Source organism: Schistosoma mansoni, chromosome 1, assembly GCF_000237925.1.
Source record: "Schistosoma mansoni strain Puerto Rico chromosome 1, complete genome".
In the NCBI taxonomy this organism is placed as follows: Eukaryota; Metazoa; Platyhelminthes; class Trematoda; order Strigeidida; family Schistosomatidae; genus Schistosoma; species Schistosoma mansoni.
The window spans coordinates 32,015,997-32,088,085 of NC_031495.1; the positions used below are offsets into that span (position 1 = coordinate 32,015,997).

A 72,089-nucleotide genomic window follows, 5' to 3' on the forward strand; every position below is an offset into this window, starting at 1 on the left:
TTCTAGCTCATTACAACTAAGTAATTTGTACACCTAAATATTATGATAACTTTATACAAAGTATAAGATTAGATTTATAAGGAAAAATACAGATAATTATAACCACCAAAAAGTCATTCTATTGGATTTCCCTATCAGGAATACCACACATTCAACTTATAGCAATAAACTAGGTGAAAATAGTACTTCCTGTGCTCAACACTAGCTTAACATTAATTTTTCCAGTCTTCATATGACTAGAGTTCGTTGTACTACAGTTCTTTGATTACTAACATGAATACATCAGCGTGTCTTCGTATGCTGACTCACGTTCCCAAATGAGTCTACACTAATGAGAAATAGATTCCATGCAATTGCTTAAATGGAACCTAAATAATCTATAATGAGAATTGGAATCCTTCAGTTCCTCGTTTTGTAATGCAACACAAATTTACACTTGTAAAAATAGTAATCATCATGATTAGATATTAATAAATATGAAAACTGGATTGTCTAGAGTATTCAGTAATTCAAATCGTTTTGTTGAAATAAATTTTTAAAAAGCAACGGCTTCAATAATTGGTATGCCTTGTTCCCGTAAAAGATGGAACATTGTGATCTTTGGAATCAGTCGTGGGTGTGTAAGTCTGTCAATACTTAAAGAAATTGCGTCCGTGTATTTGTGCTTAATTGCAAGTTCAGTGGTTTATTTATACCTGTGAGACTAATTTCTCAAAGATCTTTTAGTGATACTTGAGTGACCTTAAGAATGTCGGCCAACTTACTAGGGTTAAATGAGAGTCATAAATTAGTGTAAGGAATTAGAATTAGGATTTACAGCTGGACCTTAGAGTTAGAAATTAAGGTTACAAACCTTGTCACGGACTAGGATCAGCTGACTAGCCATTAAAATCTAGGACCTACTATCTTAAATCTGATTGGTTCGTCCATAAACTATAATCTAGCTTTCAAGTCTTATATGTGATACATATTAACTAACAGAATTTACCTAGCAATGATTCGATACCGAGAATTCCCATTTATCTAACTGTAGTCTACAAGCATGAGCATGCGAAGAGATATTACAACGATCAAATTCAGACAGATACATTAGATAGCGAATAAAGAAATTATAGCTCTAAAGTATCGACAAATGACGTGACTGTTTTTAATTTAGACACAATGATATAATCAAGTGTAGGGTTTCAAACTAGTCTTCGACCCTAATTTACTGTGCAAAAACGACGTATATATTAACTGACCGAACAAACTGAAGTAAACTTGACGACGTACGAACCTGTGAAATAACGATTGAAATACAAACTCCAAAATGGTTGAACAAACTTTCCACAAATGTCATAGGCAGAAAATACTTTTTTCATTGGTCAAAATCTCAATACTTGGACTGCTAAAACTTTTTTTGTTAGGTTAACTTATGTAGTAGGTTTGAATTATATTGGTTATGAACACTGTCAAAATAGATTTTTACTATTTGGCCTTTGATTGAATCATCAAACTTGATATTTATACTTAATTCTTTAAACGATTAACAAGGTTAACCCACTAAGTTACAATTAATAACAGAAGATAGGAAATATGAGACTGGATCTAAATTGTGCTTAGATTTTCGGTATCAGATTCAACTTACATTACTCTCTTCTCTCTTTATATATATATATATATATATATATAGAGAGAGAGAGAGAGAGAGAATTTTCTAAACCAAATCATTATCTTGTAGTCATAGTATTTTAAAAGGAAACTACGAATCATGTCATTGGAATCCCTTAGAAACTACAAAATATTTTCGTCAAAAGTACTTCAAACAGTTCTGAAAGTGCTATAAAATATACGCAACTTATGTGGAATTTTTATTACCATCAGTATCAATATTTCCCAACAAAATAATATAAAATTTCACACTTAGTTTCATTGTTTAGTATATAAAATATGAACAGCAAAACTTAACAACTTCACTAGTAGCATGGCAGCCTAGCAATAAATTTTGTGTTGTACCATTTTTTGATTCAGTGCACATAAAATTCATCTAAATTCAGCAGAAACTATTGTAAGAGAAGAGTTTTTTCGATGTTGCCATAGTTCATTGAAACTACTCAGCCTATTGAATTCGATTCAGATTGAGTAAATTTACAACTGAAAACATCAGTTTCAGACTAGATATTGATGATTTTTAATAGCGTTCCAACTAAATGATACAACGGAATGAAATAAAAATCCCTCTTGTTAGCGCCACACGAAAAGACTCAATGTAAACGCTTTGAACTATATGAAACGCCCTCAAATAAAATGTAATTCCACTTTATTCATTACAGTGTCTTTTCCACTTCATACTGAATTAATTACGTAAATCACTTGAATTTATTTTATTTATATAATCAACTCATATATTTTTATCTCAAAAGCAGACCGTAGGGTTTAATTTTTGGTCATCAGCATAAAACGTTTAGATGCATGAACCTCTGTCAGTGTAAGAACAACACACATTATCTAGATTTTATTTTCACTCTACCATGTGAGTTTGTACAAGAAATTCGCACTTATAAAAACACAGCTCCTCTACGGAGACTTGAGCGTGTTATGTGAGATCCACGAAAATCCTCTGCATTATGATTGATTTCCTTATAGAATCATTCAGACTATATTGTCTCTGATAGACGTTCTTCCTTTTGCACTGTGTTTATCTAGTCTTTAGTGAAAAATACGAGTATTAACCAGTAGCTGCTCTCGTTTTCTGTTAATTTGTCGATAAAATACGTGTTCGTCAAGATAACTAATGGATTTTAACCAATTTTATTATCAAAAACTGGTGTTCATCTAAACCAAACAATTATGTAGCAGCTGAAGAGTATGGTCAAATAAATATCATCCCTAATGTGAGCCCAATATACATGCTAGCAAACATAACTCATATTACTGTGTGTAGTCTCTTTCAGAAGTATAGTATTTGAAAACACCTGAACTTGAGTGTTCCCAAACTGTAAGTGACTGTTTCAAACTGATTAGACAAGTATTTATCACATACATCATGATATCTGTTAGGAATGTTAAACCTCCAACTTTTATTAGAATTTAAGCGATTGAAAATCTGTAGTTACTTGTTACTACATTATATTTTAGTAAAATGCGTTCGTAAAACTAAGTGGTGTCTGTTAGTAAACTATTTCCCCTGGTTGGGTAAGGAAAAAGCCTTACTGAAAATCTCATTCGTTGAACATAAACTCAAGAATTCAAATAAAGCAACCAAAGTTTCCGTAAGTTTTCCAACAATGTTTATGAATAATTGTTCTTGTGGCTGATTGTCTCGGCATGTAAGGTAATAAAAATATTTACACATACATTTTAACTAAAAGGGTTAACTTTTCTTTGTTAGTGGTAACTATAAGCTAAGGAGCACTACGAAAGTCTGTGGTAGATTATAAAAAATTGCAACGTCGATGAATAAAATTCTTAAATACTTACTCCGTCTGATCGTTTTGAAATTCTATATATCCGACCATATCTTCGAAATCCTTTCCTCCTCCCTTAGCAGTACCCTCGACGGTCTGGTATGGTAATCGAACGACACCTCGGCAACCTATAGGTATGAATAAAAGCAGTAAATGAGTTGTTCTTGATGTTGAAATATTCGGAATTCATTACTGATTGTTGAAAACTATTGGCATTTTTTAAATTTCCGCTGCGATTTTATCTCATAAGTCTGAAATCTATCTCGAACAACTGTATAGAAATCCACATGTAAATATTCTTGTGGCTTGACAAAATCAATATTATTTGTCGCTTAAAATAAACGCAAAATAATAAATTTCGTTATGCTCAAGGCAAATCGCCTTAAGAACTACTGGTTGACTTTATTTTTGATAAAGGCGAATGAACGTATTCATACAGCAGTCTACATGATTTGTAGCTTAAAAGAAATACCAAGTTTCTTTGATCATGAAACCACAACAATCAGGTTGCAGTTTGTCTGCAGCATAAAATGTTTATAGAATTCTACAAACACCAGCATCCCAGAAACACCTAGATAACCTAAACGTTCCCCTAAAACGTTAGTGTAATTCTTGAAATCGTTAGCTATTTTTTAACGAAAAATTGTACTCCTACATACTGAGTAAATAAGTCTCTAGTACAGTGAAAACTCATATCTTATAAACCTATGTGAATCTAAAGGAACATGAAATCTTGAACTCAGATAATCTCAACAAAATTCATTATTTAGTCTGAAGATATAAAATAACATTTGCAAGCCAATTTTCATAATCCTTATCATTAGAGCTCCCTTCTGTAAAACTTAATGTTTCAAATTTGTCAAATATTCCGGATCATAACACGCCATAAAAAAATTGTACTGTTATTTAAAATTTTTCTTACAAATAATCGCCATCAGTAAACTGCAACCAGGGTTTAATAATAACTCCCTGGGCATTGTAAGAAATATTTTGATTTATACTGTTATCATAAGACGTTATCTAACTGAACTCAACATTTTGTGTCATAACGCAAATTATTTCCCCAAGCGTAGCTCACTTTGTATGAACTTAATGTGTTATAAATAATCATTTTAGAATTCTAAACCCGTCAAACGAAAAAATTTAAATCTAAGATATCACGAAAAATACTTCCAATACCGCTTTTCATTAACTAGGAAGCCTTAAGATGTATGACATAAATAAGTGTTCAGTATACTCTGAAATAAAAATTAAACGTACCAGAAACACGCTGTACTTTGATTTCAGCGTATTCACAAGACTCACTGACGGTAAGATCAACCACATCAAACTGGAAAACTCCAGAATGGTCATCATCCAGAACCATAATAGTAGCAACCATTGGGTCAACCAGAACCGGCTCGATTTTGGTAGAAGAATGTTTTACTTCGAGATTTCTCAGATGGACAGTAAAATGTTCGTCTTCTTCAAAAATATCGTCATCAATAATCGAAATCATAATTTGTTTGTGTGTTTCGCCAGCTGAAAACAACAGTAGACCTTTAACTGGTTCATAATCTTCTCCAGCGACTGCAGTTCCATCTAGAGTGAAGTACTCAACAGAAACAACGGCGTGCATATCGCCACCGACACGAGTAACTGTCACAGGAAACGTCCCAACATTTTCCATAACCGTGTAGTGACCAGGATTAAAAAAGAACCTCTGAACGTGTGGAGGATATGTTTCTGTTGTAAGTCGGTTATCATCAAAAGACATTCGACGTTCAACCTTAGCTTTTTTGATAACATTTCCACTTCCTGTAAGTTGACGTGTTGCCTGCATTCTGTAGTAAGCCCTAGACTTGGGACCCTTATTTAGAACTTCCATTTGCGCTAGTTCTTCCAGTTCTTTCATTCCGATATTTGGATTTCGTTTCCTAATTTCTTTAATAGCTTCCACATAATCCATACGATGGCGATCGAATTCCGATTCTTCAGCTAGCGATTCCCCATCAGTAGGAGCATAGGTCACCTCTTCAGTGTGGTTAGTCAATTCTAAATCACCGTTTGCAGCTTTCATTAGGGCGGTTGCACGATATTTCTTTTTAAGAAACTTTTTAAAGAAAATTTTCGTATCTGCTAAGTATGCACAAATCACAATTATGGGAAAAAAGATAAACGTAAGCAGTGCCTCCCAAACTTCTACTACTCCAGGGGTAAAGACCGCTATAATGAGATACATCCAGAGATAAGCGAACAGGCTCCATGACGACGTGATGAAAAAGACACTTAAATGTTTAATTCGGCGAACCTGTCCATCAGGAACAACAACTATGCATACACCGATTATAACAAACAAATTAAAAGCTGCAGAACCGACAATAGTACCAGGACCCAAATCTCCGGCTTCGAAGTTCTTCCCAATTATTTCGATGACAGATAATAAAATTTCGGGAGCAGAAGACCCCAAAGCCATCAAAGTTAAATTTGAAACAGTTTCATTCCATATGCGGACAGATATCGTTTGAGTTTCCCCATTCTTCTTCCTCAAAGTCACTTCTTTCTCTTGCGAAGTAATCACTTCGATTGCTGCCATGAAACGATCGGCGATTATAGATACACCCAAAAACAAATACATAAGTGCTGAAAAGTAAACGATAGCCCTGGCAGCTTTGTCACCTGTAGTTATGCCTGTGGATGGTCTCCACATAGGTACAATAATGCCATCATAGCAAAATGTTCTTTGACTAGATGGACAAGTTCCGTTAACTAATTTTTCCGCAGCCAAGGGCTTGGAAATTATTGAACATACTGTGAAGAAAAAGATGTACTTAATCATGATGTTTTAAGCAGGTAATAGTTCCGCAAAGATAAATTATTAGCAACGGTGATGAGGCATAAATCTTTTAAGAGGATTCAACGCCAAATTTGTCCTTGTTTTTAAAAAGTAGCACAAATAAGTACAACTATACTGAGTTGTTATAACAAAACATCTCGAACTATTAACTCGTGTAAAAAGCAACTTGAGAATAATATATAAATAAGACATAAACTGATTAAACGATGTAATTTGCTTCGTATTTGCTTGATTTATAGTTTAATAGTGAAGTGGCTCCGTAGTTCTTTAGGGTGGAATCTTTCACAACGTACTCGAAAACTCAACATCTACATTATTCCATCCATTAAGAAACTGTTTTCGCTTTTAAAACTGACTAGTCAATATATACCCAATGATAAGAGGATGCATTTCGGCGCCTTGGTATCTTTATGAGTCACCTACAATCAACGTCCATTTGGATTAGCAAGACATTAGAAGTTTGGATAAAGAGACAACACTTAAGATCTGTTAGTAATTAACACCTACGACATTTCAACAGCTATATAACCATGTATATTCTAAATATCAAGTACATAATCCTCACTTTATTTACCAAGGTAACAAACACTATTCTTGGATGGACTCCAAGGGATAAGAGAATATAGAGATGGATGGCATGACATACATTGTCGTCAAATCCCAAAAAATATTATTTAAGCTAAACTTGACAACCCATATTGATCTCACGTTGAATGGTCGTGCTGCTAAGCATTTATGTACTGTCTGATGAATTTACGGTTGTAGGGTCACTGAATATCGAACAGATCATTGATCCCTGTCAGGGTCAAGAATAGTCTACGCGCATCAATAAAATCGCACGCCATGGACTGGCCCACGCGGCAGTGGTTGTTCTTTCACTTCTGTAATTTCGTGGTTGTACCTTAACTAATATATTCTTGTAATAACGTCTTTTGTGTTGTACAGTCTCCATAGCGTCCATGATCCTTTGATGCGTCGATGGTTCAATCCACGTAAGGGCCGGTCGCGAGGTGTGACTTCAGCATTAGTTGGTTCGTCACCATTCTCGTCTAACTATAGTAAGCCCCCAATCATTTTTTCATAGACCATCAACGCTGATGTTCTACACTGGTGAGCAAGACTTCGAATAACGCAACCTATCATTATGATCTTTTTTCTATTGCATTCTATACTTTTTGTTTTCATCTTTAACTTCGGCTATCTTTATCAGTTTCTGTGAACATTCGTTGCTTCATATCATTGTTGATTAGTATTTCAACTGAAATAATTGGTTCAATCGATAGAACTAGCCAATCAACTACGACTATAATCGACTATCATGGTTCTTCAACAAGCATTAGCAGCATGTAAATGCTCCTGTGTAATATGTCTGTTAAAATATCAACCACTCGTAAGTATAGTCTCAAGGCAACACGAACGCATATCTGTTTGCAACTTATCCACTTGTATAACCAATACAGGATTAACTGTCGATTATAAATTCATCTTTCTGCTTAATCACTATTAACTAACTACTATCAAGAACTATCTACTAGAATATTTTACTTTCTTGCTTAATTTCCAATTGCTGAGTTCCATGGCGAATCAGAGGATACAAATGCTAGAAATTTACGGTGAGTTTGAACTATAAATTTCCTGCAATGTTAGATCTTGTTTAGACTGTTTCGCCAGGCAATGCTACGTGTTTGGCTCAAATTAAATTTGGACGTATACCAATTCAGTCTACAACGCTTCGCTAATCTACGAATTTAATCAACAAATTTCAATTACTTTGGAGCAAGAGTAACCCAGGCGAGTTTCATAATTGCGTTAGTTAATTTCGTATAATATTGATGATGTTTAATAACGTTTCGCGGCTACTTTCACTTCGAGTAGTCATATATTCTGTCACTGTCGTCAAATTTGAGTCGAAACTATGTGCATTTATGACTCGTAAGTCAACATACTCCGAAAAAACGTATTTCATGTACACGAGCAATCTTAGTCCGTGTCTTAATGAGACACTTCGTCGTACTTGATGTCACTTAGCGCTAGATAATATGCTTTTTTACGAAACGATCACGTTATCTAAACCCAAACTTTGGTTACATTGGTGGTTACCATTTAAATTAATGTTTACTATGTGCTTTGTATTTGCTGTTATCTCACACACTATATCATGGCTCGATTTCCTTATCGCACGAAAATCACTTCAATTTCGTCTTCCGCTTATTCACATGCAATACGGGTTTGGAAAATATCTAAACGACCTCTGAAATTCTCCACGAACCCCGCGCAAATCTTCGTATATGTTTGCTATTGCACATCCAATTACTATAATAACGATGCCCACCCGAACGTTCAGTACAATTGTCAGTATACGAAATGATGTTACTTCGATGTGACATTACAACACATCAGAACTATTGTAGTTATTCACATTCGACGTCGTATTTTTTCATCTTATGAAGTATTGTTTCCGCGTGGCTGTTATCTAATAGATGATTTCGGTACATCAATCGGCTGTTCAACTACTCGACGATCTAAAGCCTGTCCAGTTCAATTGGTGGTTTGACGACACTCATTCACGCGAATCATCGGTTTACGCAGTCGAGCGCATCTCCTGCAAACTGACAACGATATTGTCGTCTCGACCCCAACACTGACAGCATTTTTCACCGATGTCATTGACATGAGTCCAGAGTGACACTCTTGGTTTCTTATGTTCTTTTCGACATTTTTCGGTTCACCCATCAAACACATGTGCAGCACCCACCGTTTATCATCTTTTAGAGACTTCATCGTGCCACCTTCGCTCTCACTCTGTATTCTTCGACCCTTATTGATTTTCACAGCAGTTATCAGTTTTTCCAAACTGACTGCAAGTTGATCAGAAGCTTCGCACAAGGAAACCACGATTTATCTTCACGGTTATACTTTTGTACTTACAGTTAGTCTGTTAAATATAGATATAACTAGAAATCGACGCTTACGAACAGTTTTTCAACGACACTTACTGACTTTCTACTCTGAACCGATAGCAGTACAAGCATTGGCATCGATTGATAATACACTTATCGTACTATCACTGTGACATCACTACTCTTGCGGCAAACTTAACGTTTCTCATCTGAGGAACTCAACCACTTGTCAGAGCTATCTTTTTCAACGCGACTTGATAAAACTCTAAAATGTCATGTTTCTTTTTCTATTATTTCTATGGTTGATCGCTTAACATTCAACCAACGTCCTTGTTACGTGTTATTACTCGTTGTTTTCCGATCAGTTTCTGCAGCCTCCTTTCCATTTCTCTTACAGCTCGGCAATACCCAGAGGATTCATATTAATCGTCTGGCAACTTCCGGCGCGCGACTACTCCCAACATGTTTGGTATCGATTCAAACGGCCGTTGAATCTGGTGGGGGAGTATTGTAGGGTCACTGAATATCGAACAGATCATTGATCCCTGTCAGGGTCAAGAATAGTCTACGCGCATCAATAAAATCGCACGCCATGGACTGGCTCACGCGGCAGTGGTTGTTCTTTCACTTCTGTAATTTCGTGGTTGTACCTTAACTAATATATTCTTGTAATAACGTCTTTTGTGTTGTACAGTCTCCATAGCGTCCATGATCCTTTGATGCGTCGATGGTTCAATCCACGTAAGGGCCGGTCGCGAGGTGTGACTTCAGCATTAGTTGGTTCGTCACCATTCTCGTCTAACTATAGTAAGCCCCCAATCATTTTTTCATAGACCATCAACGCAGATGGTCTACACGGTCGTTATAATGTAACGACTGAAAAAGGCTCGGTATATGTTATGATCCAGGCAAATGAATACGTTAAATAGGTGTCCCTGGCATACGAAGAAGCTCCATGGGTACGCACAGAAAACGTGAAGTCGGAAAAGGACACGAAAAAGCAGCAAGGCACTTGAGTACAAACAACAATGCTTGACCATCAATAGTGAAACAGACAAAGGTATGATAAACCACAGGATGAAACTCATACTACCCGTTATCCACAGTGTATCTATAGCTAAAGAGTCTTCAGATGAAAGAATAAAGCAAAAAAGAACAATGATTTGTGACATGTCACAAGTGGAATGAGTTCAAATAAAAGAGATAAAGTTGAAACTGGATTCAAGAAAGACGTCCATTATAATCGAAATCGGATTAAGATAGTTAAGTATATAGAAACGCCAACAACTTTATCCGTTTTTTCCATTGCTTTGGATTGTTATTCACTTTTCATAAAATGCTGACCAAAAGGTCATAACCCAAAAGCTGTGACCTAAATGCTATCTTAGTAGGATAGCGATGACTGAAACCATGGATGTGAGTGACAAGAATAGGCGAATAACCTCAGTATCACAGGCTGATTGCCCCATCCTCGATCCAAAAGAGCCTGAAACAAACAAAGCATCCTGCCTCACAAATGTAGGTTGACCGAGATCATCTCCCTCACCATCAAAGCTTACTAGTAAGTAATTCTACCCTATCTCTTTTCGTGATGTTAGGGTATATCAAGCTGACTGGTAAGTGAAATATTATTTCGTATCCTGTAAAAAACTATTTCCACAAGTACCACGTTATAAGCTGATCAGAGAGTTACAAATTATGGATAGTGGGTCAGATATCGTTGCAATACAATCATGAAGAATAAATTACAAAAGTATGTCTAGGTGAACGTTCACACACAATGGCACAAAACTTTCAGAAATGATATCACACAATATACTCCTAAATGTTGTCAGTTACATTATCTGGAGGACAATGGAAATCGGACAATCACCAGAATTGAATATCATATACTGCTCACAGTTCCGCCTACGTATAAGAAGAACGTCAGTCAGAATAGTGAACATTGCCACAACCACCTAAATGGGGAAGTCTGCACCGTGGAAGAGGAATACGGCCTACTCAAACAATAACACCAATACTGTGTCTACTTGACAACCGTTTCTCCATTATTCATAGGAAACTATGCAATAACTTGTCTCTAGGCTCTCCACATTGTAAGTTATTTCACCAATTTTATTGTCGTGTTCCTACTTATCATAAGTCTAGAGAGCTAATTAAAATACTGGCTATTCAGGACTCCTTTATCTTAGCGCTATTGCTATGAGACAGCAACATTATCATCAATAAACACTTTACTCCTATAACCGACATGATTTAAATTTTCCGAAACATTTATTTCAGGTCACTTTACTTTGCCAGTAGGCGAATCTCAAACGTTTCGATTCATGTTGATTTCTTACGGCTACTCAGTACTGATCAAAGAACATGTACTGGAGTTCAATCTGTCTGGTGTATTAGTCAAAGGATTACTAGTTTATGAATAGTCAATGCTCTCAGTCAACCGTCGTTACACTGCGTAATGGTGCCTCCTTCTTTGAGTATCTGGGTATCTGACTCCATATTCAACAAAAATCTAAACGAACTGTTTCGCTCTTTTAAGTGACCTTCCCGGTAAAATTCTTGGATTACAGATAAATTTGTACTAAGCGTGATCTCTGTCAACGTTTTACGTACAAATGGTGATATGTAAGTTGAAAAGTTTTTATTCACAATAAAATATCATATCTTCCCTCCCATGTGTGATAGCGCATATTTTGTCACATTTGAATTCAATGTCCAACACTTATGTATATCGATTGTGACTGATTTTTTACATTTTATCAAACTAGTAATTTCACTGTTCTGTGGAGTGAAAATATATATTTACTTTCATATCAGCTTAGTGTCAGCGGGCCAGGTAAAAACATTTACTGATTACGGTCGAGTGGAAACGGGTTTAACCGAACGTAACACATTTGTAAGCCAGCCCGAAAAAAACGAAGAATCTACAGATTCTCTTGAAAGTTCAAATGTGCTGTATAAAATTTCCACTGCCATGCATCCAATGTTAACTTTAAATGCATTAAGAATTTTGAGTAACACAATGGAGAGGCCGTAAACCCACCGTGATTCGTTTGCAGTAGAAAGTATGGCCCTCAACTGTCGTATGAAACTGTTCTGCTAAATAATTAGCTTATGAGTGAAGTGCAGTTGTTTACAACCTTATGATGCTTAGAACTGTAGTAAAACAAAGAAAAAATTTCAGTCTCAGCTAGCTTTCACAGTTGAAATGCAGCCGACATTTGCCATCCATCACCCAACTAAGGCACTGGCCACTGCTTCAGCTCCCACGTCACTTATAGATACTGAATCTGACCATTGTATGAAACAATCCACGCACCTTAAGTGAAAGCGTATACATATGAGTATGAAACTTATAACCAAATTGAGGATAAACATCGTCAAAACGGGCATTAGCAGCTGCAAATTAGCTGAAGGAAGATTTGTAATGTATAATCACCTCGGATTTATGACAGTTGACACAAGAGTGTCCCAACAACGTCATGTCACTATTTATGTCAGGTCAGCGAAAACATCATACTTTGAACTTCATGATCTTTCTATCACCTGAATGAGATTTATGAAATGTGCAGAACAATATAAGCCTAGGAGTTCCTTACTGATAGTTCAAAACCTCTATGCAGTAGTTCGTAGTCATCTTGAAAAGAATTCCAAACGTTGCGAGGTTTTGTCTACACACTGTTGTAAGATTCTTGAGTCGGATATGTCTACTGCTGTAATAATGGGTGCATTGATGTCAAAGTATGCAAGTATAGTTAGATTGGCTTCACAATACCTCAATATGGAAAGTGCTTACATTTCACTGTCGTCCAAGCAGATGATTTTTGCATCTTAACAAATCAGGACTCTTAATGGTCCACAAGCAAAGATGCAACACCGAATGAATCGTCGGTAGAACATAACAGCCCGCTACATGTACTCAGTAGGTTATCTGTGATGGGCTCAGAAAAATCCAGAACATACGTTGCGTTATTCCACGAAATGTAATTAACTTGAGTGCCATAATAGTCCTTCACGATATGATATCTCATTTAATTACAGGACATAGTCATGCATGCAAATCATTAGTATAAGCAGTCCAGTAAATTTCTTTCAAACTGTAAACAATACTGTTGAATTTACCACAACATTGACAGAGGTGCCTGTCATAATCATGAATTGAGCCGGGATTTGTTCTCTCCGTGGTTGCAACTTATGCTCTACCTGATAATCACAAGAGTAGTATTCGCTGTTCAGCATATTGTAAAGATTGACTTGGCAGAAATCATCGTACATCACCATATCACCTACATTTGTGGAACACAAACTTTGAGAATTTCAACAATTAATAACACTATTTTTCAAACAAGTCGATTTCCATCCTATTTTAAACACAATACTTCAAGCTAACTTGTATACACCATCAGCGAGTAAGTGTTAATATAAATATTTGGTTTATTACACATCGAAGCATTAAGTATAGAGCATGTCTCTCACGAACTACTGTTGACTGTCTGTCCAAGATGCACATAATTATCACTATTTTGTCAGCCATTTATATGTATTGTTAGTTTTATTCAATCCTGTCACTGTTAAATAGTAATGAGGTCGAGAATACATCTCCATCACTAAATAGACCGTATTTAACATAAAAAGCTGAAATACTAGTTGAAATTCCCCTTCGCCGAGGCTATACTTCTATCCCTTTAGTTAGCCTATTCGTGAAAATGTAACTGAAAATCAACACATACGGTTACCATACTGACAAAAACAGTAACTGACTTCTTAATTGAACCAAAGGTATTACCAATATCAACATTGGTACAATATTGATCGTTTCTCTATTTCAAGTGCAACATGCTTATGCTTCTCACAAGTAAAGCTACTAAGCTATTACTATGCATCTTAATGTGACTTGTTAAAACACCTCTAAACGAACTCATTGTTTATTATTATAATCACACTATGATCCGAAGATATAAGTTGCCCTGTAGTCATAACATGATATATGATACATCCAGTTACATACGGCAATCACGATCGTATCTGCACAGCTAACAACACATGTCGGGTTTTGGTTGGAAGTATGGGTCAACTATATGTTTAATTTTGACCAGACATAACCGTTAACCAGAAAATTAAACTCCACAGACAGATAATTTTATATTTTCATTGCTTGTGTCGATGAGCGGGTCGATGTGTTATAGCAAATATACCTATATAATCAGTATTGACACATCCGTAACGACGAGAGCTAAGTGAATGGGTCTGCGGGAAGTCAAGTTAAGGTAAACATACGTGTTGTCGTAAGGGCCGATCAGTTTTTTAAGTTTGTCACGTGTAAATTGCAAACCGAGTCTTCTAGATTATCAGTTATCTTCGCGAGAAGGAAATCAACTTCTCCGACAGTTTCGATGAGATAGCAGACGTTCGTATAATATCAGTGATGTAGAACAGATGTCTAAGTCCGCCGGCTACTTATGCCACCGTGCTGAAACGAATTCACGTCAGACCATTTGAGAAAGCTCAGATAGGAAGAGTTTTCTGAAAAATCCCCCTATGAATATCCTGTTTCATGACTTTTCTCAAACGTAGCGACATTTCAGTTGCAAAGCCGTATCACAGTTTGTCATTAGGAATGACTAGTCAAATCTTTTTCGATCACATAGGTAGTGTCTTCACTGGTGTGAGGAACTGCGCATGTGAGTCTGTCATGTCGAGATCGAGAAATCGGCTACTGTTTAGTGAAACTAGTCTTCTATGTCATCAAACCTGAATAGCGTGAGTTGCAAGATTGAAAGTTTGAAAGTGTCGATTATGAACTGTCGAGGTATATATTTAGACAGTGCAATCGCATGTCATAAACTCATAATCGGAGATCCTAACGGAGGTCATACCAGAAGTTCGTACATATGTTTCGAAGGTAGTCGGTAAATCGAGAGTTGTCCTATCTTAGCTGACCCGTTACTGCAAGGGGACCCGTAGCCACGGTATATCCAGTGATGGCCTGGTGAGAATGTTTGAATGAGGGCTATCAGCCAGGTTAGATTCAGTAAAATCAATATTCAAGACGTATTTATTTATTTCGAGGACTTATTTATAGCCAGAAGTACCCCTGAATTTACCTGAAGTGCACATATGTCGGTATTTCCCATTATTCCTCACCAAACTGCGACGTTGTCAGTGTACAGTAGCATTGGAGACCTAATGATAAGTGGGAGTCCTTACGCAGAATGCATAAACAATAAAGAACGTTAGGTGGAATCTTTCAGCACTTTACTTCTTGCTGGTCTTTAGGATGACAGTTTGTAATGAATTCTCTCCTTTTTCATAGCATATGAGGACAAATTGTCTACTTGACCAGCTAATACCTCGAAATACCTCTGAGATAACCTTGTTAAAAGTTTATGGAGTAGGTGGCCAAAATCGGGACGCCCGAAATATCTGTGATTCGACCCTACCTAAGCTGAGAGAAATATACAAAGAAATATTTGGTAAGGAGTTTGTCGTATACTCAAAGCGCTCATATTCGTGTATTAACTAATCGACTAAGAGGATCGTCTCATCCCAGGATTTTGTGAAGACAGTAGCACTACGTCATTTATAGATGACGATTGCGAAACAGGTCAAGTATTCCCAAGTTGCTTTAGTAACATATATAGATGCCACAAGTGTTTGGAGTTTGACAACACCTTAACCATCAACGCCTTCTACAATTGGAACATGCCCAACCAGTGAAATCAGAAGTCAGAAGCGAAGAGGTTCGAAGATATGTTTGATAGTTTATCAGTATCTATAGAAGTAACTGATCTAAACTGGCTAGCAGTCGTAGATGTTGTGCACAGTGTTCCCACTCGTGATCTAGTGAGGATGGTTGAACGAGCACATTTATTTAGATGAGTTCATTAAAATTATTGTGGTCAGCACCAAATGTCGAAGACTTACAGAGCTATTGATTTTAAGGGTTAATTCATCTCTACACATATATACCGCTGAGAAACCTTTTCTTTCGATTCATATAAATACCTCCACATACACTCTGGAAACTATGTGATCATTAAAGAACTGGATTTCCTTGGTATGTTAAATGGGCTTGTTATGGACGAATCCCTGAGGCCCCATGAAATCCACCCTAGGTTACTAAAGGAACTAGCATATTTTATGCCAGCTCTCTTTCGCATATGTTTTATTCTATCTGTAACCAATGGCTGATTACCAAAAGACCGTAAGAACTTCATAGTAAGTTCTGTCTTCAAAACAGTAACGATACACAAACCTGTGAACTCTCGGTCCGTAAGCCTATCTAGCATGGTTACTAAGATTTTGGAAAGGATCATTCTGATGTTGCTTAAGTATTTAGAAAAAACTTGGTTCTTTCTGAAAAGCAGTATGGCTTTAAAATAATTTATTCATAACTCATAAACTTATTGGTAGCCCGTGAAATTTCGTGTGCTCTAAAAGATTAACTGCTACCTATAGATTTAGCATTCACTGACTTCAGTAAGACTGATTGAAAAGTTACACACAACAGGTTGTTATCTAAGTCAACTGATATCGGGATTGAAGGTAACTTATTTACTTGGATGAAGGATTTCCTATTTAAGCGTCGGTAAAAAGAGTGCGAGTTGTCGGACTGGGAAACTGTGCTTAGTGGAACAGACTAGGGCACAGTTTAGGAGCGTGCTATTCCGCCTGTAAGTGACATTCCTAGACTGTCATAATCGGATTTGTTGTATGCTGATGAGATCAGGATATGGAGAGTGATAAAAGATAAAAGTGATGGTTCATAGCTTCAAAATAACTTTCAGAAGTTAGTTGAATGGTTTAGTGCTTGGTAGTCGCCGATAAATGTTTCTGAGTATATTATTATACGTAATGGTTAGTAAAGTACGAATACATACACAGTTAATAACATTGAGCTACGTGTTGTTCAGACATACAGCGACTCAAGTCGTCGTCATTCGAGACTCGAAAACTTTGCACTAATAATCTCGGAGGTCATAGCAAGAAGGTTCAGAAACCGCGATCTAATAAACTAGAGGTGGGGTCCTGTTTTTCTCATCGAGTGGTCAATGACTGGAACGCTTTACCAGAACAAGTGGTATCAGCACCATCAGTGAACATTTTCAAGAAGAAGCTGGACCTTCACTGGAAGGAAATCTGTCAGGATTAACACAGGTTCATCAACCTACTATCCTTATTACTGAAGACTGACTGAAGACTGTCATGCAACAGGCTCCGAAGGTTTTCGAATCCTCTGATCATCAAGTATGGCCCTCTGCCATGTGGATGTTAAGACCAGTCTGATTATGTATGTAGCGTTCTTTTGTCCTAAACTTGAGCATTGCCTAAAAGTCAGTGGACCATTGGAAAAGGTTTAGGGAACCTCAACCAGGTTGATTTCTGGAATTTCGAAACTAAAAATGAGACAGAAACTGAAGTGGGATGGTATGATATGCTGAAAGCTGTATAAGCATTTGAAACTGAATGTACAGCTTCCAATCCCACTGAATTTTCCGTATCCGAATATCTTCATGTCTTCACTCAATCGTCATCGTTGGAGTTCACACTGAGTAGCCGTTGCTTATGCAGCTAGTCCTACGTTTAGAAGTTCGTTAGACGCGGGGGATTCGGTTTTACCTTTACATGTTTCTGCCCATTCTTGGGCGCCGTGTAGTTTTCTTGGTTTGTATTAGTATGTCTCGGGCTAACAAAGGTGAGAGACAGTTTATATATTTTCTTATTCTTCACAGGTCATAGACCACCGGGTTTGAGAGGAAAAGAGATAGGTCTTTGGCATGCTGCTCAATCGAAAAACAGATGTACAGGTCATTTGGATTACCAGACTAAGGTATATTCAGTCGAATGAAATACACCTCTTTAAAAGTCTTCAAATCGCTTTTGTTATCTCTGAATTGTTTAGGAGTAGCTTCTAGTAAAGTCAGTTTTAACTTTCGAATTCGATCGAATTCCAATTAATTAATTTCACTCACCGTAAAGCGGCCTTCGGACTCACTAAAATGTCTTATTTCAGGCCTCTGTTACCATTACTGTCCTAAAGTTAAAAAGGCGTTTAGTATATGGTATGTCTCAGCGATCGCCTAGGTTTCATTCAACAGTAAAATATGATAGTTTCTCAATTTGTGACACCTAGGGATAACTGCTTTACAAATACTTCTGACACTGTACTTCTCGAAGTTAAATGTTCCGTAACAAATGTGGGTTTGCTTTTCTATTTATGAAGGACTGCGCAATGGCATGTGACGAGTTGATTATGAAAGAGTTTTTCACTTAAAATGACCTTAAATTTCCTCCACACTCCTTTTATCGATCGGGTTTTAATTCTGTCTTGTATTGAATATCACAGTTATTTTTGGTTGGAGTCCTTGTAGTTATCACAATACCGCAGAAATAACAGCTCGAAAACATTTGTAAAGGAGCAGGTGCATTTGTTGTCTATCTCCCTTTCAATTACTAACTTAGTATTATTCCCTACCCTTCATTCATTCCCTTTGCTAAGCTTCCCATCTTCGTTGGAAATATTTTGAATTGTTGATTTTTCACTTACCTGATTTCCTCTTATGTCGATACACTTATGCCACGTCGTGCCTAGTTTTATTCTTTCCAAATTGTAGGGTTTTCTCGAAAAATTTAGGCATTATTGCTTGTTTCCTAAGTTCACCTTTTTTATTTAATGGCTGTCTAGTTTTACTAATGAACAAAACGATATGGAACCATTCAAATATCCGTAAGTCAAAGATGCTACACTCAGCTTATTAGGATTGTGATTTTTTTGACTACAGGAAGTATGAGTAAGCAACAAGTAGATCTCTTTGTGAATATGATACTAAAGCTAGCTGGCTTTTTGTTTTCAGCCGTTCAAGCTATTTGACTTTTATGAGTGTCATCAGGGACATGAGCTAATCTATACATCAAAATGTAAACGAAGGTTGACCCAAACCGTCACTGAAATATCAAGTTAGTTAGATCTTTCTTTGGTATATTGTTGAGGTTTCCTTCTTTCGTATGTTTTCACTTTTTTTCTTGACTGGTCGCTCTGGTTTACTATATTTCTTTGTTACTTTCTTCGTTATATTATTTAGTTGTCTCACATCTCGCAGTTTTTCCGTCTGTCATCCGTGGGTATTACTCATATTTCCGCTTATCAGCTTTAATGCTCCTTTTCATTTGCTTTTTTGGCTGTGTATTTGGCCTATGCATCGTCTTTTGCTGCTCTTGTTCAGCTGTTGATTCCTGTCTTCTTATTTTCTTTCGTGAATCTCATCCAGGGCATCAGCAGAGATAAACTCTATGCAGGTGTTTCTTGCAGCCCATCATCCCATGGCATGTTATTGTTTTTTCAACCCCTTTCCAATTGTTCCTCATAGTAGTTTCATTTTCTTTGAGTAGATCTCGTAATGTTTGGGACTTGTACTAAGTGCTATCTTGAGTTCGTTGAGTGATGTTGATCTAGTTGTCGAGTGCTTCCTTATCTTCATTTTCATCTTGACTACCACCAGGTGATCTGAAGCTGTGTCAGCTCCTTTTGTTTCTCACATCTTCCATTGGCCTTCTGATTGTTTTAATGATCCAGACATGGTCCCTCTGGTTCTCTGTAGCGTTATCCGGTAAAACCTATGTAGCTTTGTGTTCGTGGGGGGGGAATGGTTCCACCTGTAAACGTTTTGTTGAAAGCGCGCAAATTTGCAAACTTCTCATCATTCACATTCTTTTCTCCTAATCTGCGTCGCCTCATGATATCTTTATACTCGGTGTCGTCCATCTCAATCTTGGCGCTTAGATCTTCCATCGGGATGGTCAGATCCTTTCCTGGCTATTTCTCTACCGTGGCCCGCAGCCTCTCGTAAAACTGATCTTTATTGTCTTTCTGGCTATCATTAGTGGGTACATACCACTAGATAACATTGATTGTGATCTCTTCTTTGTTTTGAAGATTGCTTTGATTATTCTAAATCAACGAGACTCCCATCCTATAAATGTTTTTTGTAATTCTTTGGGTGGCATCGGTACAACTCTTTGTGTGTGCAAAGCAATTTTTCTTCATAACCAGAGTACATCATTTCTTCCGAAGTTAACATTTTTGTTCATGTTATGTCCCGATAAGAATAATGAATGGTAACTTTGGGATCTATTTATGAACTAATACTATGCATATATTTTTTATCGTATAATTGCTAAATGACTAAACTATTCGTATTCATGTTCCCCTTATCATGAGCTTTATTTTGACCTATAAACTATTGTTATACGATTTACCATTCTTGAGTTATCTCTAATCTATTAATTGCTGCTTCCCACATTCACAGCCACATTTGGCTAGATCTTGTACAAATGTTATTTTCTATTTTATTGGTACGATGTGGTCAGTCTGTTCGGTATATAAACTCTGTATGTTTGAAATACAAGGATTCATACCACAGAGGCTGTTATTGGTGTTTTTGGACTTAACTGGCTGGGCTAGGCAAAAGCAGGACCGATAAGCACTCTAGACTGCTCGTACGGTTTTCGTGTGTCACTGTTCCAATCGATAATTCGCTGCTCTCTGATTGGCGGCCTTAGCACGTCATACATTAACTGGGCATCCACTCGGCCACAAGTTATAACAGTTCAGCTTGCATCCAATGAGTTTCATCTATTCTAAGAGCCGCCAGATTGTCTTGTCACCGCAGATACCTGTACGGTCCTCCCGGTTTTCCACAGTTTGAACATTCGATTTACCTATATTAGTTGTTGCTCTGTTTACCGGAAGGAGCATCGGCCTCGTGATTTCCAAAGGATCTCGGCTTTCATTATGAGGCATTATAGCTCTTCAAATTGAAAAATGTTTCACGTCCAAGGTAGAGTTTAAATAATTCTACAGGATGTGGTCGCTAGCTTTATGCCCAACCGCCCCCTTTATCCAGGCTTGGGACCGGCGCTAACCCTAGAAGGGCTGCTACCGAAGTTTCAATCCAAATAGCGAAGGCTAAACATGGTTCTTCATAACTATGCGACAGTAAGCGTTATTTGTTCATATTCAAAAGTGACATAGCGAAATGTGATCATTTTGGACACCGATTCCAAAGATTTCCTGGTACGTAATTATATGTGAAACTTAGTATGTTTATTGATAACCTTGATATTAACATATCTATGCAGTATGTAAGGTAATTTGAATTATCTGGTAAATGTATAATGCAGTCAGGTAAGTTACTAAGAATATGTTGATGCGAATCACATGTTTCTTAAATCAATCAGAGATATGTGAATAATTTTAACTGCAATCATCAGTTATCTTGTGTGAGATCTAAAAGAAAAAGAAAAATACCCTATCACTAAGTCTCGGTAATGAATTTTGATAACTCACTTTTGCTAACCCTCTCAAGTATGTAGAAATGTGTTCATTATTGAAATCAGCTTTGTACTACCAAAAGATTCGTCAGTCAATCACTAATAACTTAGAACATGACACACGTACATCGGTCCAATCTCTCGTACCACATCAGCTGGGAGAAATGGAATTAATAAGATGAATAGCTAATGAACGGAAATAATATTAGTATCAACGGTAGTGAGAAAGATTAAACATTGTGGAATATAGCTTGAAAAGAAAAGATGGATTCAGAGAATAGAAAATTCTGAAATAATTCTGAATCTCAAGACTTACGACAAGATATAGGTACAACGCATCTGCTTCACCCATCATCAAGCAGGTTAGAGTTGTCTCACAGACGCCAACCAGATAATCTGGGTCTACTAGTACAAAGCAGCCCAATATTCACTGTTTTTATGAACTGATACATTGTCTAGATTTCACTGACCATAGCTTTCTGTCTACATACCCCTATCTCAGTCTGGATCGCAAGTCGTGATAGGGAGTGGCTAAGGATGAGTAATACATATCCTTACCACCCTGATCGTTGAAGATCCATAGTCTCATCAAATAATTTGTCATCTTTGCTTGATACCTAACGTCCAACTTCAGCATCGCTTATTTGGGGGTTCCGACCTACGTGAAAAAATGCTTCAAAGACAACTATGATCAAGTAACATTAAATTATGTATATCCCTTACTTTGAAAGCCCACGTTCCATTGTTATGGAGCAAAACAAGAGTGAAATACTGCAACGTCGTTCCTCTTTATTATCCTCTAAACCCTCCGAGATGCGTTTCCAAGCAATAAGGTAAAAATAATTTATTACTGAGTACACGAAAATCATATCTGTACTAAATTCTCAAGTGTGTGCTCTGTTTCTACTTACGAAATAACTTATTTTGTTCAATGCCTATAAGATTATTCAGAATAGAACGTTAATAGCAATATGGAAAGAGACTGGACATTTTCTTACCACTGGTTAAGAAGCAGTTAGTGCTACTACTGTTTCAATGATTGTCTTATTTTGAATAAGTACTGTACTGTTGATGTTTGGATTCCACAATCCGAAATTTAATTCACCGTTCTTGTTGGAGAAAGTTAATGTGGATCATTTCTCACTTAAAGACTTAATGATAAAGATCAAATATTGGATTAACTCAGTCATACCTCTTTCTCTATACTCTTTAACCGATCACGTTTCTGAGAAATTTCTAATTAGCTTAGAGTTGTATGTTGTTTTCTCACAATGCTCAGTTTAGTCGGGTTGAGTCATTTTTATTAAATGTAAATTTCTAGCCTGTTTAAACTTGATTTGCCTTGATTTTCTCTCTGTTTATAAATTCTTAATTTAACTAGTTTGCTTCTATGCCTCTTGTCGGCCTGAATCTTCCGAAAATTCAGTCAGTTATACAAGAATTTGTGGAGCCAGTTCCTGAACTCCCCAAAACTAGTAATGAACTTATTTCATTCATGTGTAAACTCCCAACTCTCAGTACTTCAAAGCAAACTCCTGAAGACGAAGCAGAAGAATTATTTGGCGAGATTCGAGATTGCTTTGATGTCTCAGTGGGTCCATGCTCTGACCCTGATCAAATGTTATTAACAAAAGAAAGCTTGGCTCGAAATCCAGACATCGATCATGAGCTCTGTCTTTCAATGCGGAACTGCATGAGTTCTGCTGCCTACATGAAAATGTCAGAATCCAGGTGTAAACTTCCAGCGTACCAGTTCAAAGAAGTGGGTGTTTAGTTTATTTAATCATGTTTGTGCAGTCTGATGAATGGGATTCTAGTAACTTGCATTAGCAATATATTTTTCCGACCTCTCATGATGTAGGATTATGAACAGAAATAACGGCAGTACAGTTCTAATATAATGTGTAATTTATTTAGGAATAGTACAATTATTACCTAATTTGAAAAACATTATAGATACCAATTACATACCAATCAATCAATGACTTTAATAAATGAAAATTTTTCTAACATAAGACAGGAAATATCCCCTAAAGATGCAAAACAAATAGTGTTTAGAAGTTTGATTTGTATGATACTGAAGTTGGAAATTAGAATTTACAGTTGCCGCTTCACACTTAATGTAAGCCCGTTCTCCGTACCCATATCTACTAACCATAGTTCCTTGAAAGAAATTTATTTTTATGGATTGTTCACGTCAATGACTTAATAATCGACCTCGAACTATTTGTTTGATCATATTCATTATAAAGCTCAACAAAACGTCACACCAATTACAATATCTTTTTTTTCAACATATTAAATATTAATAAAGAACCATCATATATCATAACATTCATTTCAGTATCCTTTTGTTCTAGGATATTGTCTCAACTATTCGAGATAACCAGGTTGTTATAATAAGCGGTGAAACAGGTTGTGGGAAGACTACACAAGTTCCACAGTTTATTTTGGAAGATCAGGTCTTAGGTGGAAATGGATCTGTTACGCGTATCATTGTAACACAACCTCGGCGTATAAGTGCTGTTTCGATTGCTGAACGTGTAGCAACTGAAAGAGGACAATCTGTAGGATCTTCTGTTGGCTATCAGGTCCGATTAGAACGCCGATATCCTCAACGTCCTCATGGATCTATCATGTTTTGTACGACAGGCATTATTCTTCAATGGTTTCGTTCTGATCCACTTTTGAAGGTAAATAAAAGTTAATCATTTTTTCCAATTATTTACAATTTTCCCGTACCATTGCTTAAGTATACATCTGTGAAATACACTTTGAGTTAAATTTATTGTATATAAACTAGGTGAGTGAACTTTCACGCTTATGGTCAAGAGATTGAAAATGTTTTAGCTAATGAATCAAGTAATACGGTGAGCGGACCCCAAAAAAAATTTATCGTACAATTACAATTTCAATATACTACAAGCTCTGATTTAGTCTTAATTGGTCAAATATTCACATTAGAATCAACGTTGATGTTTATGTTATCTACTGTCGGAAGTTAAAACCTTGTAAGTGATATTTAAGGTCGACCAGTACTCATTAATAATTCACCATGGTCTCAACCGCTGAACTAATAACATATTTTGTTTTTCCTGTGTCTTCTCAATCAGAAGTTTACTTTAGTGGTAGTACTGACACTATACGAGTTTATAAGACATAGAAAGATTTTTAATTTGTCACTTCACTTTCCATTTTCATCATGCATTCACTGAGTTAACAAAATGCTAGTTTAAATCTTGGCAGCATTCAACCTCGATAATAAACTTCGCACTACTCTATACTTTGACACTTTTCGTTATAGAACATCAGTCACATCATTGTTGATGAAGTACATGAACGGGAATTTTTATGTGATTTTCTATTGTGTATGCTAAAACGAATTGCTCCTCTTCGTCCAGATCTTCGAATAGTTCTCATGTCGGCAACAATCAATGCAGACAAATTTGTTGAATATTTTGGTAAGTATCTATTAAAATACTTTCATGGTAGGGAGTCGTAGTTTACAATTTTAGTTGGATTGATTATATAAACTAACATTTCATTGTTTTATCTCCAATATCCCTATCACTTTCGAAATGGTTTTACAAGATTTACACACCATTGTTACTTATTATAGCTGTCTTCTGTATGCACTTGAAGTTCAATAAATAAGGTGGAGGTAATTACGTAAATTTGTTTATCGTTAATAGATGAAATACTCATCATTATATTTCAAAATGTTGTTATGTATTTTCTTAAGTTCAACGTCGTGAAAAATGATAAATATGGAAATTATTTAAATAAACTACTTGCTCTTATATTCGTTAAGATTCGTAGTTATAAGTTAATTTGGTTCGTAACATTTTCTGTTTGTTAGCAGGTTACCGTGTTAGCTTGCTCATAGCTTGTGATGGATTCTCTGCAGCAAGTGATATTAATTAGGAATCGTTTTTGGTAAAATCTTCCCCTCTGTGTCAAAAACATTTGAACACTGTTCATACTAACGGCCAGTATTCTCACCATGTTTCATGTGTTTTAGTCAGATTTCCTCATCAACTTCATTTATTTTTGTTGATTGTACCATGTTTTTGTCGTAATTATACATTTAAATTTGATTTTATTGTTTAGTCTACTATCGTTAATGGTATAGACTCCTTATGAAATCTTCAAATAGTTTGACTTGATGGGTGTCTATCACTTTTTGTGATCATAAATAACTTTTATGGAAATTGTTTACGCATGTTTAGAAAGTTTGAAAATCCACGTCTGTTCATACGTTATTTTTGCATCTTCAGACATGTTTATTCAAAAAAACGGATCACTCAACAAACCATCTCGAATCATCTGTTTTTATGTCTAACTCAGATTATCTAAGACTAAGATTATTAAACTTGAATTAAAAAGGGAATATCATCACTTCTGTACTATATTTTGTGGGTTTGACTGTTAGCTATGAATCCGGCCATTGACCAGTTTTGTAAACAATTGATGTTAAGTGGTCATTGTGATAGAGAATCCTATGATCACTATTTACAGCCAAATGGTAGTCTCGGTAATAATGTAATTGGTATCGATAAGTTGTCAGGAATTGAATGGTATTTCAATTTCTCTCGAAAATTTATTTAGTTTCCTTACACCACCAGACACTGACCATCTATCTATTTTGTATTTTTAAATCATCTACTTAATTATAGAAAGTAGGTAATTAGATTTCAGCTATTTTTTAATGCTTGTTTTGTTTGGCTATTCAGTCAGAAAGAACTCTTCATATGTCTCACATTCATTTTTATGTTATCATGTGTTTTAAGCGACTTAAAATCTCATTAAATTTTCGTTTTAAACAGGTTATTGATAAGTTTGATTCTTCATGTGGTTACATTGATGATACTTTCATTATCGTTGGTCGAAACACTGCAAAAGTACTCTTAGAGCGACTTAACAGTGTACACTCAGCAATACGATTTACGTGTGTGGGGGAGTTTGATAACAAATTCCATTTCTTTGATGTTTTGTTAAGCGGACGAAACGGTTCTACTAGTAGAAGTGTGTCTGGAAAAAGTTCTTCAGCAGACAGGTACACACATTTCTTGAGCTTTGTACCCATTCATTGCAAGAGAAACCTGGCTAGATTTCCTGCAAGTAGAGCTGGGAAGATATGCTCAGACAACACCATAAACAAGGAACTATAGCTCATTCGTAATATACTGATTGAAATTGGTTATGTACAAAGTTATTTCTCGGAACATTTAAAACCTTAACTTTGAAATCCGTTCTGAATCCGACCAATACCTTTGCTTTAATTTTTTATTATTTTTAGATAACTGTCCTAAATTCGAAATTCCTGGTAGAACTTTCCCAGTGAAGACATATTATTTAGAAGATGTTTTGAGAGAAACTAAGTAAGCTGACTTCGTGTAATAATATTATAATCAATAATTACCCAGTAAATCGCACTCTTCAGTTACAATAAACGGTTATTTGTAATGTTTCTTTAGTAATAATGTGACTTTGACGGATGATTCCTAGGCTTATTATGAGAATTGCGATTGTAGTGTTATTCTTACGTGTATTATTCTGCTTATTGTCTCATATTAGATAATTTCATTAATCCAACGATTACTCACTTGATGAATACAGATTGTCACACAATAATCTCATTTTACGCTCTTTTTCCTACTGAGTATTTCATAAAGATTATATTTTTATTGGTTCCAGCGGTATTCAGTCTCATTTCCGAGATTTGATAACTAGCCCACCCCGCACACTGAAAATGATATTTTAGTTTCACCCTTTTTATTTTTACAATTAATTAACTTGTTATTACTTATATTTCAAGTGTAGAAAACCTAACTGATATCTTTTCGATGATGAGGAATTTAACCAGTTAGACTTCAAAATGAAAATTTGCCTAGTATTTAACTTTTAATGAATTCTTGAGTGATCATTATAACTGATAGTATAGGTTATAGCTCATTTTCCTTATGTAACTAAAACATCTTGATATTACGTTTATTATAAGTTAGTTGCTTTCTATATCCTATAGTGATATGTTTGACGTATTTATTTTTGGTTTACATCTGAAAGTTTTTCTCCTGATTATTAACTTTGTTTCTACATTTTTTGTCATTTAGTATCAATTGAGTTTCAATTGTACCAAGCAAAAAAAATTAAATTAAATTTTTTCATAAATTTATTATTTCTCTTAGATTTTGGTTGCCGAATAGTGCTATAACTGCTTTATGCCGTGATCAGTCACGTACATTAAAACAACGTCTTTTAAAATCTAATCTTTCAAAAAAAGAAGCTCGTATATTATCTTATGGAAAAAGCCCTGAATTCAATAAGTGGTTGCATTCGTTAACAGGGTATGTTCAAGTTTTTAAAAAGAAAAATATATTTCATTGGCTTTTTTTCCTTCGATACTTTTTCGTGATATGAAAATATTGGTTTTTTTGAAAAGATGTATCAGTTGCCCACAAATACTCTGCTGCATCTGGTGATGGGGAGAGTTATATCCCCCTCTCGAAATGCTCTCATATTCCTACACATTCACAGTCTTTATCAGGGAAGTTTTTCTCACTACGTCCATGTGGTGGGAGTGCTGTTAACAAAAGTGAAAGAAAAGCAAACTTCAGGAGCTCAAACTGGGATGGTGGATACTCAGGTTGTGCCAAGAGGATTTAAAGAACCCTAGTTCCAAATCACTGGCGTACAAGGCCTCTAGGATCCTGACGATACGAACGGCATATTGACCTATTTATGGTCACAGGGTACCATGGAACATCGTTTTCTAATGTTTCTCCTTTGCATCATGGAATAGACCTTTAGGCCCAAGACTCAAGAAATGACCGCCTAAGGAAACAGTCTGCTTTCGTTTGAGCACTTGAATGATATTCCAGCCCACACCCAAGTATTTGTCGTGGTTTATACTATTTTTGGTGCCCAATTGTACCAGATTTTCTGTGAGTTAAATAAAAATATGGTCAATTAGTCGAGTTTTATTAAACCTAGATATTGTTTACGGCTGTAAATTTCATTCTTCAAATGATCACAATATCAAATTCCAGTTCTGCATCAAAAGCTGTCTAACAGGATACAAAGGTTTGGTTTGGGTTGTTTTATATACCTAACGGAAAATTTTATTTAATATGGTGTAAAATATGTTCCATGATATCCATACGAAGGGAAATGACACAAAAAACTCAGAACGCCGTTCGCAGTAAGTTTTTATTTATTCAGAATTAGATATAAAATTAAAGTTGTAGTGTACAAACGAAGGATTTATATTAGATAGTAGGCAGAAAGCTTATATTTAATATGTGGTTTGTCAAGAATAAAGAGAAAACCAGGACGATCAAAACGCACAAAGAATTAGGATAATACAATGATTTCCAAACTAGACATTAAGGTAGAAAAGTGGAGTGCAAAAGTTTACGTTTATATTGCTTTTATTTTGGAATAAAAAAGAGTGTGAATCATACATCAAACGAAAGCTTATAATTAAAAGAACAAACCAGGGACAACATTAAATGTTAGTATTTTACAGACATCGAATTATGTGAAATATTGTTCCCAGGAAATTCTGTCGTTTGTCATCGCTTCTTGATTTCTCTTTTCACATCAACATCTGACCTATCAAATACTAATATATCCAGGAAAAAGTTTGATCTAAGTTACCTGAAACAATGGTAGTTAGGTAAGATTAGAAAATTTCGATCTACAGATATTTAGCTCCACCTATTTATTTTTTTCTTTTTTCCTCTTCACTTGATATATATATATATATATATATATATATATATCTTTCACCCTTTTGTTATCACAACTAATATATCTATACTTGTACTTTTTACCTATTCTACATATTTTTTCTTTGTTCCTTTTTACTATCTAATCTTGTGTTAATGTAATTGGTTTATTTATTTATTTACTCTGAAGGTTTACACTTCGGTGTGATGTGCGGGAAGTTTAATTTTCTACTAACTTGAATATTATAGATACATCATTTATTTTTTAAATAACATTCTGTATAATTCTCAGCTTCTTTAAAAGTATCAAACCAATCTTTGTTAATGATGCCTACATGTTTTGTGTTCGTCAAACCATTCAATATAATCGACCATTATGAGTATAATGATTTTCGCTACTTTGTTGGGTGGTTTCACTAATCAATCAATGATGGAATTTGTTTGCAAACCGTTTATTAAAATTTGTATTTAGTTGTTATTAAATGGAGGGAGGTTAGATGTAGCATCACTTTTAGTAGTGATCATCGTATCATTTGTTTATAAGCACTTGGTTTATTCTTATTTATCGTCAAATATACTATGAATTATACATTGATAACTGAGGCACTAGCAAAACTAAATATTCGGATGCCTTAATTTTGTTAAGCATTTTTATTTCTCTTCTTTTCAACATACTCGCCTTATTTTTAATTCTTAATTATACTTTTATGAGTTTATTGATCTCATATGACCTTTTTATATTGTTTCCTGTAATTACTCCTTTTACATTTACGTATTTTAAGTTTATGGTAACGTTTTTTGTAACCAAGCATTAGACCAAACATTTTGTTATAGTGTAACTGTACAGTTTTATTATACAGTCAATTCAAGGAAATTTTTCACTCTTGAAACTAATTAGTTGTTTCAACTCACTAACGTCGCACATGTTCTTAGATTGGACGTTTGATCTCACATGTTTTATGGTAGCTAGAAACGTGATCCATTTGTCTAGTGGTTGAAAGAGTTCGGTAGAATATTCTGTATAATTGTTTGTACTTGTCAATAGGGAGTATCTACATACTTGAAGGAACCTAGTTCAAACAGTTTGATAGCAAAAGATCACACCCTGATATATATCTTAGCACCTCAAACCTGGTTGGTAAAATTAGTCAGCAGTAAGAGCAAAAAATTCCCAGTGCATTCTACCTGGTGACTTATTAGGTATATTTTCGGAGTTACCCTGAAATATTTCCAATTTGTGATAAACGTAAGTGGATTCTATATAGCACTTAATAAATAGTATTTAATCTATCTATTAGATTCTAAATCACATCAATCTATCTACATCCGCCATGATTAGCGTTATTATTATTGTTATTAGATTTTATAATATGCATGTACTTATTTCTAAAGCAATAGGATCACCAGTTGATTTCATCGTTTAAATCTTGCAGTAACACGACTAAAACTATGATAAAATCATGTTCATTTTTTGTAGGAAAGGTCCCAACATTTTATGTCTTTGTTTCTGTAACGAACTAATTATAAGGTTACTTAGTACTAGGAGCCTTCCTCCCCTTAATCAATGAAAACGTACTCCTTGACCAAAAGTATAATCTAAATTCTCTTAAACAAATGTACAGAAAATTTTCTTCAGGTTTTTCAGAGATCAATCAGTTATGCTACCTTCATTTACCTTCATTTTAATCTTTACAACACATTTTATAAGTTTTCGTTAAGTTAGTACCCTCCATTTTCTAAATTACGCTAATTAAATACCTAGATGAGAACCAGTTAAATGTTGGTGTGCTAGAAAAAATCACTGTTCTCCTGATGTCATATTTTTTAGAGCAGCTGTAAGTACAGAAAAATTTCGATGATGATTTAACTTCAACCTCCCAATACATATTTCTATGTATTTTGTTATAAGAATAAAGAAGCAACCACTTGCTGTAAATTAACATTCTGCGATTATTGTGTACATTATTATTAATATTTATTAGATATAGTCTAACTTTTGCATATAATAGTTACCAGCTTAACCGTACATCTTGGTATTATTTATTAAAAGTCTCCAATAAAATTTCTTAACTTTGAACATTCAGATTATCTTCAAATGCAATAGAAATTTTACGTAGTGTTGGAGAAGATACCTACCCTAAAACCGATCTTATTGCACATTCAGTTGAGCATATTTTACAGAGTACACAATCGGGTGCAATACTTGTATTTGTTCCAGGTCTTGTCGTAAGTTATCATCTTTTTAGTGGTGATTGATGTGTATGTACCATTCAGTGTTTCGTTACAACTAGTCTTTTCATGTTTTAGATGCAATACTATGTTATCTGACATCGTTTATTCATGATTCTTGATAACTTGTCTTGGTAGGCTAACTCTGATGAGATAACTTAATTGTAGATTAAGCGGTCTTTCTGTTGATGTCGTTGTGTAACGAGTGATTGTAAGTTTTTTGATTGAAGAAGGGGATTGATTATGAGTACAGTGATCTCGAGTGGTTTTAGAGGTATGAGGGCAGTTATCACTTCCCGGTTGCCCACACCGTGGAAGGGTTCTTCTAGAGGCGCCTGAAAAGGAAATTGGGTTAGAAGTGGTCTTAATGACCTGAGAGCGTGAAGGAAACACCTTACTGCTGCCAAACTTCTGTACAGTCAGCAGTACGACTTCGCCTTCGGACCTTGGGTTTGCTGCTTTTAGTCTTACCGCTCTTCAACCGACCTATCTGGCATGGTAGGACTTGAGGAACGATTGTTCCAGCCAGTATAGCTCGATTGGTTCATCACGATAGGCAAGCCCGACCACCACGTCAAGGTAGCAGCAACGGAGAATTGGTCCAGATCGATTGGCTCCAGAGGTCTTTAAGTGTGGTGGTCCAATTTAAGCCATTAGGTTTTCCGATATTTGAGCTAACATCTGGGAGTTGGACGTAATCCCATCTGACTGATCACAATCATTTATTGTCCCAATATATAAGAAGGGACCAAAATCATTCTGTGATAACCATAAAGGAGTTAGTTTACCTAATATGGCATCTAAAATACTACCTTCAGTAATTATCGGGCGCCTAAGACTAGTGAACTGCAAACACGAGGAAATCAGGCTGACTTCAGACATGCTCGTGGCTGCATCGACCACTAGTCGTCAGGTTTTAGAGCATAGACATGTTTATCGGCGTCCGACAATGATAGTTTTTCTTGACTTAAAGGCAGCATTTGATTCTGTAGACCGAGAGGTTCTGTGGTAGTGTCTGTCATTGAAAGGTGTACCTCAGAAGTACATAAACCTTATGAAGGTTCTTTACTCGAACACTACCAGTCGAGTGAGAGCCTATGGCGAACTGTCATCTGATTTTACAACCTCAAGTGGTGTCCGACAAGGCTGTCCACTATCCCCATTTTTGTTTAACTTCATTATAGACTTATTGCTGGAAATTACACTCTCGTTGACTGAATTTTCTTGAATTAGTCTCCTACCCGGGGAGTCCACTAAGCGACTTAGAATACGCAGATGATATAGTCCTGTTTGGGAATGATGGTAAATTAGTTGATGAGGTCATGAATCTTCATCGACTGAGATGGTTGGGCCATGTGTTACGTATGCCTGAACACTGATTACCACGACGCCCAATGCTAACTAGTATTGGGGTTGGTTGGAAGAAAGCTGGGAGGGGGCCAAACCAAAACGTGGCATGAGTGCTTGAAGTCACCAACTTCTAGTCTGAGTCATGTTGGTAGATGCAGACTAGTTGGTTGTAGTCTGTGTGACTATCGTAACCAATGGTTGGAGACTCTAGGTGACATGGCTTAGAAAACTACAGTGGCGCAGGTGTATACACTCTTTATGTCCCCTTAAACCTTGAGATCAAAATTGCCTCTTATCTGTTTTCTTTCCTATACTATATACTTATATACACCCTTTCTCTTATATATTACCACCAATAAATTAACTACTTCTATGAATTCGGTGTTCATCTTGTTGTGCTAATGAGGTATGGCAACTTGGACCGATGCATGTATGTCCCTGGTCCTACGTTGTAGATGGCTGACTGATTGAAGTTTTTTGATAATTTTAGTCTATACAGAGTCTAACCCTGATCAGTTATCAACTTGGAGCTGAGTTTACGTGAAATATGTTTTATATAATAAAATTGAAAAGTTGGAAATTTCTAAAGTTAGTACGAAAAGAACATGAATCTTAAGTTTTAAACGTGTCCCTCAAAATCTGTTTATTTGTGTCCATAAATCCAACCAGTTAATGAACTTCTTCATACTCGAACAGATATTCGAAAACATCTTGAACTGTAGTAGTGTGATGTGTGCTACTTGTGTCGATAGATGTAAGTAGTATGTAGCACCGATCAGATGTGGAATGCTTGTGAGCAGATGTGCAAATAATGTGCCTGATGCATGATTTTCACATTTTACCAAACCACCGTGTGATTACGCATTGAACAATAAATTGGTTTTTCCCACCTGAGTGTTCATTCATTACTGTAGTAGTACTGTATTTTAAAATATTTATTTTTTTTCTGGGTTTTCGATACTGTAAAGAAGTGATTCAATAAATTCACTAAAAACAAGCAAATTTAACTTTGAATTAAGTGGCTGTTATGTCCCGGTAAGAATAATGAATGGTAACTTTGGGATCTATTTATGGACCAATACTATGTGTACATGTTTATCATATAATTGTTAAATAATTAAACTATTCATATTCATGTCCCTCTTATTATGAGCATTATTTTGATATATGAACTATTATTATACACTTTACCATTCTTGGGTTATGCTCTGTCTATCGATTACTATCTCCCTTATTCACAACCACATTTGGCTAAATCTTGTGCAAATGTTGTTTCCTATTTTATGGTACGATGTGGCCTGTCTGGTTGGTATATACACCCAGTATGTTTGAAATAAATGATTCATATTGCAGAGACTGTTATTGGTGTTCTGGACTTAACTGAATGGGCTAGGCAAAAAGCAGGCCGGTAAATACTCTAGACTGCTCGCACTGGTTTTATGCGTCATTGGTCCGATCGATAATTCGCTGCTCTCTAATTGTCAGTATCATCACGTTATACATTGACAGGTTACCCAGGCTACAAGTTATAACAGGCATTATACTATATGGTGTCAGTTCGACAGGATTATATTGAAATTACAATTAATAAATATCAAACCATTTTATTTCTATTAATTTCTTGTTTGCACCCTTTATTCAACTTAAAGCTCCACTGTTTACTTCTTTGATTGTGTGTCACTTATCAGGACATAAAAGATGTAATCAGATGTTTACGTGAATTAAATCCAAGACGATATGATAATCGCTATGGAAGTGTTAGAATTTATCCATTGCATTCAAGAATCCCCACGTCCAGGGACCGCTCACTGTTCGAACCCTCACCAAAAAATCAAAGAAAAGTGGTTATAGCAACCAATATTGCTGAAACGAGGTCAGTGAAGATTCCTCACTACACTTAATTTCAATGTACAGCTGTTTACCCATCTACCTGTTTATATGTTTTTTTCAAAAGACCGTCGAAAATATTTGCTATTGATAAAATTGCACAGTAATAAGTAAATTACGATACATGTATGAAAATAAATGAAGTTAAATTTTATAACACATATCCCAGAAAATGACTACAACTAACGGCGATATTTTACATCAATACCAATGACATTCTGTGAAATAGGTGTATGACAAAAATCTGACAAAAATCCCGACGTGAAATAAAATATGAAGAAAGTAGTCGCATTGAGATTTGAATGATTCAATGAGAAATTAGGATTAAATACATTTGTCCAATACTAACCATTGATTTTTATTATCTGTCTAATACCATCTACTAAGCTTGTAATTTCACAGAGATAGAACTAACGTTTATTTTGGTATATCTAGCGATGCGGCTTCAACTGTCATTCTGTTTTTCTTCGTTGGAGTACTTACTTGATATGAGCAAAACATTTTGTGACCTTTTCTCACTGAATCATGTGGATGCAGGATGAAAAACATTTAATTCGTCTATAATTACAACTCATTTTAGTTCCTGATTCTGCATTATAAGTTCATCAACTGCTTTCCTGTATCATGCTACACTCACGTCTAGATGTGGTTTTGAATGTCTCACCATTACTCCACGTATCAGTTGATCATCGATTTCACAATATGAAATTTAGAATATTAGGTATCGTTTCTTTAATAGTGTAGTAATTAAACAGTTGATCTAGAAAATCTGATGTATTTGAGTCATACATCTAGATCAACCTGGTCACACCTACTTTTACATATTGGGGCATTTTTATATGAGGACCGATAAAGGTTAATTAAATAAGAGTTCAATAAATATAAAGTGATGACTAAAAATAAAGAATAGAGAAAAACAATATGAAAGGTTAAGAAGTTATTATACCACGGTAGGTCTTAAAATGAATGAAAGACTACGAGGATAGATCCAATGTTAGGACAAACTACAATGTCAGTTGAGAATTGTTAATAATATTTTATAAAAAGACAACAAAGTCTCTTAGCCCACTGATTTATTATTTACCTTTTAGAATTACAAATAAGAGTTGTTTGACTGTCATTTTCTCTGTGGATTGTTAATGGGTTCACAAGTTCAGTGTAAGGCTACATGTAAACCTGGATCAACTGATAACAATGAAAATATACTGAAAATATAATACACATCTGCTACCTAGTAACTGTCTATTTATAAAGTGATTTTAGCTGACTTGTTACGTAAAAATGTAACACTTTTTGCTTTTGTATGGAGAATTTGAATGGTCTGCTTTATGAAAGTAAATACCTTTCTTTCTCTATAGCATAACCATTCAAGATGTAGTTTATGTGATTGATTGTGGTCGTATCAAAGTGACAGATTATGATCCGAGACAGAACACATCAACCTTAACTGCGATTCTTGTTAGCAAAGCCAATGCAGCTCAGCGTTCTGGAAGAGCTGGTCGGTAAGATTTCTTAAGATAAAATTTCAAATGACTTCGTATTCCGTCTTTCCGACATATTTTCTCCCAAATAAAGAAATTTAAATGTTGATCATATTCTTTTTATTATTCTACGCTAAATTAATTTGCAATATCAAAGTAATAAGTACTTAGGTGGTAGAATACGTCAATTACAAATCAAGTTTCAATAGTGATAAGGTGTAGTATAATTATTTTAAATAAACTGGTATTTATTTGGCTTCTCAATAATCAATTATAATTTCAATGGCTAAGTCAGAGAGTTGTAGTTGATTTTGCTAAATATTCTAACAAAATTCTAGGTCATGAAGGAAATATACAGTAAGAAAGCTGCTCTTCACTCATACTCTATGGCTGATAATTTTCTCATAAGTTTAATCAAATCTTCGGAAACATTTAATGGTTGTTAGCTCCTTTGAATACCATACTTACTATATGAAAAATGAAATCTGAAAGGAACTTAACGTTTGTTTCCCAGGATATACCTACATTTACGTGTATTAAACATATAAAATTTTTCTGTCGATTGCTAAGTTCAACCGTCTGGTTGTAGTAAATGTTACGTTTCCAAGTCATGCATCTTGACTATATCCTTTCTATCAGTCTCAGAACTTGACAGCAGTGTTACCTGAAGATATTGCTTCATGGATTTTTTGGATAATTAAAGACTTGCTTCATTCATTTAAGAATGTTACTGATTCACGTTCCATCATACCTAACTGACCATTTTGAGTATCAGTCTAGTGTTGTTTTCTTGTAATGATTTCAAATCCTTGGTGTACAATGGTATTTTAGGCTTTAAATTAACGCGAAGGTGTATTATGGGCATTCACAAGAGAAACTATCTACTCGACTTTCAGTTAATGATTATGGTCAACTCACGGTACAAGAAGTCACAATTAACTCATAACGATAGCATTAGGGACAGAATATAAATACAGTTAGCATAAAATTTAATCGGTTTTTACTCAAAACTATGAACCATACTGAAATACAAACAATCAAAAACGGTTTATGTAAGTCAGCAACAGTAATATACAAAATATTAACTAAACCGCTTACTACAAATTTACCCAAATTCTTTAATATTCACTTTAGTTTTTGTATATAAGGCCTCTCATTTCTTGATTTTGAATTCCATTTAAAATAAACTTCAGCTGATTCCATCTGAGTTCTGAGATTTCTACACTTTACTTCAGCCTACCATCGATACCACAAACATTTAGCAATATTCGTACTATTTCGATACTTGTAATTACCCTCCTGTATTAAAATATAACATACATTATCTCTGCTACTGCATGGTTGTAATTATTTATCACTTAAAAGTATTCGTGCAGTTCTAAGATGGTTTCTAAGTACCATAATTTGTTAGTTGTACAAACTCATGGCTTACAGATAAAACAATTTACTTATTAGCGTGATAAGTTATCATCACATTTCGTATTATACTGCATGGAGTAAAAATGATTTGACCTAAAAATATTTTAATTATGATTTATCAATGAATTTAATATACTGATTCAATTGTTTATTTCTACGAATTAAATCATTTCAGGTTATTTTGCACCAATATTTAATTTGTTCATTTTAACATCATCTCGGTTGTCTAATAATTCAATTGTCACTTGCCAACTATTATTTTATTTATTTATTTAAACACATAAATATTGGTACAAGGAAGCACCAGATACATATGCGCCGCACAAATCTCATTCGATTTGTGTGAGGGCTGTGATACTGCCCAGGTGCCCAGACTGAAGCAGGTGGTTTTCTTAGGGGGCCACACCCCGAGCCTTTGACCTGAAGGTCTAGTCCACAAGGCAGTGGAGCGTCGTGAGGAGATGCAGTCCCATGGTAGCCGGTGATCAATGATTGATTCGTACGCCATTTGTTCCCTCAGGATACTGGAGCCCATGTGCACCATTGGTTTGGAATCAGGGTTTGCCAACTCCCCTAGGTGTACTCGCCTTGTCCACCAACCCGGTTAAAGCGCCGGACATTCGCTTTTCGTCCTCTCAATTTCGTGAACAACAGTAATGCCACGAGAAGGCAGTGAGTAGGACTTCCCTGGCAGATGCTTTATACGCATGGCCATCTGAGAGCATTTCGATAGGGAGAGCGTACTCTCCCCACTCTCGGCCGTACCAGGGCATTTGGAGGCCAACTATAATATCTCTGTTGTTAGCAAAATAATTATGTGTGTGATGTTTATCGGTTTCATGTTCTCAGTAGGTAGTTGAAAAGTTACTTGTTATCATAACTACAACTGTTAGATTTAAAGTTAAATGGATAGAGATCAAATATATATGTGCCACTCTGTTCGATTTCAAACTATTCCGCTTAAGGTATCCAACCAGTGATTCTGTTTATATCATGAAATTAAACCAAGAAGTCTATACCTAACATGTACCTCTCCGACAACCAATGAACTCGTTTTCTGATTCAATATCTTTGAATAGCCGCCCATTGCTCCTTTCTAACTTACATAATATTGTGTCTTTTTTAAACATTATTATTATACCGATTCACGCGTACACGTTTTTCGGTCGATTTTTTAATTACTTTACTGATTTTATTCATAGTATTGATTCGAATCTATCAATGACTGGTTGATTAAGCTCTCTTTATTTTGAGTTCCAGTGCTTTGAAACAATGTAGATTAAACCAAATAACGAAAGCCACACGAGAAAAATAAAAACGAGATAATCGATTATTTGGTCTGTCTGTTTGAACTCAGTGATTTCTAAGTATGTCACTTAACGTACTTAAAACTAACCCAAACAATGACAGCTACATTTTTCCCACAGAGTTCGGATAAATAACTAGTCATGTCTAACAAAAAAAATAATGAAATTCCAATCAGTAGAAAATTAAATTTCTGTCGTTTCTTTGCTATTGTAAGCCATTTCTTTAAAGAGTAAAATGGATAAACTAATTAAATTAACACAAATTTAAGTAGTACCATTTTCTATTCATTAAGACGTTAAAAACATATTATTTCTATTGTTAACGACCTACCAATGCTCAATCTATTCGAAATTATCAAGTCAAATCTTGATAATAATACTTAAATATCGATATTTTCATGAATGTCTAGAATATTTTGTTTTTATAATCACAAATCTTTTTTTACTCTCAACCTTCAGCTTAGCCAAGATCATTAACGTGCAAGTATCATTCCTTGTCTCAGTTGACCTAACTGCGAGACTATAGTTTATGGACGACCTTTAAACGAATCTTAAGTGACCTTGAGAATTACTAACCAATCAGGGGACAGTTGGTATAGAGTAAGAATATATTATACAAAACCAAAGAATTAAAGTGGATACACTTCTTTTACATGGTCCAAAAACTTGTCAAGGTTAGAAAGGCGTTCAAAGGTTCTAAAATCGTAATTGATACGGTAGAGGAACTCATCTATATAGCTCCATAATAGTCGGTCTCTGGAACCATGATAAGGTCGCAAAAACTCTTTCAGCTCCGACAACGTGGCTTCAATATTGTTTCTGTGTACTCCGGTTGTGTAAGCTTGTCATTTTACTACGCATATATCTCTACAATACCCATACCACTGAACAGCCGAAGCTTCAGTAACATCTTCGAATATTGCAGCTAATGTTACTAGCGCTTTTATCATACAGTCCGCGGCAATTATTATACTTTGCCTTAGTCTCAATCTTAATTGAGCGAAAAAAAGTTTTTTATGTAGCAGACGTCTTCCTCCAACATATATATGTAATTTATATTACACCAAAGGACAACATCACGATAGTCTGCACAAGGTCTACAAGTCATTTGATTCCCGCAATTACGAATATAGGAAATTCTTAGTAGTCCCATTTGTTGTAGCTGCTCAGTTGTCATGTCTTCTCTAAAATCCTCTGTGAACCTATCGTACGTGAGCATCAGGTACTGAAATTGACGCTGTGACCTTGAAATCCCTCAAATGCTTCTGATTGGCTCATCCATAAGTTATAGTCTCACCGATCTAACTTTTCTACTTTAGCTAATGTTCTCTGGATTTTTTTCCCAAAATTGACTATTATTCCATCTTGAAGAAAAATATCTTGAGTGGTGCTAGAAGCGATCACTCAGTTTTCACTTCCCAATTCCCCACATCATGGAAGAATGCTGTTCCTTGTTTCACCTCATATCAGTTTGTTTTAAGTTTACTAGTTGCTATCTACCCTTTCTATTGTTATCTTTAACTAACAGCTCGTAAAAACTAAAATACAATGTAGTCGTGAGTATTGATTACTTTATTTTCCATCATTTCGGAATCACATATACTTTAGTTATTTTTAGCACACATAGAATCGGTTATTTACAACATTCGTTAGTGAATGCATCCAGTTGTATGATCATGTTTACGAATGGTGGTAGGGTTACTCATGTATTCACTCAAAATGTTCGATATATTATTAATTGTCTAAATATTTTTTCTTCTTTCTGCATGTTTCTTTAATTATTCCTAGTGTACAGCCTGGCATCTGTTATCATTTATTCCCAAGTTATGTGTATAATAATGTTATGTCAGATTTCCTACAACCAGAAATGTTACGTGTCCGTTTAGAAGATGTGATTTTAAGAATTAAAGTAATTAGAGCTATTTTGTATTTTCTTAATATTTATTCTTCGAATCAATTTCTTTTACATACTATATACCAATCAATCACTTCCGTAATCCACATCAGTAAAATCCGAAATTTCCTTTTTGTCCTATTTGGGACCCTTCAGCTGGATGTACGTGGATCTTAACATTGATGTTTCTACTGTGATTTGAACCCACTACCTTTCGCTCTCAACCCCAACGCGTCGTACAATGAGCTGTTAATTCAAGATAGCTACTAACGTATTTTACGGACATAAATGTATTAGTATTGATTTTTATATACCCGTTTTTGACCAAAAGGGAATAATGAGGCAATTCGCTGAGGGTAAAAGTATGCCAATATAATGATTAAATTCAGTCCTTGATATCAAAAACGGGAAAGCTCAAGCCCCTACATGTATGTAGTAATTTGTTGGTAAACGCCTTTAATTTCTCATATATGTGTTTCTTTAGCAATCATTCACGTACTGTGAAATCTTAGATTTCTTTTAAAAAATCAAATTAAACGTACAAGAATAAAGTTGACCGTCATATGCAACAAATATCCCATGTTGACTCTTAACTGCTAAAGTTCATCTGTGTTCATTGTCTTCTTTTCAAATTACGAAAACTATTTCATTTCCGAAAAAAACGTTGATTTCTCGATGTCAACTGAAATTGCTTAATTTTCACAAATAAAATTACTTGGTTAACACTATGCTTAGTCTCCATGACTATTGAACCTGTATACCTGCATAAAACAGTTGGCTAGTATAGTGAGGCAACTCGTTCAACTATCTCTGTTTGTATCTGTGTTTTAAATAGATATAATCAATATTTGAATCAATCTAATAGTATAAACTAACTCCACCAGTTCGCCTGATGACACTGATCATCTAGATTTATAATTGAATGTACTTCTCATTAAATTCTTTAATGCATAAAATTTAACTTAAATCTCACTATCTAATAATCAATCATAATCGCAACAGGTATTAATCCTTTCCTTAAAAGTAATAATTTCTAAGAATTGTTCACTACCACTATTTTCTCTTCTGTTCGGATTTCTTTACAAAGTCTAATCAACAAATAAATAAAATAACAGAGCTTTACCGTCTTCACCTTTTCTATCTAACGGATCACATTTCTCAGTATTAATTTAAATCCTTTGAATAATAAATGAATGAATTTAATTGACCTAAATAAAAGAATATCGAACAGAAGTATGTGTCAACTTTGTATAAGTAGACTGTAGTGAACACACACACATTCATTTACGAATATATTTATTCGATTTCACTGGTGTATAATTAATAGTGGCGACTTGAAAGAAAAAACACCGACAAAATTGATGTTATATTCAATCAATCAATAAACTTGTTGCTACCACTATGTATCAATTTTATTATTATTATTTATCCTCATTTTTTACGGAGTTAAACTGTCAGTCTGGCACACAACGACTTTTTCTGTTTTGTTCAGGGTTGTATACAGTACTCAAAATAATGCATAGTTTGTTTTTAAGCATCTGTTTGATAATTTTAGAGAGATACTTACAGTTGATTGATCACTGAGTGGTGACCAATATCATGGTTGTTTAGTCCTTTAAATGCTAATCGAATTATGTTCATCCATTTAAAATGTGTTCACTAATCTAAGTAACTAGACTTCAGGTGCACTATAGTGATATGTTATTTAGTTCCGGTTTGTCGATAAGAAACCTTGAAACTGGCTTTTGTTCTAGTTAGCATTCATCGTCAATGCTTACCTGTAGTCTTGAAAGCATAAACGATCCTTATGAGATCCGAACCTCCTTCCCATTTACGAATACCAATTAGCAAGAAACTTAGATGCAGAGTTGCTTGTCAACTAGCCCTAACCACCCAATATTTTCCCATGTATTATTGAACATACTGATTCTATGCAATTGGTACCACATTTTTATTGTTAGGTTAATTAATTTACACCATTTGTGATTACAAGTGATATTCTCTAAAAAAAAATTGTTACTCCCACTATTAATATGAAATGATCTTTACTACTGAAAATAATAGCTTAGGATCTGTCCTAATAATCTATCGTATTGAATAAACATGCTGTATAAGAATATGAAGTTTTAAAAAAATAGTAAGTAAATGATGAGAAACCATGACGTCAAATAAACATGCTTTACATTGTTTGGAGATTTACTTGTACCATTATCATAAATGGCAATTGATGTATGTTGTAATTCAATTGGTTATTTGGACTAGTTGTAAATATATGTAATTTTATTATGTTTACAGTTAAATTCGTTTATTTTATACGTTCATTAATTACTTTATGTGTGTATGTTTTTCGTTTAGTTGCTAGGCCTTGGCCGTGTAAAGTCTTTCTTAACCAACTGTCTTGACTCTCCTTCTGAAGATGCTATTTCAAAAACCTTAATATTTCTTAGACAAATTCAAGCTCTGAAGCTAATCGAATCGGAAACATCGAATTTTAATACATCTCATTCAATAAAATCTCGTGGACAAAGTCATAAACTTAATCGAAAATCTCTTCGAGAATTTTCAGAAGCTATTAAAAAGGATGTAAACGCTAGTGGTATAAATATTTTGGGTTCTAGTTGTATCCATTTAGATTCAACAGATGAAGATGACGATGAGTTAACTCCTCTTGGTGTACATTTAGCCAATTTCCCTTTGGATCCACAATGTGCTAAACTCCTAATTTTCGGTGCATTATTCGGTTGCTTAGAACCAATTTTAGCTGTTGCTTCGTGTTTGACATTTCGTGATCCATTCGAAGTACCTTTGGAGAAACAACAAGAGGCTGACCGATGTCGAAAGGAATTGTCTCAGAATTCTTTTAGCGACCATTGGGTATTTGCTACAGTTATTCAAGTAAGATACTATCTTTTAAAAAAGATTTGCTTTTATAGCCAAGGTATGGATTTATTATCAAATCATAAACTTACAGACGTTAGTTTTATAATTATTCATCTCTAGAATTTTATTAATTTTGTATACTTTGTGCAAATATAGATTTTCAAGACAAGCAAGAATATTTGACGATACGTACCGATAAATACGAAACTTTATTCCATATTCATTATTGAATAATTTTCTTATACAGTTATATATAATACAGCTTGTATTTAAATTCAGCTTTCTGTTTATTCCAAAAAGCAGGAAATTATTGGATTAGATAGTATGATGTCCGTTTTACTGACAGTTCGACTTAATTCTAAACAATAAATCTCTCAATGCCTTGCGCTTAAATACGTTAACACATATTTTTGTCATTTAAACATAATCATAAATTCCTTCTACTTCTCTTTAGTAATGACACTTAAGTCACTTTTGAACAGTGAGTTGCTTCTCTAACGTTAAGGAATAACTTTCAAACCTATTTATCAGGTCGTCACATCACCAACTCTTAAAATGAACACAAATTTTCCGGAGGTTCTACATGAACTGGATTATTACTAGCATAGACGGAAAACATATATTATATAGCCTTTTGGTTTCATGTAACTTGTCTGTCGTAAATAATGTGTTAGGCTCACTGAGTCATATCTTCTGGTATTCAAATTTTACACGTTGAATTCTAAATTCCGAGGTCCACTTAAGCCATGATACATTCCAATAAGCTTCTGAAAGTTCATTTACCAAGACTTAAGTTATTTATACTATTTCTGGGTTAAAGTTAGTATATTGACGTTCAAACAGTAAATGAAGTTAGGTATAAATCGACAAATATGTGATCGTAAAGCGAATAAGTTTTATTTATTTATTTAAACTCATAAATATTGGTACAAGGAAGCACCAGATACTTATGCGCCGCACAAATCTCATTCGATTTGTGTGGGGGCTGGGATACTGCACAGGTGCCCAGACTGAAGCAGGTGGTTTTCTTAGGGGACCACACCCGGAGCCTTTGACCTAAAGGTCTGATCCACAAGGCAGTGGAGCATCGTAAAGAGATGCAGTCAGTGACCATGTAGCCAGTGACCAACAACAGGTTCATACGCCATTTGTTCCCTCAGGATACTGGAGCCCATGTGCACCATTGGTTTGGAATCAGGGTTTACAAACTCCCCTAGGTGGATCCTCCACATCCACCAACCCAATTAAAGAGCCGGACATTCACTTTTCGTCCTCTCAATTTCGTAAACGACAGTAATGCCACGAGAAGGCAGTGAGTAGGACTTCCCTGGCAGATGCTTTATACGCATGGCCATCTGAGAGCATTTCGAGAGGGAAGGTGGCCCCTTTCCACTCTCAGCCGTGCCAGAGCATTCTGGGGCATGAGTAAACGACTGATAGAATATACAGCTCATTATCATCGCAATAAAAATGTCCTATTAACTGAATAATATCTTTGGTGTCGTTGAGTTCTCATTATTTGTTTACAACCTGCAATATATAAAAATCCAGACTAGAAAGTAGATTGTAAATAAATCTGATTGAACGTTGTTGTGGGTTTACAGCTGCACAGTATAGCAAAAATGTAAATAAATTAAAGAGACTGTATAGAAATTTATATTTATATAATATTTAGATATTAATAAAAGGAACTATGTGTATGAGATTGTATTACATCTTGGCTTTCGTGTGTTAACCAACCAATACACTATTTATTTGATTTTATGAAGTTGTTTCTCTTTCAAAATTTCTGTTTCATCTGAAATAATGTAAAAATTATTATTTAGGTGTTATGAAATATTTTAAATACTATTGTATAGTTAAATACCTATTCATTAATTTCACTTTACCTTATTTGTATAAAAATTCCTAGAGTTATAACGGACTGAATTCACAAATCGAACGTCATCAATTTTGTCAAAGATATTTTCTTAATGAACGTACGATAAAGGTAATTTGATCAATTCTCTTCTTTATCACTAACTTTTAAAAAAAACCTTGTTTTTTTTAATTTAAAGTAGTTCATTAGGACATATTTTGAATCTCTGTGCTTTTTTAAAGCTTAATTCAGAACACAGCAAAAAAATTTCATTTAGTGTCGTTCCATATTGTTAAACAACCAAATACTAATAAAAACAGACGACCTAAGACAAAAGTCTTTCGTTTTAGATAGACAAATAATTACAAAAGATCCAACTATATTTATGAATTGAAAAGGAAATCAACGACATTACTGAATGGAAAGCATAAAGTGACCGAGTTTTAAAGCAGCTAAATAGTGAATATTTCTCTCTCAATCAAATCAATTTTGAGCTATACTGCTTAAAAAACTCAAACCTTATCCAAACAGCCTTTTGATATAGTGAGATAGTTTCATATCTTGTTTTAAACGCTCATATTCATTTCAGTTTAGACTATACTGATCGGTGTGGTGTTTCAGAGCAGGCAGATATCTAAGCATGCATCACAAATATCACAAACATCCAAGTGCTTGACGTTTAACCTCCTTTATATAGTGATATAACCATACTACTTTTTTACTCTTTTGATCATAAACAAGCAACATTCCGAAGACTTTGACAATCAGATGCCGTCAAACTAATCACTTTTTTATACAACCGAAAGACATATTTCGCGAATTTATATTGTCACAGACCAAACTACTTCTCTCCATATTCACTTATGATAGGTTAACGATATATCTGCAGTATATTTAACTTATTAATAACTACTTCATATAATCCGAATAAGTAAATTCTTTGCATTTAGGTTGCTTCATAAACGAATATGGTTTTAAATCTGTTAATTCGTGCTGGGTTTATATGTCAGTAAATATATTATCATATAATAGATTCTTGACTTCATTTCAAGACATCATCATTGGTCGATTGTACGTATGCTATAGCTAATATTTGGAACAAAGTACATTATAATTGACCAGGTAAAAATGTTGGCATATGTCTTCCAATTTTTTTAGAATCAGGCTCTACATTAACTGACTAAAGTGCATTGTACATTTCAATAATTAATTATACCCTACAATGACTAGAACTATATTAGAAATAGAATTCTCATATATATATATATATATATATATATATATATATATATATAAACAGTCTACAATTTTATGCTTCAGTAGTACATTTGATAGCCCAATGTGTTGCATCGTCACTACCACCCTATAAATCATTCTACCCATCCAATCACACTTTGTAAATATTTGCTGTTGACGTCACACTAATCCCATTCTACTACTTTTGCATTTGGTTAGTAAATCTTTTGAGCACATAAAATTATCATCGTATATTGGTTACTCTACATTCAATGAATATGTATCGATCAATGATTTAAACACTTGATTTCCATTGAAACATCAAAATTAAAATAAGTATAGTTTTCAAATCCACTTTTCATTTATCTCCTTTCATAAAATATACAACCTGAGAATAGGTACAACCTATATAACCCACTACAAGTCTTAGTTATCTTTAATGATTGAATACACACATTAGGTACAAAATTAACAAAGATCCTTGGTATGATCAGCCCTAGCTTAAAACTTTGTTTTATTATAGAATAATTTTACTTAATTATCCAAATAAAAAAGGTGTCATTACCATACTAATTAGTATTTACTTTTTTTGTGATTTCACCTTTTGGTCATCCATTAACTTCTTGCACAATTATAGTAATGGTAACTAACCGAGTGATAAGTTTGTACAAATTTCTTTCTAATAAATTCAAATAATCAACTCCAATGATCGCAAAGTTGCCTACCTTTTTGATCTTATAGTACGACATTAAGGATCAAATTTTTCCGTTTCGTATCCTGTTGGTTAGATTATATAATTGCAAGTCATTCTGGACAATATTACCAAAATCTAATTCATTTAGATGTGAGCTTCGCAGTTTCTTTACAAGTATTAAATTAGCTAATTCTCATGACCTTATTTATGAATGGTTATTTTCATCTACCCCCAAATGCCCTGGTACGGCCGAGAGTGGGGAGAGTCCGCTCTCCCTCTCGAAATGCTCTCAGATGGCCACGCGAATATATAGCCTCTGACAGGGAAGTCCTACTCACTGCCTTCTCGTGGCATTACTGTCGTTTACGAAATTGAGAGGACGAAAAGTGAATGTCCGGCTCTTTAATTGGGTTGGTGGATGTGGAGGATCCACCTAGGAGAGTTTGTAAACCCTGATTCCAAACCAATGGTGCACATGGGCTCCAGTATCCTGAGGGAACAAATGGCGTATGAACCTATTGTTGGTCACCGGCTACCATGGGATTGCATCTCCTCACGATGCTCCACTGCCTTGTGGATCAGACCTTTAGGTCAAAGGCTCCGGGTGTGGTCCCCTAAGAAAACCACCTGCTTCAGTCTGGGCACCTGTGCAGTATCCCAGCCCCCACACAAATCGAATGAGATTTGTGCGGCGCATAAGTATCTGGTGCTTCCTTGTACCAATATTTATGAGTTTAAATAAATAAATAAGCATACTTCTATATACTGCATTCTTACTAAATGAAATATTTTTTTATTACCTAATAAATTGTTATACAAAAGACTTATTTTAAATCGCACCATCTTATTGTTGATTGATCTGAATTGAAAGTTCCATGGCATTTTTAGAATCTTGACGTTTTCTCAGTAGAACATTCAATAGTATCTATGTAAAATACAAAATGGAGCTCTTTATCAGATATTGGATGTTTTTTAAACCTATTCCACCTGTCCAGATAACTCGTACAGCAGTTGCTGTTTATATAATGAAAATATGTAAATCAGCAATATTCTTGTATTATATATCTTAGATTCTTGTGACTTCTATAGATAGATAAATAGATAATCAAATATGCCTGAAAATATTTTAAAAGTGTAAATAAAATTCATAATATGGACAGTAGTTGAATAAATAATGTCCTCCAGTTTCAATTTTCTCTCAAACATTTTGGCCACTTTTTTTAATGTATACAAATATTGTATTTAGCTTACCCGTTTTAAACTTCTATAAACTAAGTTACTACGAATGCTAACTGTATTAAATCACCTACAATAAATTATCGTGATGTTAAATATTAGGATACAGTTCTAGGCACATTTTTCTTTTTACCTAGCCTTCGAATAAAAGAGCGAAAGATAAATATATTTGAATTCAAGCACCCTATGATGAATGGAAAATTAGTTATAACAGCTGAACTGATAGAAAATTTTAATGATTTATTACACGATATTGATTGTTAAAAACATTTTTAAATTATTTTTTGAATAACTACAATGTAAATTTATGCCAAAGAGATATTTGTTTCAGTATTGCATAATTATTGTTGAGAATTCTTTGTTGTGACAGAACTTAGAGTATTAAACTAAGCTATTTTTCGATATTATTATTGTTATTACAGATTGTTTTCATTTCATGTTTAAATGATTTGTGTCAATTAACTGATAATTTTTTGACCAAAATTTTTGTCTAATCATTACTGATATGAGCATCTTTCATTTCATGCCAACAAAACTGTTGCAATCTATAAAAGAAACAAAAATATGATTTTTAATTTAATTGAAGTATATACGAAACATGCTTAAAGTATCATCTATTTACTAGAGTTGCTACAGAGGTGCCATGTATCATTTCATGTGGAATTGCCATATGATGGGCAAAAAGTATGCCTAACAGTCAAATCTTTATTGATTATAGAGTGGCCTACAAACTAAATTCCTTCAATCACCTATGACATGGTTTCATAATAATAATTTGTATATAAGTGTGCCATTTGATTACAGAAAATGTATATTCTTCAGGTTAGTGGTCTTATTCTTGATTTTAAACTATCCAGAGACTTGAGTCAACTATTCTATCTACAACAGCCGTCATGCGGTTCGTTCTTCTTGTGTCAACTTTTAATTACTGTTGCAAAATATTTGACTCGCCAAGTGAAGTTAATCATAGTTAAACATAATTGTTTTCCAAATGCTATGTAGTGACATCTTTCCATTGTTTTTAAATTACTATTTATGTGTTACATAACTATCTTTGTTTCTTTTTATGATGAAACAGGGAATATCAATCTTTTCCGAGCTATAATGTGTGCAGCATTATATCCAAATGTTGTAAAAGTGGATCCAAGATTTACGTAAGTTTTACTATTATTCTCATTATTATTTTTCAGTAGTCTTAATAACAGTCTCAAATTAATGTAATGAACTCACCATGTTGAATAATAGAAATTAATACACTTGTCTGTTTAATTTGAACAAAATAGTCAAAAGTTAAGTTTATTCAAATTACAATCAGCATTTAATGAAAAGGCATCCTTAGTCCAACACCATTGTTCCCTAATCTGTATGTGTATGTATTTTACTTTGCTCTATACATTCATCATTAGTTAAACAAAAGTAGTAATTATCTGAAATTGTCAATTAATTGGAGTACTGACTTCTTTTTAAATTTATCTTTCTGTATGTCGATTAGAGTGTAAAATTATTTTCTTGTTCATAGTTCAATTCTTATTTAAAAATATTAGGAAATAGTATTCAAATGTTTGTAACTACAATTTGTATCTTTAAGTTGTGTAAAGTCAATTCACTTGTACACTTATTAATTGTTTCATTTTTGAGATTACATTGTATAATAAATGCTCAGTATTATGACACCGATTGATGTTCAATTTTGCATAAACAGTGTTTGTCACTGAAAGGAGTACCAAAGACGTACATCAACCTTATAAAGGCTCTCTACTCGAACACGACTGGTCGAGTTAGAGCCTATGGCGAACTGTCATCAGAACTGATTACCTCAAGTGGTGTTCGTCAGGGCTGTCCACTCTCCCCATTCTTGTTTAACTTTGTTGTTGACATGCTTTTAGAGATATCACTTTCATTATCTCAATCTCCTGGAGTTGAACTTTTACCGGGAGACTCACTTGTTGACTTAGAATACGCTGATGACATAGACCGCTTCACTTATCTTAGAAGTCTCATCAGCCCATGTGGTCTGGTTTATGACGAAATCTCAGCACGGATGCAGAAGGCTCGTCTAGCTTTCGCCAACTTGCGTCATTTATGGCATAGGCGACATATCCGTCTAGTAACCAAAGGGCGGGTTTACTGCACAGCAGTTCGTTCCGTCCTATTTTATAACAGTGAAACATGGCCGGTAAGAGTTGAGGATATTCGTAGGCTACTCGTATTCGATCATAGGTGTCTTCGAAGGATTGCTCGTATATCCTGGGACCACCGGGTAAGTAATGCAGTTGTTAGGAAACGGGTACTAGGTAAGGATGGCAAATCGATTGATGAAGTAGAGAAACTTCATCAGCTGAGATGGCTGGGACATGTGTTACGTATGTCCGACCACCGACTGCCCCGACGTGCAATGTTTTATGGTGTAGGAGTAGGTTGGAAGAAAGCTAGGGGTGGCCAGACCAAAACGTGGCACAAATCGATGAAATTGGACCTAGCCATGTTGGTGGATGTAGACTACCTGGTTGGGATGCGCGAGATGATAACAACTGACGGTTAGAGGTCATGAATGTCATGGCTCAAAATCGTTTGCAATGGCGAAGGTGCATCCACTCTTTGTGTTCTCCCAAATTCTAATCTTTTGAATTCTTCATGTCCGTATCCTTTCTCTCTTTCCAAATTTATTTCACTGAATTATACTTCTTAAATAACATCTTCAGACCCTAATCCTTCACATAATGCTTATACTCTTACTAGTTCTACCACTATGGGTTTTGAATCGACAACTGCATCTATGTGCTAATGTGGTATGGCAACTCGAACTGATGTACGTACGTACGAAGTTCTACGTTGTGACTGACTGACTGACTTGCATAAACATACTGTTAGTCATCAGTTTAGGCGACCAACTTTCAGCCATCGTGTCACAAGATTAAAATCTTCTCTATCTATCGTGACTTCCAGACTCACTCTTGTATATATTCATTCTTTCATTGTTGTCTTCGTTGACTATATGAAACGTTTTGTGTAATAGAATCTATTTCTTAAACTTTAATGGTTTTCTGAAAACTGTGGTTTAAATTTATCAATGGTTTTTGTAATGAAATTATATCTCTGTAAATATTAATTTTTTTATCCTTTTGTTGTATATTTCTTCGAAATATCTAACTTGCCATTTACTAATACTAAACGTCCTATTAATCTCCAAACTTATAGATTAGTTATTTAAGTAGTAACGGGGCCCTGTAATCTTGGAAATATGATCTGTGTTTTATTTACTACCCTAGCAAATATCTTTTCTGCATGCACTTCCAAAAATAATCTTGGTAAATTTGTGTTTCTGTTAATACACAATTGGTATATATGAGAAAAAACTCAAAGCAAGTTAGAGTTTAGGTTGAATGTTCTAGGTAAATAACATGAATTAATCAATTATCGGAAATCGTAGGATTGTCACCTTGACGCACAGTTTCAGTAAGAGTAGTGGAGAGTGGAAAAAGTACAATTAATCCACTACTTGTTGCTAAACTACTCAACAATTAACTAATATTCTGTTTTGTAATATATTCTTCAACCTCTCTAACATTGAAAATTGACAGTGAAAGATTTTGTACCTTTTCTTAATGGTTATCCAGATTTTATCATACTCAACACTTTAAACAAGCCAACTTCATCTTTTCAACTGTCTCCTTGATAAATTTATTCTTTCTGTTGGTTTTTTGCACAATATGCCGTTACATTGTTATTGTTGTAGTATTTTTTAAATATTCCACATGTAAAATTTACGTCCATTCCATTCCACTCCATCATTATAATCTAGCTTCAATTGACTCACGCTTTCAACTATGAAAATACTAAATCTCCACAAAACATCAAGGAGTTCTAGTGAGAAGCAGTGACCAGTGGAGTTCAAACCACGCCTGTTGTGAGATAGGAACTCACTGAAGACAATTGGTGAACGGTTGCTCAACTTCGTGGATCAGTTGAAGTTAGGCATTAACACCGTTGGATGCCGGCTCAGTGGTCTATCGGTTAAGGGCTCTAGCGCGAAACTGGTAGGTCCTGGGTTCGAATCTCGCGGGTGCGGGATCGTGGATGCGCACTGCTGAGGATTCCTGTAATAGGACGAAACGGCCGTCCAGTGCTTCCAGGTTTTCCATGGTAGTCTAGCTTCAATTGACTCACGCTATCAACTATGAAAATCTTAGAAATGTATAAAATAAATGTCTACAATTCAATGTCTTTTTCATTATTGAAGTGTTTTCTTTTAATCTTCGTACCTTAATGACCTACTTTTTGTATATAGATTGTAATAATATTTTGTATTTATTAATATTTTTGTTTCTTTGTAATAATTTAGTAAAGAGGGCAAACCTAAAACATCAGTCATTATGGCTTGTCCATCTGAAGGTAGAGCAAATATTCATCCATCATCAGTAAATAGTAAAATTCAACCAACTGAGCCTATATGGATGGTTTATTTTACAAAAACTAAGCTTGAATCAGGATCTGTAAGTTTAACCTTTTAAAAAAAGAAATTGATTGATTTAATTAGTTATATTAACTGATACTTTCTCTACAATCATAGCATATACATGATTCGAGCTATACAATCAGGTATCATTTTGACAGCTGTTTACTATTTCGTAATTTTTAATGGATAACATTTTATAATTATTATTGTGGATGGAAAATGATGTTTTGGTAAATTGTAGGCTACCTTTTATCTTTTTAAAAATATCCTTTCGGAAAAACAATAATCCATAAACTACTAAATGAATATATTTTTTGTTATTTCATATGCTGTTTCAATTTGCATCAATAATGTCTTAAGCTTAGTTACATTAAGATTCATCTCATAACAGTTACTATAATATATAGTACCTGCATTTAAGTCACTGACATTTTCAGCGTCATTTGACCTGTGACATAATCTGTTTAACCTTTATTGCCATTCATTCAAATCAAATCGAATGGTGAGTTAGTGACTAAAATACTTGACTTTTAGTCATCGTTTTACGGACTTAACGTACTTTTGTCTAAGTTAGCTTTCGGTAATCTGAAAGTGTCACAACCCCTCACAACTAAGGTTTGATTCAAGGATTCGTGAATGAATCTATATATAGTTTCTGAAAAGTATGAATTTAAAAGTGAATCACCAAGAACCAACGGATTAAGGTCGTTACATTCAGTGTTTAAAAGCCGTTTCTGAGAAGTTTTTTTCCAAATCAGTCTATGATAAATCGGAAGAGATTAATGAGCAGTAAAATGTTATTTGGCTCATTCCTTGTAGAAAGGTTAGTATTTGACTTTACATGAGTTATATTTGAATGGGCTTTACTTGCTGGAAACAGTGAGTTTCTAAATATTCTTATATTTAAAGATCACATGCAATATATTTTGACATTTCGTAGTACTGCAGAGCTGTATAAAACAGATTTCTTAATTATTTTGTCTAGTCTAGAATCTGTTTCTTGAAACGTGATACCTAGAAAATTGACTTAACTCGACGACTATAATCAGAGTTATGAAATAAATAAGGCGATTATCGGTATAAAAAAAGTGTAATAGAAAGTGCAAATAGTGATTGAGGAGGTTCCATATGTTTATAGTTTGATCGGAAAAACTGACAAACTTGGACTAATGTTATCCAAGACACCAGTTGTCTGATATTTAATAATACTTATTATACATTTATTCGAGTAAACTTCCAAATACTTGACTCCGAAATTGTACTTTTTGGCGCTTAATTCCTGCTCGCTATTTTAATCACTTAGTAATTGAACGTTCTACTACAGGCTAGAAACAAGTTTATTTCAAACAGTTTAATAATATATCTAGATCTCATACTTCAAAGAACATTCAAAACCTCTTTTTTATGTCCTTATTTTATTTCATTTGTATTTTTCTTTTACTTATCAACTAGAGGAGGTCATTTATACATTTCTCCAAGAATAAAAAACAGAATGCTTGCGTGTCCAAAATTAATTTTTCCATTCTATCATAAGTCTCAGTGAGTTAGGTTATAAAGTAGTCTAATCTTCATTATATATTTAGGTCAATTAATTTAGGGTGTGGCCGATAGTGAAATCATGTATACTTTCATTTCATTATATCACGGATATGTAGTCAATTTATGTAAGGTGTTAAATTCAGTATTACTAGTTCTTGGACGAAAACATCTTTATTGTCACGTGAGCATCGTATCTTATTAGTTATTAACTACAAAACTTTGTTTAGCGCTTCACCTCTTTTAATATTTTATGCTCTAGCTTACAGTGGTTCTCTTCATATTTCTTCAATCTTATTACATTTATTCGAATCGCTATTCCACCATGATATATATCCAATTTTACTGCCATAAGTATGTAAACTTTACAACAATTTTGATTTCGAAATATTGTTAGTTTCAAGCATCTGATAAGAACCTAACGAAATAAAATGAATTCATTTTATTCTGCCCAATCCTTTGTTTTTCTCTCTTCAATGAAATTTAGATGAACATTGTGATAAAGAGCAGACACTTCTACCATTTCATCCTGTCATTAAGACATGTTATTAAACAGTTAAACAGTAAACAAACTTGAAAAACTCCACGAAAATGCATCCGTTTTATCCGTATCACTACCACTTTGATTCACTTTGAACTGTGTAATCTAGAGGTTAAGACTATCACGTTTTTGTCAACAAAACTCATACCTTAGTATTCAGCGACTCTCAATTACCACTTCATATTTGATTGTGTTTAAACTTATTTCCACTTACTCCATTACGGTAAGTGGTGGCTTGATGTTATACACAACACTATTGTGTGTATGTTCTAAGTAAATGTTGATTTTCATACAGCATTAATTTCCATATTCTCTGACAGGAAATAGATCACATTCTAATTAATATCATCATTAATATTATTTGCCTAGAATATAATCAAATGGTTTTTCTTCAAATTAAATAATCTATAGACATTAATCTATCATCCTAACTAAACTAAATAATGAAACAAACTTATATATAAAAATTACTGAGCATTTCTAAATTATTGCTTTTCTTTATAACAATAATAATAATAATAAAGAACAGGAAAAAGTAAAAGCTACTTTTAAACTCTTGATTTCATTGATTTGTTTTCCAGTATCCATCCATATTCGACTCAACTGTTATATCACTGAGACCTTTGCTATTTTTCAGTGGTAATATAGAAATATCAAAGGTTAGTGCTTTGTATATTGTTACACATGCCATTACTAACATTATTTGAGATGAACTAATTATTTCTTTCTTAATTACGAGTATGAAAAATCAAATTTTTTTAGAATAATACATTGTGCTTGTAAATTACAACAGAAATTCTGTCATATTTTTCTCTGTAAGTAACAGGTTGTTAGATTATGTTGAAGCTAGAAAAGCGTAATGATCAATTTTTAAATAGCTTTAGCTAAACTATGCTAAATTGAGAAGACAAAATTAATAACACTTAAATTTGACGATTCATAAAACTACTATTAGCAAAAGATCTCTGAAATAACAATTTGATAGTCTTCAACTGTTTCTTTTTTTGTTTTGTTTGGCATTTGTTCATGAATATCAACCTTAATTGAAAATTACTGAGAATTATTACCAGTTTTATATTTCAGACTAGCTGAAAACTCAAATCTGTAAGAATAAGATTTGTAATATGGTAATCAATGTGTTGTTGTAAATAATCCTTATAATTTCTCGAGAGTTTTAAAAAGTCCACAAATTGAAACTCCTCACAAGGACTTACAATGTCAAATAACGTGTTATGAACAAAACATTCCCACTTTCTTCTAGCTTCACTGTCCCTAAATTGTGTTAGTTATGAATACCACTAAAATACCGTGCACAAAACATAATGTGTTGTTAATTGGCTCTATTTATCCAAACACTATCCTATTCAAGTATAAATTAACTATAGATTTAGTTAGATACTCAACTAAGTACGCTTCATAATTTTAGCGTCCGAGTTAGCTTTTTAGGTTCGTATTCGAATCAGATTAATGACCGATTTCATCAATTAACAATACATACAAATAACATATATTTTGCATCTCGTCTTGTCTTAAAGGATTTTGTATGCATACTTCTCTCTCATATTTGTGGCAAATCTCAAAGTAGTTAATAGATCTTTTCACAGTTCACTTAATCTCTATGCTTTGTGACTAACAGATTGCAGTTATCATAATTTAGAAACATCTCTACTATATTTTACTGTTAATGAAAATAATAAATACATTTCCTTCTTTGGCGACAAGTGATGATTATTTCAGTTATGATGTACGGTACTCGGCCATACAAGAAAGTACTTATGCGGTTTTCGTTGCCTGCTTACCAGAATTAGAAATCTAACTGTTTACTTGACATCATGTTTTTTTAAACGATGGATTATTTTGTATTACACAATCAGAAAATATGGACAAGAATAACTGAATGTAATTTCTGTGGTTCTTCATTAAAAAGAGAAAACTCATATCTCCTTAAAACCTTCCTCTAGACCCTGATCAAATAACAACATGGGTGTTTGATCGTAGTATTGAGTAATACAATTTTAGATCTATCCTTGTTTTCAGTTATAAATATTCCTTGTTAATGAATTCCAGCATGTACTATAACCAAATCTGAATATTTCTATCAGTTACCACTAACCATTTAGTATCAAATACAATATCGGGTTATTTAGCTTACTAAAAACATTGTAAAGTTAACTGGTGAAACTGTTAGCACTGGGTAGACATATTTCGTTTTACCAATAAGCGCTTTTTCGGTGTCACAACCTGTTCTTTTTTCCTTGTTTGACAATGCATAAAAATTTTTATGTAGTATGCGCCGGCAAAAAGTAATAAAGTGTTCCTCTACTTTTATAGAACGATACAAGTCTTTTCACCATTGATCAATGGATTAAATTCAGTGGGGAGTTGAAAGTAGTCAATTTATTAAAAGTTAGTTCCAAAGTGATTAAATGTATCCTTTCTTATTGACTGATAGTTTAATTCATGTGTATTTATATGCATTAATTTTACATACAAACCATCAAGTTAATGTAAAATAAAGTCCACTGTTACGTAAAGTTACAGCTTACTATATCCACATTAAAAACTTAAGTGGCAGTGGTCCAGTCACTCCTGAGCTCAACACAATATAACATTTCATACTTTTCAGTGAGTGATTAATTTGATAAATCATGCATTCTAGGAACCTATTAGTCCTCAGGACACTTTTCGATAGCTTTTGATTCAAATAAAGAAAATGCTACCTTTTACTTTACACAGAACTGCGTCTACAAATTATATTGTGTGGACTGTGATGTCTTATATATTGGAAAGTATTTTCTTGAAATTCTGAGTCCAGCCAAAAAACATCCAAGCTAATTAATAAATACTTAGTTATCGTGTAGAATTCGATAAGCTTCGAATCCAATCAGCAATAGCAGTGGTTGCTATCTTCAATGACTATAAAATAAATACTAAAGACATCGAAATAATTCAAAAAAGCTTTTCCAACGATATAGGAAGGTGAGTAGCCCTCAATAGAAAGGAGAACGTGACAATCATCCAACTTGAACCGTTTATCCAAATAATACATTTAATTTTATTATTTTCTAACTATTAATGCATACATACATGCACAAAGTTCACATTGTTCACACTCACCAGCGTACACATAAATATACACAATGATGTCCCACTCACAGTCACCTTGACCAGAGCAACAAAACATAGATATAATCAAACGTCTTTTATTTTGATTATTTAGATATTCTATCCTGGTTCTGTATACTATTTAAATTTGTATTAATTTAATTCGCTTCTCTATTTACTTACTCTCTGAAGAAACGACTTAAACTGAATAATAGTTATGAGACGTTAGGAATTCTCATTAGGATGCCACATATAAATCATGATTTTACTAATAACATCCTATCAAATGCTCGATTTATTTAAAATCATCAAGTCAAATTTTCGTATTAAAAAAGTCGTATGAAGTGGAAATCCAATAATTATGTCAATTAACTAGGAATCAAGTTGCTATGCTCAAATAACTGATTATGATAACCGCCCTCATACCTCTAATAACACTCAAAATCACTGTATTCATAATCAGTCTTTTTCTTCAATTCCTATTATTTCTCACACCTCGACTTTCAACACTAAACTTCTTCTTTCGGCTTCCTCCTCAAGTGTCGCCATGGCAAACGATTCTAGTGCGCAAAACACTGTCCCAGGTCTACTGAGACCTGGGACAGTGTTTTTTGGTGTTGCGTTGTTTGGAATCAAATTGTATTATTTGTTATACAGTTTCCTCCTTCTTACAAAAAAAGGAAACGTGTTCTGTATTCTCAGCAAACACTTAACAACATAAATTGACCAAAGAAAATGAAGACTTTCCAGCAAAAGGTAACCGGTTACATGTGGTGGTCTATAGTAAAGCAGAAAAGCGTTATAAAATTATCAAAAATAGTCAAATTTATTCAACTATTAAATGTAAAAGTCTACAAAACTGACGGGATTTTACACCACTTAGTAAAATCACCGAAGATTATCAAACCATTTCAAGCACCGAATATGATAGTCTATGAGTGGGTGTTATTTCAAAGTAATTAAAGTCATCAAAAGTTCTCAAGTATTGATAAAACAAGCACATAAACGTCAGAATATTATTTCACTTCCTATTGGATAGAAAGTAGATGACAATTCTTTATCAGCTATCTTTTAGTCGCTTTTTTTTATATGCATTCATGTCAACATTTCTTTTAGGATTTACGGAAATGCATGGATGGACTGTTAGAACAGAAGTTTAAAAGTCCTAGCGTGGCTAACTGGGATAGCACAAATAAGGAAGGACGACTCCTCCAAACGATTGTGGATTTATTAACAAGTGAACCCCCTCCAGCTGTTCAAGTTGAGAAATTATCTTAAAGACATCCTCCATAAGCATCTATAAATAGTCATTCGCATCACTAATAACTTTGTAGATATATGTTTCAACATTTTTGTTTGTTAATGACTTAAAATAAATCTTGTCTATCACGAAAGATAACTTTTCGATCCGTTCATTTGTGCATTGTGAGTTTGATTACTTAACATTCAATAGGCTTATGTATTTTTACACAGAGAACTAATTTTGATACCCTACGTATAGAAAACTTCCAAAATCAAACAAGAAAAAGAGAATCCAGCGAAGAAAAATTTCTTTCCGACGAAATCATTTAGAGATCACAATTGATAATAAACTTATCTTTCATCTTCCTTAGGATTTTAATTAGAATCTGTTCTGTTTTTTCAGTTGTGTCATTTTGAACGGTTTCTTTAGAGAATTTGACCGTATCAGATAATATCGAAGATATTTTGGAAATATAGTCAAGGCGATAAGTACAATTCTTTCACCTTTGTCTGGACGACATAACACTTAGTCCTGATTTTTCCGAAGATCAGATAATTGAGATTTATGTTTTTTGTGAGTAATCGACTAACTGTATGGATTTTATTTACATATTGATTACAACGATCTACAAGAGTTGTTTTGAAATGCTCAAAATCTTTATTAGATACTGGAATAAGGTCATTTGTTTGACGAATAAGGCTTTCAAATCAAACAAGTTGTCATCGGAAGAGAAAAGTTGTTTATTTATGACCCGTGTAAATTCTTCTACAGTTGGGAATCCAAAAATCCACCACATGAACGAAATCACTGTATGTTAAGAAGCAGAAAATAAAGGGTCCTTACAATCAATTAGTAAATAAACAAGAGTAGTATTCACTAACACACAGTCCAGTTAGAAATGCACCCACAAATATTTTCTGGAATAGTAAACTTTCAAATTTCATACCAATCGTCTTCTATCTTCAGCATTGTGGTGATACAAATGGCATCTTTGTTTGTTGGCCTAGTGTGTTGAACGTGATCATAAGTCGAAAGTCGGTCTGATAACCTGTCATTTTCATAGTACACATACGTCTTCTAGCAAATCAATAGCCTGAAATACCGTGAAATGCATGAGGCTTTGTCATATTGTCTCGGCCCTAACCTATCTGATTATCCTTAAGATAGGGAATTTATTGTTGGCTTGTGAGTTGGTTGTATTTTTCAATGTATCTTTCGACTTTGACAGACGGCTTTGCAGTTGATAAGATATTTGATACACATCTTTGACAACCTCAGGTGTTTTTACAATTCATTAATACCACGATTATTATATGAAGTTATTCGCTTTGTTAAACGTCATAAATCTTCCCAACTTACTATACAAGTATTGTCTGTGTAACGTCATCCATAGTTTTTGAATTAACATTCCTTTATTATCCTCAATTCTGAAAACTTAAGTTCAAATGATTGCTCACTTTCATGAAGCCAGACTGGGGTTGATTATTCAGTTTGCTAACCACATTTTTCCTGAGAACTAGCGTACTACCGCTCAATCAAGTGCAAAGTAACTATATATATATATATATATATATATATATATATATATATATATGCCTCGCTAGTCGATCATTTGACGAAACATACTCTAGTAAGACTCAAAGACTTCTTAACTTTCAAGTGTACAGAAGATTTACAAATAAAATTCTCAGTCGGTGGCTGGGCATAAGTGACACAAGTTCTAGCCACCTCGTTTGATGAAGATTTGCTACTTCAGCAACCGATTACCTACCTTTACCAAATACTCTGCATTTAACCTCAGTAGACTCAAAATGCAGGAGCAGTGGTTCAAAGACAGCTATGGTGAAATACTAGTAACCTAGAGACACCTACTCTTAGTGGCCATGTTTCACACCCATAGAGTTGAAAGAACTATCTTCAACTACCTGCTTGGATGTTTAATCTTGTCACGATTGCTACTTCTGAGCGTTCGGCTTTTTGTAGTAAAGGGGAAATCTTTCTGTAAAACTCGTCCTTTACTTCACTCGAACTGCAGTCATTGAGAGTGTGGGCAGATACGACGATGAGACAACAGCGTGTGTCCCTATCTTTCCGTGTTCTTACTTTTCTGTTTAATCTCCTATCTTTAGAGGCTATGTTTCACAGTCACGAGGTAGGACAGAACGAACTGCTAGCAGTACACTCATCCTGTGGTTAGCAGATAGAAATCTCGCCGTCACCAGTGGCATCAACACTTAGGTTATTCGACCGCACATCAGCACATTAAGTAGTACTTTTTAGCAACTTAACTGATTAAACTCCTTTATAATGTATGTATATGGATGCAATCAGTCTAGATTCATGATTAAATAAACCCTAATGCAAAGTTACCAAATGGTTCACTTACATGATAGACTTCTAGCATATTCTTCAGTTGGCCGCAAACTTTACAGCTAACTATATAATGTTTAGTTAGAACAGCTTTAGTCGTACAAATCAGGTTAGTGCTCCATAAAAGTCTATTGTATTTCTAAGTAAGTCATCGTGATTTATGTTGGCAATACTTGGAATGTGATGTCGTATTTTGTCTCACGCGTGATATGAAGTCTAAAATTACCCCAACATTGAGATTATGCTTCTAATATGAGAGTTTTGAAGGAATTTCAGCACCAAGTAGGTTCATAAATCATTCGCCTGATCAGGTTCTAAGGTGATTTCATTTGATCAAAGCAAAGTACTAGTACTTTTGTTCATGAACTGCTCTAGCGACCATAAAACGCAGGAATATTTATCTAATAATTCCCCAGCTGATTCATCTCTACGAGCTGTCACAGTATTCCTTTGTAATTATTGGTAACAATATTGTGAGTTCAGAGAACACGTGATTACTCACTAATCATAATGCATTTCATAAGTGCCACAAAGCTGAAATATTAACTCCTACCTTCAGAAACTTTCTACTAAAACTTATACTGAAGAATAGTCCATATTATGATCAATGAATTAAAGTTGTTAAAGACCAGCTATCATCAGGCGCTTTTTCAAGAAAATTTCGGGATATCTCTTCCCATAGGCGATTTCGTAAAATTGCTAGGCAAGTACATAACCCTTTGTGTTATGCAAAATAAGGATACCTGCTTTGCTTATAATTTGATTTTTAAAGTTAAAACATAATCTACTGTGTTTAAAATTCACACACTTTGTTCGCGTATTGTGCCAATATCCTAATTATAAGGGTGGGTACTTTCAACCTTTTGACTTTTATCATGTCTAGTGATGTGTGTTTTCATTTATCACCGGCTTTAAGTTTTATAAATTTTCGTGAAATATATCCGTAGTCTGGGTTAATGCAAAAACCTCAACAGGCAGATAAGAGTTCAAGTTCATCCGTATTCAAAAACATAACACCTAAATTCTCAAACAAATATTCTTTGCTGGTAAATTCAAATAAATAATGTTTGTTAAATACGTGTTTTATTTAAAGCACTGTATATATTCGGTTATGTCTTTCCTTTTACTAAAATCAAGACATTTCAAAAGTATTCTAAGTTTCTTTAGATTCTAGACAATTTGCCTTGGTCCTTTTCTTAAAACCTGGATAGCCTATTGCATTATATATCTGTTGGCCTCAATACCTCGAAAACAGAATAACTGGTTTATCGAACTGAGATATTGAACAAACATTCCTCTTAAAACCATGGAATGTGAATTAATGAGTGTTCAGTCAGGCCTTATATGTATCCTCTAGGATTTGTGAATCTTTCTAAGTAAAGATGAATAGACTACTTTTATAAAAGACAAAGAATCAATCACTGTTATTAATTTAAATACACTACTCTCATCCTTATCGTATGTACTTACGGTTTGGAGAAATTTCTAGGTACCCTTAATAATAGTGGAGGCCACCTAAAATTATTCACAATCTTATTATGTAATCCACTTTCATTCCTCAAAGAGATTTGATTATCACAAGCAATATATTTATGGTGAAACGAAATAACCCATTAGGTGATACAGTAAGCAGAAACCCGAAAAGTATCGAATCATAAATAAACAAAAGTACAAACAATTACGCGTTATAAATATATATTTGGAAAACAGAGATATAATGAAACAGAACATCAAAACTAAAATACAAAATCAGAAATATGTTTTTCCCTTTTAATTTGATCTTTTTCATCCACATACACACTTACAACTGATATAGTTTGGCCGATTGTCCTTGAAGCCCCGCATAGTTCAGCAACGCTGCGCATACCATCTTTCATTTGCTCTACTCCGTAAGAGATCCCTGCTCGCATGCGTTGTGCAGCAACAGAACTTTGGTTACGAAGAGATGCAACACTTTTCGCAGACTTAGCCCTCAGGTCCTGAAATTCACCGCGCAAAATTTTAACCCCGTGACCAACATCACGACAAAGTCTGCTCCGGAAGTCTTCGAGCTTTTCACGAAAGTGTGCGGGATCGGGATTTTCGACGGCTTGAGCTAAACTAGCCAGTGCTTCATGATATTCTTGTGCAAGCTTTTCGTTTGATACAACTAACTTGACGTCTGCGCTCCCTGGACGAGGGAGACAGGGAACACAAAAATTGTTATCTACAGAAGTAAGTGAATGCAAGTAGTCAAAGGAATGAGAATTATCTGTGTCCAGTCGGACTCTGATTACACAATTTCCCGACCGTACACAAACTTCATATTTACATATTTGAGGGCGGTTGCAATGAACATTAGCCTCACCAGTTCTCAATTTAGAATCATTCATAAGCGGCTGATGAGTTTCCATCAACTCGGAGTTGTGATCATCTGAAGTAGGTAGTTTATCATCATTTAGAGCAATAGGTTCTGTGTTAGAGTCACTAGCATTTATAACAATTATTTCACCGTCAGGAGCTAATCGGCCCACGGGTACGCTTCCAGCTGCAAATGATAAACCTGCTTCTTCAATTTCCTGGATTTTTTCGGCGAAATGAACTGTTTCGCACATGTTGCATTTCCAGTGAGTACATGGGCCAAAATATCTATTATAAGTCCATCCTGAGTCTCGCAGTGGGATTAAAAGTTTCTTTTCAGCAGTTTTAAAATTTTGCGAAATCTCTGCAAATTCTACTTCGGGGACTGGGATAACTCCAACATAGGTTTTACCCTTAAATGCATAGGATGGCTGACGACGTCTGAGACAACGAGTTTCGCTACAATATCTGATTGTACCCCCGATTATACCAACTAACAATAACAGGATCATTCCACCATACCCATAACAAAGCGATATGTAGTATATTTGGCCAAAGTATAAGCTGGAAACAACTCTGATGTTGATAGGTGTAGAGTGACTAGTAACTTCTGAAGAATGGGCAACGCACAACCATTTCCCACTTAAATATCCTCTTGTGTTCTCGACATCTAATAAGTTTGTGTCATTAACTTGCGTTATATGTAACACTGTGGGTGCTAAAATGGGTTGAACGACGTAATGCAGAGAATATGTGGTAACTTCGGATTTAATGGTGGAAAGGGAAATAACACCAGTAGGCGAAACCCAAAAAAGTTCATAAGGTAAATCAGAATTTACATTACAAATAAGAGAAAGGCGTCGTCCTGTAAAGATGGAAACAGAAGAGTTACCACCAAATGACGAAACGTTAGACCCAGTTGGGCTTAAATATAAATCGGTAACTAATGTTGGTCCACAAGGTGAGGGCCATGGATCACAAACCGGAAGACCCTCGAAACGGCCTTTTGATAACAGCCTAGAATTAACACAGGAACATGCGACAGGATTGTCAGAAACAGAAACTTGAAACGGATGCGGCAAGCTGGGCAAAATATTTAATAAATTGTGAGAAAGATTTACGAAGGCAAGATTTTTTGAATACTGAAATATATCAACAGGCAGTCGACTCAACTTATTGAGACTTAAATCAAGTATTCGAAGGCTAGTAAGACCCAATAGCAAGCCAAAAGGTGGTAGAGATCGTATACTACAATTAGTAATCGACAACGTTACCAGGTTAGAAGAAATATTGTTGAGCAATTCAGTTCTTGGGATTTCCAAATGAATATTACTGATAAATAGCTCCTTTAGTTTGGGTAAGATGGAACTTCTTAAAAACCCAGGGGATAAAACTCGAGGTCCGGAAACCACATAACTGGTGATAAAAAGAAGAGATGTATTTCCCGGGCATAATTTTAACAGTTCTTCGTGGATTATCGAGTCGGTAGATTCTAACACCAATTCAGCAACTGAATGATTCTTGTGAAGACAGGTTGTTTTTTGACAATCGATTACATAGATATATAGCACTATGATGAATCCTTTTTGGAATATTTGGTGCAGACCATAACTCATCACATAAATAAACTGAAGGTCACAGTTCCGAGAGCATTTGAAAAGGGGTCATTTATAGACTGGACTGTTCAATAGAGCAAATCGTTGTGAACGGAATAAAAGTTTCTCTAGCCTAGCAAGCTTTCATATCTAGTGGCAGTAGATCGCTGATTTTTTCAGATTTTATAGCAGTTTCAGATACAATTGGAAAGACATAATAATTCGTAGTATATTAAGCTTAGTTTCTTCATATTATTGATAAATTTCACTTTATCTTTGAGATTCAGTTGTGTATTTGCATTCTTGCCTCCCCGATTCTAGAGTAAAATTACTCGATGGGGTGACAAAGACATACGTCCGCTTACAATCGAAGTTATGGAAGCCTTCCTTATCAGTTCTTGCACACACCATAATCCGTATACACCTTAAACATCTGAGTCTGAGAATGTCTGAGAGCTCTCTTTCCACACAGTATCTCTTTAGCGAAGAGTCATATGTCTTCAGTACTCATTATGCACAATGCATAAATATAGTTGGTAGCCATCCTTTTCAATTTGAATTCCTTACCTCACTACCCACCCCCAAAGACATTTGATTGCTTATATGTCTGGGAGCTTGACAAATTAAATCCACATTTTCCAGCCATAACTCTTGGAAAATTTCCCATTACTAAAAACTCCTTAAAAAAGAAGTTACAATAGCCATCAGGCACCGATGGCAAACTGACTTTAACAAAAGTCACTGGTCGTGTGCTCTCGTTCCTCAATGCTCTTGCGTTTAATTTATCACCTGCATATCCATTTTAGAGGCTTATAAGCCTGGTGTTCTTGTCTTAAGTTATCTGTGGACCATCATCATCTTCAGTTGGATGATTTTCTAGGAGTTTATCTACATCTAACTTCGATTCACCGAAAATAAACTTAGTGTCAGCATCAGGTCCTGCGCTTTCGGATCATTTTAAGTGTTAAGAGGAAGACATACATCATAAATTTTGCGAAGTGGTCAAAAACAAGAGTAAAATTTCATGAGAAACCAAGAAGAATAGGTTAAGTGATACACGTTTGTACTCACAGAGACTTTATTGGAGCCTAATTTCAGTCTTTTTCATTTACTTAGTAATTTATATGAAAGTTTTCATGATTGTGGCTTTTAGGCTATGGCTTAGTGTGGCGTTTGTATGAACTAATGATTACTTTGTACTCGATGACTGCTTGATTTCGAATTTCACGTACAATACGCTCTTTTGTGCTCATCTAGTACTACTTGGCTAGGTTGCTTTATTTCTTGGATTTTTAGTTTGTGTTATAATTCAAATACTCCTGATTATTACAGTGGAGTCGCGATGGAACCTGTGATGAGACGGCTAAACACACACTCTGATTTGGATGCTTTTGGGGATTACATGGAAAGGTTCGAAATCTGGGCTGTGACCAAGGAAGATGCCGAGGATGGCAATATTATGACTCATTTCCTCTACATTCATCGGAAAAGAAGCATGCAGCTTAATAAGGACAATGCCATTTCAATAGAAACCTATTTCACTCCCTTATGCAACTCTTAAGCAACTACTACTGCATCATGTAAAGTGTACAAATTTCGAATGCGGTAATGGAGAAAAATTTCATAAAATGATTTGTCAGAACATCAGGAATCCCACTACTTTACTACGTCGTCCCAGTCCAATGCGTACTCAAGTTTATTCAGATGACAATTCATTGAGAAGTTGCGATGCAGTTCACGAAGATAAGCACAAGTCTGGTCAAGGTTTGTCTTGTGACAAGTTTTACCCATGTAATTCATGTGTATTTCGTAATTCGAAATGCTTTAAATATGGTCAAACTGGACATATTCAGTCAGATTGTAATAATGCGATTCATTTCGCTGTAATTAATGCTAAAATTTGTGATTGTGATCCTATTAAGGTATGAGGTATGAGTAGATAAGGAACTGTTTAAATGAAGGTGGTTCAGAAGAAAGATGAAGGTACGGGATCATCTGTAGTTATAAAATAAAGTGCTGAAAACAGTATTCTGGTACACAAATTGCTGTCTACCTTCTTTGTCGCAGCAATTCGACCCCATTTTTTTGTTTTTAGAATTTATACGGTCTTGAGCAGGCTTCGATTTTAGCGAATGGTCTAGTTTGCTTGCAATGGAACTGCTCGGTAGGAAGTGAAAACAGTTCAGAGTATGAAACAGAGTTAAAAAAGTTATTTCGCATAAATAAATCAGCATCAATACCGTTGGTTCGTGACATCCCACTTGACCTAAGGGGCCGTAATTGAACGAAATGTTCTGCCCTACAGACACGGATGGATTGTAGCTATCTCCTCACCATCATATATGCTGGTCAATAACGTCACCCTCTCTCCTTTTTTGATGTTAGACTCTCTTACATTTGTGGTAAGTATAAATATTGTTTTAATCAAGTCCCATAGTTGGAATACACTGTCTCTACTAGTTTCATGTTACAACCAAATCAGATGGCTTAAGCGTTTATATCGAAGATACTACAGGTATTGTAGTTTCACAACACTTAACAAGTAACAACTATAATTGAATCGCACCCACCCAGTGAAATAAAAAGTCAGAAGCGAGGAGGTTGGAAGATATGTTTCATGAGTTATCAATATATCGAGAAGTGACTGATCTAAACTGGCTAGTGATCGTAGGAGAAGTTGAGCACGCTATCACAAACCGTGATCTGGTGCGGATGCATGACCGAGCGCATTCAGCTAGGTGAGTTCACCAAAACTAGTGTGGTCAGCATCCAATGTCGAACACCTACAGAGCTATTGATTTTGGGTTTTTTTACCGCTAGAGTATTATGGGTTGGACGTCCACTAAGTATATCCTACTGCTATGAAGATAACTAATGGTATAAGCTATAAGAGACAGGTCAAATTATATGTGGTTAGGAGATGGTAAGAACTAATAGCAAACCAAAGGATATGAAAGAGTAGAAGTTTGTAAAATTTTCAGGGTTGGAAAAGTAAAACTTTGAGCAACTCACAAGAATTTGAGACATTTTGAGATTCTTTTAATCGACCTTAGTTGATCGGCATTCATAAGATTAGTGGGTTATCTATCTACTTGTGATAGAAAAGAAAGACATGACACCCTTGAAGAAGAAAAAATCGTTAACCATTAGATGGATTCGGAATCTGAAAGTGAGAGTTAGAAGCAGGAGGCCATAATTAAGAATCAACTAATAGTGGGAGATGATAAAGCATGATTACTGTAATTTGGTTCTATTCATATTAACAACAATCGGGTTCGTTTTATTTTTGTTCCGTCTAGATATTAGGCGGTCCATAATAAAGTGCCTCATTGGTCAGTGGAAGTTCAAGGAATAGTTGATGAAGTTCTTTAAAGGCTAGTAAAAAGGTTGTTCGCCTTTTGAACTTAGTAAGAGTGTCACAGTTATGGATAAGTATTGGCAATCTGCTCCACAATAAACTATACCGCACTGTAAAAAACTTACAACGCATTTGTTTTCGCTGTTTTGCCAAGAATAGTGTATATGCGTTGTTTCTTAGTCTGTAGGCTGGATCATAGATCATAGTTGGGCAGAAGGTCAGAAATGAGAGTCCATTTATTGCTTTGTAGAGAAATATTAGTTTGTTCCTTAGACTACGGTAGCACAAAGGTTATAAAAAGAGGTGCTTACATCTACCTGTGTAATCGAGAGTGAATTCATTTCTTAGCAGTTGGCGTATGAAAAGCCTTTGAACATCTGATTTTGTCTATGGAGTTCATATTAGAGAAGATAAAAGAGCAGTATTCTAAGATAAGTCGGACATATTTTGTAAAGGGTAAGCTTAGCATGTATATATATATATTTGAAGTTAATATTGATAACCCTTGTCGTCCCAATTCTCTTTATTCATTTACGTCAACTGATTCACACTATGACTTACCTCAATGTAGACTTTGAATAAAGATACGGTTGTGAGCAGCTCATGAGAAACCGCGAAATATAATGAATCTATACTATTCTACATCCAGGTTTCTTCAGGCTTTGTTCAAATCCATAAAAGCCACCAGCTACATGATACAATAGAATAATTAGTCCGAACAGATATCATAACTTGCGCAGTAATAACTTGGAATGTTGCAGTGGAAGCCCTGATTGATTGCAAAGGATATTCAAATATATGCTTGTGCGTACAATCTATACAATACTCAGTTATATACATACGCGTAGTACCCTCGTAGAAGAGCATAGACTGCCCACCAGCATACTCCATCCAACTCTGTCCTGGGCAACTCTTTCCATTTGCTATTGGTCCTTTTAATGTCTGCTTCCGATTCTCGACGCAATATGTTCTTTAGTTTTCCACTTTTCCGTTTCCCCTCAGGATGCCGAGATAACGCTTAACTCGTGATGCAGTTTGGTGATTTTCTCAATGTATGTCCTATCCACTTCCAACGTCTTTTCCTAACTTCTTCAACTAAAACCTCATTCGCCATCTCCCACGCTAGGCTGTTGCCGATGGTATCCGGTCAGTGAATGTTGAGTATTTCGCGTAAACAACTGTTTATGAATACTTGTACACTTTTGATGAATGTAGTGGTTCTCCACGTTTCAGCTGTCTTCCATAGTTTCCCCATCAAGTGTGATTGGATTGGTGTTTTCTGTGTTGTATTTGAAGATCTTGATTTTCCACTAGTGTATGTTGAAGCCTACTGCAGAAGAGGCTGCCCCTACACTGTTTGTCTTGACCTGCATTTGTTGGTGTTTATACGATAGAAGGGACAGGTCAGCTGGGAAGTTTAAACCGTCTAATTGCATGCAAGCTGTCAATTTTATTCCGTGCTTCCCCTCAGGTATCGATGTCTTGACAATCCAGTCCGATTCTGGCCCTAACTTGGAATGTATCTATCAGTTGTCCTTCATGCACGACTTTGCAGTGTGGTCCATTGTATGAATTCCAGATGATATTGGTGGTTTTCTTAGATACACCATAGTGTCGAAGAAGTTTCCATGACGTCCTCCTATCCACACAGTCGAAAGCTTTCTCGTCGTCTACTGTGCCTCAAATCCAGTTCCGCTACACTCTGTTGAAAACCTTTCATGGTACCGATAGTAGTTTGGTGCCTGTTTAGTTCTTGTATTTCCTCAAATCTCCGTTCTTTGATGTCTTCATGAGGTATTCCTTTTTCCAGTTTGTCAGTGGCGCTTGTTCTTCATACCAAATCTCCCTGAACAGAACGTGGAGCAACTTGATAGTTACTTCTGTCAAACCTCAGAGCTTCAGCTATTACGTCGTCTAGTCCTTCTACTTTTCAAATCTTGACCAGCCTGATGGCCATTCTGATTTCTTCGATCGTTGGTGATGTGACATCGATAGGAAAGTCTTTGTGTGTTGCTTCAATATCCAGTAGATTCAATAGAACTGGCCTATTTAAGAGTTCCTCAAATTATTCTACCCATCTGTTCTTCTGTTCTTGAGTTTTGGGGATTATCTTCCCTTCTTCATCCTTAACCAGTCTCTCTGGTCTACTATATTACCACTGATAGTTTCTTCAGTGTGTCATATAGTTGTTTTTTATATCTCCTTGTCATACAGCTTTTCCCGTTGCTATTGCTAGGTCTTCCACGTATTTCTATTTGTCACTTGTAATGCTTCTCTTCACTTGCTTGTTTGCTTCTGTGTATTCGGTTTATGTCTTGACTAGGGAGACTACCCTAAACTCGGTGGTCTCCCTATAATGCACTAAACTGGCTAGAAACTAGCTATTTTAGTCAAAAATATGAAAGCGGGGATATATATATATATATCGCGCGCTTAGAAAGTTTTTAGCGTCTTAACGAGCCGAAAACACAAAAATTTTACGCGCGGACTACACCTGGATCCGTTGCGGACTACACCTGGTCTCACGTATAATCTGCGGATTACACCTGGATTAACTGCGGACTATACCTGGTCTCACGTATGATCTGCACAATACAATATTTTTTTAGAGAATAGGTAATGATAAGTACGTGCAAGCGTTGATATGCATACTAGTAATAGCATATCCACTGCGGACTATACCCGGACTCTGTTAGTGATTGGCATTCCTTCATCTTCACAGATTGTTTCTCTCACACCAGACTTCTTGCTGCCAATGGCTCGGATGAGTTGAAAGAGGTTCCGGCAGTTAACAGATGCAACTGCTGCTTCCAACTCATTGGCACGCTC

General features: G+C 34.8%; 3 protein-coding genes across 3 annotated transcripts in view; 1 reads left to right on the forward strand and 2 right to left on the reverse strand.

The window, feature by feature from the left end:
- Positions 1-6,135, reverse strand: part of Smp_152830 (putative sodium/calcium exchanger) — a gene marked incomplete at both ends in the record, with an annotated part of 88,050 nt that extends 81,915 nt beyond the window's left edge. Inside the window, 2 exons of the mRNA XM_018794072.1 lie at positions 3,460-3,574; positions 4,707-6,135. Of these exons, the coding sequence (XP_018648521.1) occupies positions 3,460-3,574; positions 4,707-6,135 (1,544 nt within the window). The remainder of the gene's footprint in view (positions 1-3,459; positions 3,575-4,706) is intronic.
- Positions 6,136-17,810: 11,675 nt separating this feature from the next.
- On the forward strand, positions 17,811-59,745 carry Smp_152840 (putative atp-dependent RNA helicase; the record flags this gene model as incomplete). Its single annotated transcript, XM_018794073.1, has 18 exons — positions 17,811-17,880; positions 17,918-18,015; positions 22,897-23,277; positions 23,876-24,208; positions 24,820-24,976; positions 26,815-26,896; positions 27,704-27,862; positions 31,330-31,471; positions 34,513-34,697; positions 36,070-36,213; positions 40,707-40,827; positions 43,168-43,707; positions 45,605-45,671; positions 49,795-49,870; positions 53,059-53,209; positions 55,831-55,908; positions 57,581-57,655; positions 59,471-59,745. The coding sequence occupies 18 exons, from the start codon at positions 17,811-17,813 to the stop codon at positions 59,630-59,632; spliced, it is 3,021 nt and encodes a 1,006-aa protein (XP_018648522.1). The 3' UTR covers positions 59,633-59,745.
- A 3,902-nt stretch (positions 59,746-63,647) lies between these two features.
- On the reverse strand, positions 63,648-66,548 carry Smp_057210 (hypothetical protein; the record flags this gene model as incomplete). Its single annotated transcript, XM_018794074.1, has 2 exons — positions 63,648-65,817; positions 66,482-66,548. The coding sequence occupies 2 exons, from the start codon at positions 66,546-66,548 to the stop codon at positions 63,704-63,706; spliced, it is 2,181 nt and encodes a 726-aa protein (XP_018648523.1). The 3' UTR covers positions 63,648-63,703.
- Positions 66,549-72,089: the final 5,541 nt, after the last annotated feature.